The 66,044-nt window shown below is 42.1% G+C and overlaps 1 long non-coding RNA gene across 1 annotated transcript; it reads right to left on the reverse strand.

The window, feature by feature from the left end:
• Window positions 1-23,668: 23,668 nt before the first annotated feature.
• Window positions 23,669-33,590, reverse strand: LOC143693455 (uncharacterized). The gene is made up of 3 exons (XR_013181150.1): window positions 33,510-33,590; window positions 26,842-26,912; window positions 23,669-26,197 (listed from the first exon to the last, which is right to left on the reverse strand). It is a non-coding gene; the product is annotated as an uncharacterized LOC143693455 (long non-coding RNA).
• Between the last annotated feature and the right edge of the window lie 32,454 nt (window positions 33,591-66,044).

Raw genomic sequence — 66,044 nt, forward strand, 5'->3', positions numbered from 1 at the left:
AAGACCTCAAAATATAGCTCTCTCCAGAACTGTAAGCTGTTAGAAAGCAGAATCTATTGCAGAGCTCTGAAGTGTGGCACTCTCTTGCATTTATCCATCTTTCCCTCTCTATCCTCTCTCTCACTGTGGTTTGTTAATAGAACCTGTCTCACTTTTTAACATGAAGTTTCCTTGCCTGAAAGGTAGGATAAGTCTAATCATCATATGATACTGCACTCTTCACACCTATCTAATTGAAAATGAGCATAATTTCCCTGCAAGTTTATCTGACCAAGGAAAGCAAATAGTCACTTTCAGATTCCCCATCCATGTTGATCATGCAGTACAGGGCAATAGCCTGTCCAGAAAGGGCTGCTCTGTCACCACTGGTGGGAGGCTCATGCTCCAAGCTGAGCCTGCTGCTGTGCTTCTGCCACTGTCAAGGTTAGAAGCTCTGCGAATATCACTTAATCAGCTTTCTTGCACCAAAGTTTTGTCAGCCACAGATTTCCCACAGTTCACCAGCTGTCTCATTATTTACTGTGTCTTACAGTAAAAATTTAAGGCTGCTAGACAACTTCCCATTTTTGCATGTGTAACAAACACCTGCAGTTCTATTCCCTTAAAGGCCTGAAAATTAATCTGAAAATTTATTTTGGTTTTGGGGATGCTTTAGGAAAAAATGTAAACCCATTGCTGTTTTTGGTGTAAAAGAGGGTGAAATAATAAATAAACTGAGTGAACCACTTACCTAGAATTGACTGAGTTATTTGGTCAGCCTTCTTTGGAGGGGAAAAGAGAAAGGAGGTGGTTTGAACACATCTAAGCATAAGCAGCCCAGCTGTGTGCAGGCAGATGTTCTTCTCTTGCACCTGCCTTTGAGAGTATGCAAAGCACATGCATTCATCCACACCTGTTTATGTAGACACATCCTGACTTTTGAAGCTTCAAATTTGGTATCAAAATAATCCCTTCTGTGCAAAGCAGGTGTTTGCAAGGCTGCATACAGTTCATTTGTGAAGGAGTCATTCTGAAAGTTTGGCAGTGTGCACCAGCCCCACAGAACAGGCTGCAGAGTTGTGACCAATGATTGACTCTGAGCGCATACAGAAACTTCCTGTGTGTGGCTCACCAGCTTTGTTACCCATCCTACAGCCATCATTGTGCAAGTCATCTTCTCATATTTCAGGAGAAGTCAAAATGATAGTAATGCTGACAGCAATGCATTAATTAACTGCAGTCTGCTGGGGCTGCCTGTGAACTTCTGAAGTGTGAGATTTCGTTAGAATGACTGCTGTGGATGCTCAGGTGATTCACCGAGGAAGTGCAAACAACCTTGTTCAGCTCAGGGTCATGTGCCCTTCCTGCCCCTGTTGACTGTCATTTTGTGCAAGGACTTCATCTGATGGCTTGAGGCCTCAGTGATTTCAGGTTTCTATCAAGAGTGCTATGTATAAAGTTGGAACCAAGTAGTCACATTTACTAACCTGAGAGGTCTTTATAATGACACACCTACACTATGACGAGGCAAATGAACACCTACATTCCTAAGAAATTACATTCTTTAGGCTGAGTTTGTTCAACCACACTGTCCCAAATCTTTTACTGGCAACACTGAATTAATTCCCTGTGGAGTACCTTTTCCATTCACAAGTACTTGAACAGGTTGGCAGAGGCATCACTGTAAACAGACATGCACACCAATGACTGGCTGGCAAAGGGTGACATCTAAAAGTAATTGGAGTCAAGAACTGTGGTCTCTTTACTGATCCTCATTTCCACTGGTTTTCAATATTGGATCAATAGATGTCCTTGCTTTGACATCCTTCATCATCTGTACTGCAAATATCAATAATGAACGTGTACACAACACTGCTCAGAGAGGTTTTCTAATATGGCATTTAGAAGTAGGCTTCTTTTCATCCTTAACATCACTGTAAGTTGTTATTTCATGTAAACACATTTTTTCTGCTCTTCTATATTATCTAGCCCAATTTAGAATATCTTTCCCCCATGCCTTACAAGAATGCCTTGCTTTTCTAGTTGAGCTGATCCTCCCCATCCCTTTGCATTTACAACAGATGAGTAACATGAATCCTAAAGGCTTTGTCTGCAGTCACTTGCAAGTTGCTGAAACACTTGGTGCCTTTAATTATCCTAAAAGTGAATGTTGCAACATGACTGCACCACCTGCATGGTTTGGGATCCAGAGCTGTGCTGGCTACACAAATGGCACTCACAAGGTTTGCTCTGCAGCATCACCTACTATGCATACATACATATGCATTTCTGCAAGACAGGGATTGCTCTATCCAATGCATGCCATGCCTTGCTGGAGCTCTCCTGGCTACGAGCTGATGTGTCTCAGTGGTGCAACGCAGCTTTGATCCCAGAATCACTGTAATTACATTACACTATTGCTCCCTCTGAACTGCTTAGCTAAGCTGAGAAGCCATCTACAAGATGGTTTGGGTTGGGTGAAATCTTGCTCCCACATCATTGCCGTGCATCAGGTGGTAGTGCAGGTTTGATCCCAGACAGCCTTAGACCTGTCAACCTCACTCAGCTGGTCCCACTTCCAAGTTTCTCAGCTGTGGCTGCTTGCCTCTTTCATTTGCACCACAGCACGGGCGCTGCTTGGCTTGTCAACCAGAACTGGATGCCTTTGCCCTGCTCAGCTGTGCCTGGGCTGTGGCTCACAGAACACAGAGGCTGCAGGGAGGATCAGAGCTGGAAATACCCCTCCTGTGCTGGATGGTGCATTTCCCCCACCACCCAGTGGCCTGGCTGCTTTTTGCTGTCACCTGGCCCAGTGATGGACATTTACACTGGAATGTAGAAATCATGAAGGTTGCCAAAGGCAGCAGTCTCTGTGGTGGGGAACTGCATGCTGCATAACGGGAGACTATCCTGTTTCTACTCACATCTGCAATGATAATATTTGTTTACTAGTTTAGGCAAAGAAACTGAGCCAAATAAATTGTACTTCTCTCATCCCTGCTTTGAAAAGCTCACTGTCGTGATTATTATCATCAGGACAGTGCCTGAAAATAAACCTGTCAAACACAAGCAGACATGTGAGGGTGTGCCCAGATAAAGAGGGTGTTGCTTGGCTTCTAAATCCCAGACTGGCAAACAGTAGAAGGAATTTGGGGAATTGCAGATGTTCAGCTGAAACATTTTCTGCCTTAAAAAGAGAGGAAGAGAAATATATACAGAGTGGGAAGGACTACCTTGTGGCTGAGGGTCTCGGGAGCTCTGGCCTCATTTCCTGGCTCTGCTCAGGATTCTCACATAACCTTGGCCAAAGTCAATTCATCTCTCTGTGCCACTGCTCCTCCATCATTACATGGATTTCCCTGCTACAGCACTACTCTCTCTCTCTCTCTATCTGCCTCACCTGCTGAGAGTATAAATTCTACAAGGTACAGACAGCTTCTGATTCCTGATTTCTCATTTCTCTCTTTCTGGATTTGATTGTCTCTGATTTGATTTGTTTCTGTTTATATTGTGTCCAGCAACTTCAAGCAGAGCCTATGGATGATACCATAACAAAAAACAAAAACAAAAATACACAACTGAGTTTTTGAAAGCTTGTGTACTTATAAAAAATAAATAATACTGAAGTGCTTTGCTTCTGATAAGCCAATCATAAATTTTAAGAAAATCTGGCTCATTGTAACAGTGTAATGGGTTGGCTGTAGAGCAAACACTAACTGGCATTTTCCTATAGTGTTACTATATGGATCTTTTACATGTTTTTAAAGTTGTAGGCTCTGTCTGCTGTATTTAAATATTTGAATAAAGTCCTATGCACAGAGACTGAAAGCTTGACTTTGCTAACAGTCAGCAGAGCTGTCTGCAGGTAAAATTCTTGTGTTAGCAATAATCCCAGACATGTGGCTATTATCTCCATGAACTGGATACCAATTCACTTACAGGTGACAGCCCTTTTCTGGCAAGGTCCAAGTTTCCAGGAAGCCACAAGGTATCAGTCAGAAGTTTCATGTATTTTCTGCATTATCAATGTAATTTTCTACATTATTGGTATAATTTAGAATAACTGGCATTCACCTTAGAAAAGAATAAAAGTTTACTCAGAACCTAACGTGAATTGGTAAACAAGGGAGAAAAAAATGAGCAAAACACACTCTCTTCATTTTCATCCAGAGTGTTTGTTTTGTGTTATCAACAGGCTTCCTAGCAATAAAACTTGATTAAGGAAAGAGAAGATATAAATCAGAGAGTATGTGTACATACCGTTGCTGTTGATGTTTTATGTGATATTGTTCTGACATATCAGGAACATTTTCCAGGCAGTAGCAGCTTTACTTAAGGTGAATTTTATAATTATTTCTGCACTCAGGAGAGCTGTCACATCACCCAGAGATGCATGAAGGGCTCTCACTGTAGCCTGTACTCCCCCAGCCAGACCCCTCTGATGTCTGTCCTAGCTCTGGGCTTCCCCTAGGTGCCAGAACCCCTGCTGAGTGTTTGGATCCCACAGGATGGATGGGGCAGACCTGACCCCCCAGCCTCACATTTCAAGCTGTTTCCCAGCTGACAGGCAGCAGGTACTTTCAGGCTTAATTCCACCAGGATTAGAAAGAGCTTCTTGATATTTTTATCTCCAAGGGATTTGCCTGGAACCTTTTTTCTCTTATAGTTTATTTAGCCCTGTTAAAGTCTCTTCCTACTTTCCTCAGGTCCACAAGCAGATAAACAGCTGATTATAAAGCCTTGCATTTATGTTCATGCTCCATTCTTAGCTGGGGAAATAATTTCTCAGTGGAAAAACAACCAAATTCACAACACAGCCAGATAGGGTGGGCTTGAAACACCAGGCAGAAATACCAGCACCTTGATGGAAACTCCAGAGTCTCTGCCATTCAGCTTTTCTCCTGCTGATAAGAGAAGAGGCTTGGATCTGCCGTTAACAGTGGTTTATTACTTCTGTCAGGTGGGAAAGGGAACTTGGGGCTGCTAAAGCTTTCCAGTTCTGGAGAGATAACAATACTATCCACAGACCTCCTGAGCCAATGGTAAAGGCATCTTCACCAAAGCCACTTTGCAGAGCTTGTTAGGAAAAAACCTTGCATGAACAACTTAAAGAATGACATGAGATAAACCAGTCCCTTTTATGTGCTTTTTTAATCTATCCATAGATCCAAGATAATCATTTGGCCAAACCAAGATCTCACATGGCCCAAGTTCAGAGTCTCAAAACAAGAACAGGTGAGAATCTGCCAACCGCCAGTGCTGGAGCCTCCTTGCCAGGTTCGTTATTAAGCACAGACACAGAATAATGAAAGCATGCTACAGTGCCGAGGCAGTTGGCTACCACGGCACTGAGACACGAGAAGCAGCTACTGCAAAGCCAGCCTAAGGAGCCAGTGAGGCTCATTTGCAAGGGAAATGCAAATACAGAGCTGATTGCTTTCCCTTAAATGGGAAAGTGTGTTAAATCTGATAAGTGTGCTCTGAGTGTCTCCTAAGCGTGGGCTTGTCTCAGCATTTAGTTTCTGTTCTACAGCGGGTGAGGGAATGAATGCTGTTCTGAAACCCTGAACAGGTGAGATACAGCAATTATTTCCCTCTACTTCTTCCAATATCTGCATAAATTAACATGTAGATAGCCTTTGTATCTCCAAAGCCCTCCACATATATTAACTAATTAATGCTCACTATACCCATCTATATTAAGGAAAGAATTATCCTCATATGGCTAATATTGAAATTCAAGTGGGAAGATTAAGTGCCTAGGAGTGAATCCATCTAAGCAGTTTAGTTGGTGAGTCAAAGGGACTAAAAATTAATCATATGTTTAAGATCTTTGGTGGACTGGGACCTGGGTCTTACACAATGCTGAGCACCCTGCAGGATCGGGCGCGCCCAAAGCCACAGAGGTACCAGGTATGAGAATTTGACATGAAACTGCTCTCTAGGAGTTCAGATCTCAGGCCAGTGCCTGAACCCACTGCCCACTTTCCAAACAATACTAAAAATGACCTGTTTTCTGATATATATGGTCAGATAAGGCAGAAGTCAGAAGACAGACTTAAAAAAAAAAGATGTTTCCTGAATATAAGTGGTGTATGTTTTCTTCTTCACCACGTTTGCAATAGTGTAATACATGAGTCCGGCACTTTCCAAAATCCCACTTCTCTCCATCATTGCTTGCACTGCCTGTGGTAGAAAACATGAACTACTACCTGCCTGCTACATATAGCTCTTGACAAAAATTATCACATCTCCCCACACTCATAAAAACACAGTCTGTTCTTCCGGAGCCTTGAAATCAGTTTTCCTGGCTTCACAGCTGCAACATTGCCAGACAACAGATCTGACAGTCCTGGAAGACAGGAAGAAATTAATTGTAAAAATGATTTAGAGGAGGCACGCAGAGAGTGGGGTTTGATTACCTTTATTTGCATATTAGTTCTTAGAGGCATAAGAATGATTGTTGGGCAAAATGGGGAGAGCCTTCCCTGAACCTTCAGCAAGTTTCATCAGGCTCAAGTCCAGGAGTAGGCCCAGATCAGACACCCAACAAAATATATCTGAAATGTTTCCCAGGGCTGCTTGAATACATCTCCCTTACAGATTTGCTGCAGTTTACTGGTATTGTACAAGATTGCAAGGTGCACTCATAAGCAGCCCTCAAATGCTCATATTATATGTTGTTTCAATAAGGAAGGGCTTTATTTGGGCACAGTTATTCATCAGGACCTGAATATGTTGAGTGGGGCATTTGGGTATTTTTTTTCTAAAGAAATGGCTCCTTTGTTGACCTGGAAAATAAATGGTGAGCTGCTGAACAGGCTGGTCTATTGTAGAGTTCCCAAAATTAAGCTAAACAGCTGGTGACTCATTGTTGGGATATTAATCAGAGCAAGATAAAAGTGTGTGCAAAAGAAGGGACATGGCTTATTTGATGGGGTTATTGACTGATTTTGGAATAATTTATGAAAGAGACAGGTGTTGATAGGGGTGAGACCACAGCCATAGAAAGAGTAAGGGCTCAGATCAGCCAGCCCCTCCTGGTGTTGATAAGCTAAAAAGAAGAAAATGTCTGCAAAGACAGAGGAGGGATAAAAGAGAACAGCAGGGCAGGGCAGCTTGTGCAAGCCTGGCGCTCACAGAAGGCAGCCTTTGTGAGAGCAGCAATAAATCTGCATGTGGGTGAGGGGTGCAAGGGTCAGAGATAAGGAAACCTGGGAGCGGGCAAGCCTTGTTAAGGAGAAGAGCTTTTTTACCCCCTGTGCCTATTGTGTGCCAGCTATACTGCAGTGACTGCTGGGAAAAGAAGAAGGTTTTAGTAGTAAACAACCAAATCCCAGAGATTTGAATATGGTGGATCAGGCTTCACCTGCCTCTCCTTTTCATGTGCTGCAAAACTGCAAAGCACAATGGCTCAGCATAAAAGGGAGCAAAGGCAGGGCAAGCAGTGGAGTGTGGAAAGAGGAAGACACTGCTGATCACAGGGGAAGGAAACAAGACACAGAGGCAAGGTCTGGCCCCTGTGGAGACAGTGCTGCACTACTCAGACTGAGCCAGGCCACTGACTACTGTGATGAGTGCTGTAGAAAATACCAAAGTGGAGTGAGTAACTTTTCACAGCACTTGAGAAGTTTAGAAGAAATTTATCAGGAAAGTGTAAATATCTTTCTTTCAAAAAAGATACTTAAATATTTTGGGGGACTGTAGAATTTCTCTGCACAACATAGATGCACTCAATGGGCATGGCATGAAAGCAATCTTTGTTATTTAGCACACGTTTCCACAGTACAACTATTGATGTGTTCTCCCCCTCCAAACTATGTAGCACTAATTTTTCACATGGGTAAACTAGCTTGAATATTGGCATAAAATGTAGAGAAATACGCTGAGAGTATAGATTTCTCTCTGTTCCCGTAATACTGCATGCATCTCTGGCCTGGATCTCTGGCTTTTCACACTGGTAGCCCATCTCTAATATTGATTTGGAACATAGATACATAATACACATATTATGGATTTATTTCCATCTTTTTTGAATCTCTGTTGGTTTGAAAAGTAGATAATCTGAAAGGATGAATTTTTCCCACAACACTGCTTTCCGTGCATACAGAGTCAGGAAATACTGTAACAAATATCTTCTAGCATGGCAAGTAACTTCCCTTTCACTGACTGCAACTCCTCCTCCTCAGCATCTGATGTCTGTCTCGGTGAAATGGCTGTGTGCTGTCATAGCAGGGCCCTTTCACAGTGAGACATCCCATCTGTCTTCCTTTCCCACTGCATTACAAATGTCCCTTTGCTTAATACCGGTTGTTGAGCCTGCCTTTCGTCTACTGCTGCATGCTTTTAAGTGAGGATGTTGTAAAAAGGTCAGGCTGCTGGCTTTGGGTTTGCTTCTTTTTTTCTGATGAGTTGGAGGTGGCATTTGGTTTTTACACAGTAGTAGGACGTAGTTTGTGACAGATGGTGTCTGTAAAGCGTGAGAGTGTGGTATCACTCAGAACACCAGCGTGCACTCACCACACCACAAAGCCCTGGAAGGTGGCACATGCTCAGGTCTTCAGCTCAGGACAGCCAGCTGCTTCTCAGTGAAAATACCTCCAGCAACGTAAACTACAGTGGTCATGGTGATGCCTTGGAGTGCCACACCAAACTTCAGCTATATGCTCACAGCCTGAGCTGGATCAAAGTAGGTTCAGTGAACACTTCTACAGATCTGCTTACCTAGCGTAGCAGTTTTTGAGAGCCAGGAGCCCAAAATACACAGGCCTTAAGCTCAAAATTTTGTGAGATGCCCCTTTTTAGCATAAAGGTTCAGTTCTCCAGCTTTAAGAGTCCTGTTGGATTTGGTGTTTGCCAGTGTAAGAGGTCACCAAGCTGTGAAGCACACAGGGAGCTCTAGTGGGCCCCCTCTGCCCACCTTAGCAGACCACCCAGAGAGGAACAGGCCTCTTTCTTTCCACCCTGAGAGGAATGGCCAAAACAAGTGAGGGAACTTGTATCCTTGACATATCAGTTTATGAAAGGGTGACCAGATCTCATACAGTTGTCTGCCGCATGGGCATGTGACGAATCTTACATTTGGTGATTAATGGGCAGAGTCCTGCCATCACAAAGGAAATAAAAGCATATACAAGGACTGGTTGCTTTGTATGCCATGTCATTCCTCCTGTATCATCATGTGCAACACCAGCCATCACAATAACTGAAGTGAACTGTTAATAAGCAGTGACACTCATCCTGTGTTAAGAACTTGTTCTGTGTTCTCTTGTTTTTAGCCTACAGAACATTTTCCACATGCCCATTTCATTATCAACCATGCTGTTTGTAATCCACCTCCTTACTTTAATAGGATTTAGTTGTCAAATAGGATTCCCTTTAATTTATAATCAGCATTAGCTCCCTTAACATCTTGCTGTTCTTTGTTAGCTTCATCAGAATTGATTAAGGGTTGTAGTAAGTTTGGGCTGTTCCTAAGGACCAGTGCATTGTGGGGTCTCCATGTAGGTGACTGGTTACACACAGGTACCATCCATTGCAGCCAGTGGCAGTCTAGGCCTCTCTAGAATTCTACTTCTAAATACAAGTGTCTAATACTGTTGGAATCGTTTGTATGGATAGAAAATGTGGGTCTGGGAGATATCAGACAGGGCTATGCTCCTTTGGAGCAGCAGCTGGAGCTGCTGGGGGTCTCAGGGCTTCTCAGACAGCAAAAAAATCCCTGGTGTATATGCCAGGGCATCAATTCCTTAGTAGCCAGTGGTCATGCCCAGGGTGTGGTCTCAGCCATATGGGTGGCAGAAAATACCACCTTTGGCAGTGACATACTTCTAGGTGGCATGATGTCTTTTTCATCCAGGCCTTTATCTCCTGCTTGTTTGGGAGTGTTTCTCTACCTTCCCACTGCCCTTAGGGGATGCTATCCAAAGCCTTTACTTCTCAGTGAGGTCAAAAGCATAATCACATGATTTTTTTCTTTTGAAAGAACCCCACTTATGCAAATAGTTGTCGGTGAGGGGGTTTTGGCCTCATATAAATCTGTTTTTCTTATTTTTGTATATAAGGCTCACTCTTTATCCAGGTTATCTCACCTCACCAGTCTAGTCATAACTTTAGCCTAATGTCATCAAACCTTCAGTTCCTGTCTATAGCTGCTCTTATGCTGAAGTTTAATAGGGGCTTTTATGAAATTTTTGAGCACAATGGAGATAAAAATAGGCAAAGCACAGGATGTTCATCAGGGTTTCTTTGTAGAAAAGACTGAAGCTGCTACCTCTCTTTGGATCCCCATTGTTTCCTAACCTCACCCCTTGAGGGGGAGATGTATCCTCAGCCAATTGAGGAGAGGCAAAGCCTGCTGCTAGAGGAAGTTTCTTACTGTGATTTCTCTGCGGGAAAAATATGTTTCGTTCACTGTGATCCTTAGCTTTCCGGGAGGGGAGTAAGGATAGGATTATAAAATCCACCTGTCTTCAGCTCTCTTTTGCTAGAGGGATGGCATACAGGAAACCTATCTGCTATCTATATATGACTGCCAAAAATATCTGGGTCATAATAAGCTCCTGATTATATCTTTATCCATTCCTTGAGAGTTAAAATTTATCTCAATTTACCTCATCTCCAAAGTTTTTATCTGGGGTAGTTTAAGAAAATTTATTTAAGGGAATTTAGGCAAAATTCCCTTAAATAAAACTGGAGTTGCACTCATTTTGCTTAATTAGCACTTTTTTTTAACATTGGGGAATAAGAGCAAAATGCTATGAGACTGGTTTAATAGATTGAAAATATTGAGCGTTTTATACTGTGTAATAGGACTTTGAGCAACGTCAACTAGCAGGCTTAACAACTCAAACTCTCCCGGCTTTGAAAACTGAAAATGCTGTTAAATTATTAAGCTTAGTCTCCCCTGGCAAGGACATTCAGTGTCTGAAACCTTACCAAAACCTCAAGGCAGTTGACAGCAGATAGTATAATGAACAGAACAAAGAGAAATTGAGATTTTAAAAAAAAAAAAATTCTTTAGCTCAAACTGAAAAAAGTTAAAAACAGGAACTATGAAACCTGAGATAAAATTAAAACTTAAAAAAATTTCTCTTGTAGATGAAAATTGTATCAATTATCACTTCAGGCTGAAGGAAAACATATCAAATCTATTTCAAGCATTTTAATCCCTCATGAAATGAAGTGCAAAGTACAGACGGCATTCAAAATGCAGGGAAGCAAGTAAAGAATGTAGTGCTTGTTTTATACAAAGGCTAAGTGGTTAAATATAAATTGAGCCAGAGGCAGGAGAGAAAGACAGATGGAGTAGAGGTCAGGGCATTCATTCGGGACTTGTAATACCAGGGAACCCGTCTCTACCCCAATAACCTTTTAGATAGGAAGAGGAGAGGCATTGACAGAAGATCCTTATATTACAGAGCCTGGTACTTTGGCACTCTGGGGAGGTGAGTGTGGACTCAGATCCACTTTGGTTATGACAGGAAAAAGAACTGGATTTCACATATTCTGGGGATTGCTTTAATCTCTGGACTTTGGGCAAAACGCAGGAACATGAGTGGCAATACTTCCCTGTCCTGGTTTCATGCATGTAAACCATACATTTTTTCCATATAATCTGTTCTGCTAGTTCAAAAGCCTAGATAATAACATCTACTAAAATGTTAACTTTACGTATGGAGTTTCCAAAACGGAAAATATTTATGGGTGTTGTACATAGAATTAGTGGAACATTCAGACCATGGTAATGAGGAAACCTTGATGATATCTGTACCAGCTTCCGAGAGTCAGCTAAAAGGAAAAAAAGCAGGTGTAGGTGGGGAAATATTATGTCAGTTGAATCTGGGCCTAGTTTTAACCTACTGGATTTCTGCAAAATCAAGTAAGAATATATTTCACTCACATTGGAGAAAAAATATGGTTTACCCAGCTTCTTGCATGAGTATTAAACAGAGAATCTCCATCATATCACATCATATCTCTGACCCCAACAAGAGATTTCCCCCTCCTGGCACCCTGCATTCCTGCCATGGGGCCTCAGTTGTCTCTGAGTTGTTCCTCCTGGTCCTTTGCATTCATGACTAGGAACAACTTGGAGAAGCAGCTTAAAACACTGCCACTCTACTGCCAAGAAGCAGCCTGCGAATCTCAGTCATGTTTCCTTTTCTATGCTCACAGTCAAGGTCAAGATGTCCTAAGTGTTTACAGGAGATCACTGATGAATGGAGAGCTGCTCAGACATTCTGAATTGCAGATAGCTGCTTTAACTGACTTAATTAGAACATGCTCAATATAAACACTGTATGAAGATGAATTCTGCTCCTGCTAGCAGCTAAGTGGTCTTTATCTAGAGGCTAAATAGGTTGGGAAGAAAATTGGGATATGGACAATCTTCAAATAAATCATAAAAGGAAGGTGAATAAATGAAGAACTGAGTGCAAGATTGAAATACACATGGTGTTTTGGCCATATAAATATATACTGTGCACTCCTATAGAAGTGTCAATTTTCCAGGTCAAGCAGAAAGAGTTATGAGAGAGTTTGACCCAGTTACTGCTGAGACCCTCTGAGGCAATTCAATATTGGATTACTGCTGGTAAAGGGCATGCAGAACAAAATACAATCTTTGCTAATTGCAGTGAGCCTGCAATAGCAATTTTTTTTTTACCATAATGAAGAAAGCCAAGTGTTATTCAGGACTTCTGGATTCTACTCAAGATCTGTCACTAACAGCAGATGCCAGTAATAAATACAGGCACATCTCCAGAAATGCAATAAATATGAAGCTATGCTCTGTTTTTCCCATCAGACCTATTTTAGAATAAGATATATACTGCAAACAAAAGGAAATAGAGTACTTTAGTATTCTTCAAATATAAACCTGGAATTTTTTAATCAGTTTTAAGTGCCCTATTGTTCTTTCTTTTCCTCCTGATCCCTCTAATAACACAATCCTTGATGATGAACCTGCCACTCCCCACCCCCTAAATGAGCAGAGTGATGAGAAGAGTATGGGAGATCTTTGTTCTCTATCAAGCTGTCTTTCATTTATTTCTAGAATTCTGAAAGATGGCTCCTTTGTTAGACCAGCAAAGTACAATTTCATTGCATCCCTAAATTTTTATGGAGACCACTTCTGCATTTTATGTTTTATCACTTCCAGGGAAACTGCCTTATTTCAGCTCTTCCTTCCTTTCAGAAAGGGCCCATGCCCTGTAGCAAACTATTACATGGAAAGATCCTATTTTGAATGCTTCTTTTGAATAATTTTATTCCTGTCTACTCTACCAAGGACAGAAATGTTGGAGAGACACTTGATAGCATTCATCTTGCCTAACCGGAGGCATCTGCCAGGTAGATGTCTCCTCTTGAGCTAGACCAGGGTTCCCTTCCTAGACTAATGGATAGAAACATACATTTCTAGTTCACGAGTCATCTGATCTGGTTTGGATGATTACCTCAGGACAAGATGAATCACAAGGGAGAAGGGCTCATTTCTCTCTGCTGATAAGAAAAAATAGCTCAGATGGTGACATCTCTTTTATAGATGCCTACGTTTAGGTGACAGGAATTGCAGCCTCTGAAAGATCAAGAATTAGTGCCTGGCATTCATTCCATAAAATCTCAAGGACTATCCACTTTTCTGAGACCATTTAGACATTTGACCATTGTTGCTGGAGGTCTGTCAAAGATTTTCTGTTAGGGCAAGGATTTGTTTTCTCTATATTACTCCTAACAGGACAAAAGTTAACCTAGTAAAAGAAAAACTTCCAGGAAAAAAAAGGTTATTAGTGCTGTGGTTCATCTATTGTTTTGTGATTGTAAAGGAAATCTCAGAGCTTAAATGCTATAATGAAAACTTTCAAAAAGATTGCACCAATAAAAACCGCAAAAAAATTAATTTCTGTAGCCTTATTCCCAAAAATCTAGGTATACATCTCAAATCACTAGTGCAGAAGAAAGTATTACAATTTTTCCTTGCTCAGCCTTAAAGATTGTCATTCTGATGTAATTTTTCTCTGGGGTTCTGCAAATTGCTGCTACTTACTTTAAAAATCAAGTTAAGATCTTGTAGCTTTTGTGGAAAATGTGGGATAAAAATATTGATGGGAGGTCCTGTCTCAGCTGCAGAGTGCCTGGGAATTTTGAATGTGACACTGTAATTCCTCTCATCTCACCTTTTAGAATCATTGAATCTTAGAATCATTTAGGTTGGAAAAGAACCTTCATTATCATCAAGTCCAACAGTTAACATGGGCCAAGTTCAGCCCTAAACCATGTCCCTAAATGCCACATCTATATCTCTTTTAAAAATCTCCAGAGATGGTGATGCAGCCACTTTCCCAGGCAGCCTGTTTCAATGTCTGACTGCCCTTTTGGTGAAAAAATTTTTCCTAATACCTAAATCTCCTCTTGGTGTAATTTCAGGTAATTTTCTGGTGTTCTATCATTTGTTACTTGGGAGGGGAGACTGATCCTCACCTGGCTACAGCCTCCTTTCAGGTGGCTATAGAAAGGTCAGCCCTGAACCTCCTTTTCTCCAGGTTAAACACCCTCATCTCCTTCAGCTGCTCCTCATGGGATTTGTGCTCCAGAACCTTAATAATCTCCACTATCTTTCTCTGGACTCACTCGCTTGACTCCAGCACCTCAATCACCTCTAGTGAGGGGCCCAAAACTGAATGCAGGATTTGAGGTGTGGCCTCATCAGTGCTGAGTACAGGGGGACAATCACTGCCCTGGTCCAGCTGCCACATTACATGTCTGATACAGGCCAGGATGCCATTGGCCTTCTTGTTCAGCAGCTGTGGACTAGCACCCCCAGGTCTTTTTCTGCCTGGTAGCATTCCAGTCACTCTTCTCTGAGCCTGTAGCATTGCCTGGGATTGTTGTGACCCAAGTGCAGGACTTGGCCTTGTTAACCCTCATACAACTGGCCCTGGCCCATCAATCTGGCTCCTCCAGCTCCTTCTGCAGAGCCTTCCTGTCTTCCAGCAGATCAACATTCCTACCCAGCTTGGTGTCATCTGTGAACTTACTGAGGGAGCACTCGTTCCCCTCATCCAGGTCATCAATAGGTACTGAGCAGAACTGGCCCCAGTACTGAGCTCCAGGAAATACCACTGGCACCTGACATCAAGCTGAATTTGACTCAATCGACCACCCACTCTCTGGGCCCCGCCATCCAGCCAGTTTTTTACCCAAAGAACAGAGCACCTGTCCAAGACATGAGCTGCCAGTTTCTCCAGGAGAATTCTGTGGGAGACAGTGTCAAAGGTTTTAGCAAACTTCAAGCAGACAATATTCACAGTCTGTCACCTGCTAATGGGTTGCCTTGTCAAAGAAGCAGATCAGGTTGGTGCAGCAGGACCTGCCTTTGACAAACCCATGTTTGTGCTGGCTGGGCCTGATCCCCTGGCTGTTCTGTACCTCTGCATGACAGCACTCAAGATGATCTGCTCCATGACCTTCCCCAGCACTGAGGGGAGGCTGACAGGCCTCTAGTCACCCAGATCCTCCTTCCAGCCCTTCTTCTTGTAGATGGACAGCATATTTGCCAACTCCAAACACCTGGAATCTCCCTGGTTAGGCAGGACTGCTGATAAATGAGGGAGACTGTCTCAGTCAGCATTTCCACCAGCTCCCTAAGTATCCATGTATGGATCTCATCTGGTCCCATAGGTTTGCATGTGTGTAAGTGGTGTATCAGGACCTTTCACCTTGGATTATGGGAGTTCTTCTCTCTGTCACTGTCTTCCAGCTCAGGGGGTTGGTTGCAAACCAACCAGAACAATTGGTTTTGCTATTAAAGACTGAAGTGAAGAAGGCATTGGGCATCTCAGCCTTTTCCTTATTTTTTGTCACTATGTTTCTCTCTCCATTCAGCAGAACATGGAGATTCTCCTTAGCCCTCCTTGTGTTGCTGATGTATTTATAGACATATTTTTTATTGTCCTTTATGGCAGTAGCCAGATTAAATTCTAGTTGGGCTTTGGCCCTTCTGAATTTTCTCCCTGCATAACTTCATGACATCTTTGCAATCCTCCTGAGCTGCCTGCTGCTTCTTCCAAAGGCTGTAAACACTCCTCTCCTTTTTTTCCAGAATTCCAGCCAAACCACTCTGTTCAATCAGGCCAGTTTTCTTGCCTGCCAGCTTGTCTTTTGGCATCTGGGGGCAGGGTCTCTGGTGCCTTAAGATTTTTTTCTTGAAGAATGTCCAGCCTTCCTGGACTCCTTATCCCCTCAGAACTGCCTCCCAAGGGACTCCCTCAACCATCTCCTAAAGAGGCCAAAGTCTGCCACTCCAGAAGTCCAAGGCAGCATTTCTGCTGGCCTCCCTCCTTACTTCTCCAGGAAGGTAAAATTAACTCATTTGTTGTCACCTGCAAACTGACTGAGGGTGCCTTCCTTTGCTTTGCCCAAGATGGCCTCCAGCTGTCACATCACCCCCGAGTCCTTCTCTGTTCATGAACAGCAGGTCCAACAGGGCACCTTCCCCAGCTGGGTCCCTCACATGCTATGTCAGGATGTTAAGAACTTCCACACACTCCAGGAACCTCCTGGACAGTTTCCTCTCTGCTGTGTTGTAATTCCAGGAGATGTCTAGTAAGTTGAAGTCTCCTGCCAGAACAAGGGCCAGAAATCATGAGACAGCTCCCAGCTGCTTATTCAGTATTTTATCTGCCTCTTCATCCTGGTTTAAAACAGACTCCCACTAGGATATATGCCCTGTTGGCCTTTCCCCTGATTCTTAACCACAAACATTCAACTCTGTCATCACCATCATTAGCTCCAGACAATCAAACCATTCCCGAACACACAGGGCTAGTCCACCACATCTTCCTTACCTATCTGTTCTGAACAGTTTATAGCCATCCAGCAATTCAGATGTGTGAGTCATTCACCATGTCTCCATGAGGACAACCATGTCATGGTTTTCCTGCTGTTCAATGGTTTCTAGCTCCTCCTGTTTGTTGCCCATGCTGTGTGCATGGGTGTAAATGCACTTCATTTGGGCTATTGTTCCTGTTACTTTTGTGAGGAGGAAGCCCTAATTCTTACATGACCATTCTCAGGCATTTCTGTTGTTTCTAATACATCAATATCCCTCGTGTCTTAGCTGCCACATGGATCTCCATCCCCTACCTCCACTGAGATGGCAAACCAAAGGACATCTCTAGTGCATCTAGTGCACACTCCCTCAAACATCAGGGTGCCATCCTAGGCTTATCTCTAGAGGGCCTGGTTTTATTCCTTTATAAGAGCTAAGCCTCTGGGAGATAGTCACTTGCCTAGCTGGGACCAGGTACCTGTGGTGTTACTCAAGTATTAACTGCATATTAGTCACCCGTTAACAGAAAGGTTAAACCAGAACTGCATGACCAGCCAGCACTAAGAGATACAGAGGGTGTGAGCCAAACAACACCATTTTCAAAACTCTTCTGCTCTTTGAACACATGCATGCAGAGAAACACTGCTCCTCAGTTGCCATGCATCACTGGGGAAGGACTCTGAGAGCACACACCAAACCTTGTAGCCCTGCAAAGCACATGCCTCAGGGAGAGTCCTAATTCAGCTTACTGTAATGTACCACAGTTTATTGTCACCATTCAGATCACAACATTTAGATTTATGGCTCTCAGTAATGTCTGCAACAGGTGCAAAACTGGGAGCAGGTAACAAAGAGATCTCTAAGAGCATATTGTGAGGAAGTCAGTCCTAGGAAAAACATTATTGCTAAATATGAAGCTTTACTGTATATTCAAGGATACCTAAAACTTATCTCTGATTCTGAAAACATATTGGGATTAAAATAACATAGAGCTAAATTAATACTATTCATTCATACTAAATTAATACTATTAATACTAATAATCATCATAATATGAACAGGCACAAATACCTCTGTTCTAAATTTATTCATCTGCCTTTGAATAGACTCATGGGTCCTTATTAAATCAAATGTATTATGTTTTCTCATCAATTTTGCATCTCATTTTTGCCCATTTGTTCTTTTTAAGAAAAATTCTGGCATTTTGAATCATGTAGTTCACTATATTGTTAAAAATGCTTATACATTGCCTGTGATATATCTACTGATAATGGATGACACGCAGACATTAGATAAGAAACCTATTTTCATTCTTTGTATAAAGAAATCACTGTACAAAGTATTTTTAACAGGCATTGTCTGGTTTTAAACAGATCTTAAGATGAGTCTTCATTAAAAATACTTTAGCAATTAAAGACCCTACTATGTTGAGAAGAACTTAGCTAATATTGAAAAGATGGTAAAATTGAAGTTTCAGTCCCATACATAGCCCTAACTGTTATTCTCAACTCCAATGAGCCTGTTCCTCAAAAATTCCTCAGGATGAGCTCTCCTTGGCTAACCAATTGAACACATCTTCCAAATGACACGTGCCTAGCACAAAATGCCATTTCCTTCAATTTAAATAAAGGGTTCCAGGCTACTTTTTATCAGACAAATATGGCATACTAGCTGAGCGCATGGTTTTCTCCATTTCTCCATGATGCTTGTTGACAGCACAACCCTTTACCTGCCTTGGCTGTTGCATAGATTTCATGAGCCCCTCTTCCAACATACTTGCATTCAACTCATTTCTGTTGAATCCTTTTAAGTATCCTCTTCCCCTTCTCCCCCCATCCATTTCCTATAATATATTAAATATATATACTCTGAGCCTGTGAACTCTGATAATGTGCCTTGGTTAGTCATGCAGGTTAAATGAAGTATGGATAGAAGGTAAGTGGAAGGTAATAGGATGGAAATAATGTCGTTTTGGAGGATCTCAATTTCCAGACATCAAACCTGTGTTTCAGTCTCTAATCCCCTGAAAACAAAAGGTCGTGGATGTACACAAATGTTATATTACTGCTTAAGACAAATATATCAGGAAGACATATTACTGCTAAATACTTTATTCATTTATTTAATAGATAAAACAATTCAACTGTTTCTCTAGTCTGAAAAAGCCATACAATGCATCCCATCTGATCCTGATTTATTGGTATTCATCTTCCCCAATATGTGTGGAGTCCTTTTGGCAGGGGCTGGCATTCTCTCATCTGTTGTATCCTGATGCACATCTGCTCAGAAGTGTCACATGTAGGTCAGGCACAGCCAGAGCCACAGACAAATAGTACAAAGGCAGATGGTTACCAACTGCACTATGGGCAAGATGTTGGCTAAACAAGGTAATCACTTGCTTTGCTCTCAAATATATTCCCCATTTCAATAAAGATGTTTCCACTTGAAAGATGGTGGCAAACTCCTGATAAAGATTTCTCTATGGCATGCTGCAACTTATAATTGCCAACAACCTTTGTTATTTGCCAGAGCTTTAGCAGCATCCTATAGTTTAGTTATAAATTGTTCACATATCACTCTTCAGAGAGGTCATAAAGGGGGCCATTTTTGGAAAAGAAGGACAGGAAGGAATCCTTCCATCCTGATCCCTAGTGTAAATGTTAAACCCATCACTGACACCTAATCCAAAATGAATAACTTATTCTAGCACTAGCGCTGCTGGAGTTCATCTCTCTGTTACTTCCCATGTTTTATTATCTTGACAGTTTTTTCTTCATGGCAACATGATAGTTTACCTCAAAATGCTGAATCATGCTTTTAAATGCAGAAGCAGAGTTCTTTAAATCAGTCAATAACCTGAATATGAAGGTTGTTTTATATCAATTAGGAAGCTGCTTGAGGTTTTGGTATTTTGGGATTGATTTCCAGTGGCTATGTGATATGTTTAACAATATTAATGATGAACTGATAATTATAGCTTGGGCTATTGTGTGATGTCTAAAATGTGATGGGTGTTTACTCTGTAAACCTTGAGAACAATTCTGTATCAACTAGTGATTATTTAGCTTCATGAAAGACTACTACAATTAAATCATCAATTATATGTGAAGATTAATGCTAGTTTCATGGTCATTGTCCTTTTTTCCAGTCATCTGTATTGAGTGTATAAACTGGTGGAAAAGAATTTTCCCTAGCCCTTCTAAAAAGAGCTTCAGTTGTGTTGACATGCAATGAAATGTGCTATTGAAATTATATTTCAGATTAATATTTACAGGCATTTCTGTTCTGTACACATACATTGATTGGGTTCATCTGCACTGTGCAGGCATGCACATTTCTTGTTGGCTAGTGGTGATAGTAATTATAATAGCAATGCTTATACTGCCCTTCTGTGTGAGGCGTGTTGGTATCTCTGGGAGAAAAGTGCCATAGAAGTTGGTACTGTATTGTTACATCATATAGGCTACTCTGCTCTGTGATGTAGTAACATTCTAGAACAACAATGTTGTCAAAACTGTTGCTATATGATGCTATTACAACAATAACTATCCCTCAATAATTTTTTTAAAAATTGGCTTAGATACTTTGAATTTTTTTACACTTTCTTTTGTTTGAATGGGCAGAACCTGAAGTGTACATACAAGTCAGGATTATATGAGAAGAAAACATTAGATTATACCATTATTTATGTGTTCATTTATTTTCCCATTCTGAGTGTGAATGATTGGACTCAATCCTTACATTTTCAGATTTCAAAGCCATGTAATGACAAGAGGCACAGCTCAGCCAAAATTCCTATTTACTTCACTGCCATTTTGCCTCTGTAACATCTGTGGGATCTGTGCCCCATACCAATTCCAGTTCCTTTGATGTAATAAGTATTATCTGCCATTTTTGCACCATTACTGAGTGCCAGGAGATGTGCTATTTAGTTGTCATGATCAGGACTACATCTAACTGTGTTGTTCAAGAAAAGCTACCCTCCTACTTTGCATCGGTACACAGCTACCCCTACATAAAAAATCCCTTAACAAAAATATCTTATTCAGTGGAGTACCCCAAACTGGTAAACACTAGTTGAAGAGATTCCTATCTGCTTTGTGAGTGCTGCTGTTAGCTGCCAGGATTTGTAAATACAGCAAATGGTATTTTTAATATGTTTCAATCACATTGTGAAATCAGTTATTTTGTGAAATGGCTGTTTTATAATATGACTGTGACATCTACGATATTGGAGTCTCTCAAGAGGAGACAAACTGACAGGATACATACCGAGAAAACTGAAAGGTCTGTGTACAGCTCCAGATTTGCTGAAGAACTAAAATGATCAAAAAACTATTCATACTCCCTTTCTTTTGGCAGCTTATTCACAATGATGGCACACCCAATATGTAAAGTTGTTGCAGTTGAGATGGACACAACACTACACTCCGCAGTTCATGCAGCGAATTTTATTGAGTGTAGCTCATCTTCATAGGGTTTTCAAAATACCCATGCAGTTGATCCTGACTGGCTAAATTTGGTTACCACCCAGCTCACTGGCCAATAGCTGCCTGTGTCCATGCTTGTCAGGGATTGCTAGTGTTGTTTGAACTTAAATCTCCCATCTTCTCAATGCCTTCCTCACAGGGATATTTACTTCTTTTCCCTGCTGGCATGGACTGGTCGAGTTGTAATGAGGGCTATCTATGACTGTGAGGCCTCCAGGTCAGCTGTTAGCCACCACATAAAGTCAAATGGCTTCTGCTTAATGAGCTCAGAGACAGACGGGAAAAGCATTGATGTCATTGAAGTCTACAGGATTTTGGCGTTTGATTTCAATGGGTGAGAAATCAGTGAGTGATTTCTAAGGGGCATAGAGGACCACAAGCTACAGGGGACTGCAAACTACACTTGGGATGATTGGATGTTGCATGCGCGGTTATGGAACAGAGCATGGAGAACTCCAGTGACATGCAGGAAACCTTGCAATGTAAGAACAAAGAAGAATGCAGTACATAACTTAGGGAAAGTGCGCAGAAATTATTCAATTTCCACATACCTAATGGGAAGTACTATTTTTTTTCACTGTACTTTTGTACAAATGGCTGTATGTTCTCCGTGCAGCAGAGGCACAAAGAAAATTGCATGCTAGGTGCATGTGTATGCCTCTAAGATCCTGACAAACCAGCTGTCCAGATTGGGCCCCTTGTTGGAAGGTGCCACCAGGTTCACTCAGCTGTTAAGTACTAGGATGTCATCCTGACACAGCACCAAGGTGTGGTCGAAGACACTCCTGTCTCCACACATTTACATGCAGATTTTACTTGGGACTCAGAAGGATATTCTGGGAAGAATAGACCCCATTTACAATTTTCTCCAAGGACATTAAGAGAGGAGCTGGCTTTCTATGCTTGGTCTGTGGTCTGAGGGTGTGTTAACTGGGGACAGCACACTCTGCATCAAACCTGCTGTGGAAAAGTTGGAATGGAGTAACAGTTCACTAAATTGTCAGTGCCTCTCCTTCTAGATGCAAGCAAGTAGATTAACAGCTGTGCTAGTGCAGTGCTTTGAAATCTACAGATTAAATTTAGTGCCTAAAGTCATGTGCAGTGCTAAATACTTTTATTGTCTTCTGAAATTAGAAACACCTTTGAAACAATTTCAAACCCTTCTCCTGCATAGTCAAATAAAGGAAATTAATCTTGGCCACAATTAACTTTCTACCCTCATTTCTCAACCTGCTCCATCTGCTACTTCATCTGACCTGTTCCTACACTTCACTGATCAAATGCAGTTGCAAGCTTATCCATCATCTTACAGCATAATGAAGTGTAAACCTTTTCTGAATCAACCTGTCATGTGAGCCATAATTTGGAGTTCAAAAGATTGCATCCAAGACCATTTTAAGCTTTAATCACAACCATGCTGAATGATGGACTACTTTCCATTAGCAAATGTGACTCCCCTTTGCTGCTCAACATTCTCAATGAGTCCAGAAATTCTATAGTTTTAATAAACATTTGGAACTGATCAAAAATAATAAAAAATGCAATCAACAACTACAAAAAACCACCCCACAACAAAAACAAATCATTTCTCTTAAATGTCCTTGTTCAATAGCTTAATGTCTAGATTCCTATTTGAGGTGACTACAAGAGAAAATATGATAGCAAAATTATCTCAGAGACCTGAAAGCACATGCTGGAAGCAAAGGCACAAAACTAAATATGATTATATATGGTGTACGGCCTGTATCCTTCAGTTTTGCCTCATATCATCTGTTGTTACATAAAGACTAGTTCAAAACAGCCTGCAAAAAAGCAATCATACACCATTTCATGCATAAGACTGAAGTAATCAAGCAGCAATATAGCACTGATACACTAAAGCCAAAACCTGACATCATTGGTTTTCAATACTGTTGTCAGATAATATTAATAGTAACTGAATCCAGCCTCTGGTTCTCAGGAAGGAAAAACAATCTTTCTCCACTAGTCCTCATATCCACAATATGTAATATTAAATTCAGAATGGCCCAGCTGTTAAATGCCTTACAAAGAGGAAGGAGCAGGGAGAACCTTGAGGAACACAGGGAAGCTAGAGAAGAACAAACAAAATCAGTGTTCTACCAACTCACAAAGGTGAAGAGCAACGAGGATCAAAGCAATTCAACAGCCTCGCTCATCACTAAACCAGGTTAATTAAGACTAGATATTTATCACTATTTTAATAAGGGATTAGAGAGGCAGGCTGCACTTTCAAAGAACAGTGTAAACAACATTTAGATAAGTGGAATCATTCAAATTGGTAACACCCAGTGAAATACACACTGGCAAACTTGCAGATCTTGCTGGAGCAATTTGGGTTTCTCTATCAGTTGTCTTCAAGAGGTTATGGGATGCCTTAGAGAAGGGTAAAGTGGCAACATGGCATACATTTTTAGAAGGTGGAGAACAGTCTGAGGAGCTAGAGCTCAAGGAATGTAACCTCAGTGTGTGGAACAAGTTATGGAGCAAACTTATTAAGCAAACACCACTGAAGCACCCAAAGAATAATGTAGTGATTGAAACCCAGCAAACCTGAGTTATTGAGAAGAATCATGTCAAACCAATCTCCAAAGTAATCTTCTTGTCAGATCTGCCTGCCCTGTATGGCTGCCCTGAGGGCACCACTGTAGGTCAGACACTGCAGTTCAGACAACAAATTCACCTGGCCACTCATTGTCCACTTAGCCAAGAGGTTTCCAGCTTCCACCCACTGTAACAGCAGATTAGATATCTGGCTCGTGGGTGGACATGTCCACTGAAGGAAAAACATGCTTAGAGTTGGTTTTGGTTTTGTCAAACATAGATGTGTCAGTAGGGGTTTACCATAGATTTTGTTAAGAGATTGTAAAATAGAACTGAAAAACATTTTTTTCTGCCATTCATAGATGACAGATAAATGAGAAGGGATGCAAGTACTTTGGAGGACAGGGATAACATTTTAAATTATTTTGACAAGTTGCAGAAGGGATCCAAGGTCTGCAGAGTGTTCAGTAAAAAGAAATTCAAAAAGCTTCCGTTAGTCATAAGATGTGAATATAGAAATGCACAATGAAGAACTAACAGTAAGTCACCATTAGAGTGGAAAATAATTCAGCAATTGCTGTGATTCACAAGCTAAAAATGTGTGTGTGATGGTGCTGCAGAAAAGACAACTCCCATTCTTGGATTCACTGGCAGGAATGTCATGTGCAAGACACCAGAAGTATTTAACATTCTCTGATCCATAAGGATAAGTTTCCTGCTAGAGTGTTACTCTATCCAGGGCTGATAACCACACTTTAAAGAAAGACATAAAAAGCTGCAGAGAGAGTGAGGGAGAAAAATAAGTATGACAGGAGAGCTACAAAATAAATTGGAGAATTTTGCTGTGTTTACTGTGGGGAAGACCCAGGGGGTAGGGGAGAGGGGCGGACAGGAGCCCATACAAGCCCTCCAGTTTATCAGGTTATAATGAGAGGGAGGGAGATCAAACTTCCTCTGTCTGCTGAGGGCAGTACACACTATAATTGGCTTCATTTCTATCAGTGAGATGTATTTAAATCCTGGAGCCTTTTATGAGAGATTTTTGGTAACAGATTTGACAAAAAGGGATGGTTAATACAGCATCAAAGCAACAGAATGTGGATCCACAGCTTTTCTGTGGGAAGGTGAAATGGCAAAACTGCCTCAGAAACCATTGCTTAGTCCAACATCCCCCTACTACAGGGAAACAGGAAGAAACCTTGAGGAGTTGAGGAAGTGGATGACAAGTGGTTGAGAAGATCTTGAATGGTCTGGGCAGCGGAGGAGTAGCCCTGGCTTGGTGGCCTTTGTCTGCAGGAGACAGGCATTTCCCACAGCCCACTGATATCCCACCTGGAACTCACTTGAGACTTGAAGGCTTGTGTTTCTGTGGCTGTTGATTGAATACAATATGTAAATGGCCTGTTCATTTTTTCTCTAGCTGCAAAGGTGGAGTGATGGTGGTTTTATTATAGCACAAGTGTTCTTCAGTAAGGTAGTTAATGAGCTGTCAAGACTTCTGTAATAAACTTCTCGGTCAGAGTTGTAAGTGATAACTCACTGAAAATGAAGCTTACTTTTAGTCATTGCTCAGAAATTTCCTTTACCAATTTTGAGAAATAAAAACCTCCTCTTTTTCAAGAGTCCTATCTCTCAGTAAAAACAAACTGTGAGACATTCCTAGAGCAACAGGGCAGGGTTCTTTTAATATAAATGTAATTTCTCATTTTTGCTTATAGTGGAAATACATGTGCTGTAGAGTTGCAAAACAGTGGAGGAAATTGAGAAATTCTGCCTCATCAGTACCATTACTTCTGCCTCATGCCATTTCTCTTTCCTCATGTGTGCTCTTCCTGAGAAGACAACTAACCCTGGCCACCAGTAACTGAGAGCACACAGAGCTCCAGAAGAGGCATTATGGTGTTTTACAGCAGAGCAGAATTGCTTGTCTTGACATTTTCTGATTTAAAAAATGTCAATTTTTATTTGCCAGCCCTGATCTTTCCTTCCAACATACATTACTCAGAGCTGTGCTCAAAGGGGCCGGGAGAAGAGATGAAGGTATTTGTTGTAAATAATTTGTCTGAAAGCACATTTCCTTTTGCAAATGATGTGCACACTGTTTACAATCCATGACTTTTATAACTGTTTAAAGTTTTACAGCTTGGATATACGTCAGCTGATTTTCTTCCTAAGCTTTCTGCTGCCTTTCCAATTTTCATGTCTTATGGCTGGTTAGAGAAATCACGTGCTTGTATTTCTTGTCCACAAGCTGATCCAGGCTTTATGGTCAGGAAAATTCCTTCTCCCAGCTTCTGATTATGCTCAGATGCTTTCTAGTATTCCTGAAATGCGTCTGCAAATGAGAAAAGATCATTTTGAGGGAAGCTGCAAGTGCCTTTTTTGAATATTCACACAGGTTTGAAAAGGGATTTTAGATTCTACGTACCTCTTGCAAAACACTGAAAGTTTCCTGCATTAGTGTTCATGAATCAGCAAATACAAAAGGGCAAAATATTCCAACAAATCTGTGTTACACCCAGCAGTGTGAGACAGTGCCCCTCCACCTGTCTGTCTCCCACTCCCGTGTTGGAACACCGATGGCTGCACTGCTAACCTGGGCATCTTCCCTCACAGTTGATGGGAATCCTTATGGTTACCGCCTGCATTTTACTTAGCAAGACTATAGGAATACTTCTGCTGGCTCTCCCACTTCCTTCCCTCCCGGAGAGTGACTGAGGGTGTTTTGCTTATGACCTCTGGTGGTAAAAAGGAGACTCTGCAACTCCTTTATCTGCAACAAAAACAATTGTGAAAAAATCAGGTAGCCTTGTTTCCTATCAAGAATTAGGCTGTGGCTTAGCTGGGCACGGTTTCTTATCAAGCACTAAATTTTCCTTAAGTACATCCTTGCATGATATTGAGTCAATTGAATGAATGTTGTCACACAAACTGTGTCATTGGCAGAGACACGATGGGGGACACGGGACCTGTGCTTACCTGTTTCTCCAGTGCTTGCTCTCCAGGAGTGTCCTTGCTCCTTGAGGCTTCATTTTATGGTATCTCCTTCTCTAAGGTAGTGTACAAAAACAAATATGCACTTTCTTTAGCACTTGTATGCTTGTAAAAAAATGCTTGTAAAATTAAATTTCTTTCTCACTTCTCAAGCACTTTACACCAGATAGATTGTGAGCCTGTTTGCACCCATACAAATCTAAAGGCAGGGCAGGTTCCAGACAGAGTTTGGTTAACCAATCTGCAGAACCGCAGTCAAGTGTGTACATACAAACTGTGCATTAGCTAACTATATATAAATATTAACTACATATTACTGAGGGGGATGTTGTGGAAAATGGAAATCAAATAACATACAGACATTTGCATAAGAAAGGCAGTGCTGGATACAGGTCAAGATATCTGAAACCTAATCTTGTCTTCAGACAGCTGGCAGCTCAAAGCAGCTACCAAACCATTTTCCTCCTCTATACCAACCCTAGCTGTTGCCCCCATCACCTGCTTATGCTATGGAGGTGGATCCTCACGTGTCTGTTGTCCAGTGGATTAAGCCTCAAGCACTACTTGAGGGAAAAAAGAAGGACAGCTTTTCTCCAGCAGCTCAAGCTGCCACCTCTTTGAGGATCAGTTATCCAAAATTTCACATCAGTGAAGTTGCTCACTGACTGAGAAAGCAACAAAGTAGGTCTCTATCTCCCTTCCAGCCCTTAAATGGCATGGGAAAACTCAGGTTTTTTTGCTAGAATCAAACAAGCCTCTCCTAAATCACAAGCAAAAATTAGCTGCCATTTCCCAGACACCCAGCAGCACAGCAAAATCCTTTCTCTGCAAAGTTTGACATGGAAGGATAAGTACTAATGACACTGAAGGAAAGGGATGAACTGCAGGAGTGAGCATTTCCCCTGCAGAGGCCTGCAAAGAAATTGGGTCACTGCAGTGAGCCTGACAGCAGGGCTTCACCCTGCCAAAGCATGTCTGCCTACTTTTAGCCCTGTGTACGTGTAGATCCTGCTAGTCTGTCCTTAGTTTTAAGCCCATTGACTTCACTGGGACCTTTCCTTCAGTTAAATCTCTTCATTTCTATGAGCTAGGTCAGCAAAAACAGCTATTTGCAAAGGCCATTTGAAGCTCTCCATGTGTATTAATGAGGCTAGATGTTTTTGAAGTAGCCTTTTCAGAAGTTACTTTACAAATCTGTATCTCACATAATCTGTGTTCTGAGAAAGGCAACATCGCTTTTTAGTGAAATGAGGTATCAATGTGTCTGTTCCTGTGGCAGTCACAGGAAGAAACAGACTTTCTTCTTTGAAAAGTCAGGAATATACAATTTATTATAAGCTAAGCAATTAAGTTGCATTTGGGAAGAGTTTCGTAACAGATAGCCGACAAAGTCCTCCCAACAAATGGATATAAAGTCTCCATCATGTCTCAGACATTTCACTGAAGACATTCCAATTCAGAAGTCACTTTGGCAGCATGTTGAAACACCCATGTCCCAGCTTCAGCACCTTTTCACCAGGTGCTGTGAAATGAGAGAAGGGGATCTTCATGCCAGACTCATGCCAGACCACTACATCCCACCTCATGTCTTACTTGGAAGTGCCTGTCTCTGGCCATCCTGTGATCACAAAGAAAGGTGAGGATTGGGATGAGATGTTTACCAGGCTCTTCAGTTATGTGCATGAAGTTTCGGAGCATGGATCCAGACTGATTGTTCTACAGTGGCTGCAGAGGGGGAGACATCCTGGAGGGCTCAGAAATGAGCTCTGTTAAGTGTGGTGTGGTGGGGAGGGGTGGTAGAGGATTTGACAATTTGCCCAAGGGCACATAGACTGTCTGGGTGACAGCCAGGGATGAGTGTTTGGCTCCACTGCCCTTGTCCTTGCTCACTCAGAGAGGTGTGAAACAGGCAGCTGTGATCTGACAGCTCTTTTCAGAAGTGTCAGTGAGAAAGGAGGATGAAAAAAGCCATCAGAAGAGCAGAGATGTCAAACCAAATGCCCATCTTTCCCCTGGTCAGAACTTCCAAAGCCAAGATATTCACTGTAGAGGAAGTTCACTGTGTTTGTGTTAGACCTCTGAAACCTTCTACAGCATCATCACCCCACTAGAGCTTGGTGTCAGGAGATTCACAAGCTTTGTATGTTTAAAGTACCTGTAATGAGATGGAAGGTAGCTCCTACTTCCTCCTGGGTACACACCACAGCATCCTACAAGGTGCAGGAGCAGAATTGGTCACCTCAGCTTCACAGGTACATTGCTCAGCAGCCCAAGGGTGTTATAACACCAAAAGAAGCCCTATAGAATGTCCCCTATGCAACCGCGGCCATATGGTTTTGAAGAGGAGTTTCAAAAGCTCCACCCAAACATGAACAATATAGAGAAATAAAAATGCAGGAAATCTTTTGTGGGAACTCAGCACATCACTGCGGATGTCCAGAGTTGCCGAGAGAACCCTTGGGGGGTCTCGGAAATTCTGGAATGTTGCCAAGAGTGTTTGGTGGCTTGATTTTGATCCATCCACAGAAGTGACAGCAGTTTGAGGACATGAGAATCACTTTAGAGTGAAGGGTGTAAAAGGGACACATTTGTAGGGTGAAATATAAACTTTAAGGTTTTTTGGTACAGGGGGGTTATGGAGACAAGATGGAGGGATCAGGGCATGTCTCGTCCTTCTTCTTTCTTCTTCTTGTCCTCCATCTCCTGTGATGATGTTGGCACTTGGGGATTGGTTTATGGTGAAGGTGCACTTGCTAACATGGGTGAAAAGTATTGGAAAATAAAAGTAAATATCATGTACGTAGATTTTAGTATAAAAAGACATGACCGCCCCATGGGTGGTCAGAGTGCCCTTGGCTGCCTTGCAGGTCAGACCTCTGTTGGGCAGACAGAAAATTTTGTAGATAAGAAACAATAAACAATCTGAAGATCGAAAAGCTGAAGAGTCCAGACTCGTCCTTTGCATCGCGTGCCACCCAAGAACCACCCTACCCGTGTCTGGGCAGAGACAGACAGCCGGACCAGACAATCTTTTAATATTGCTGAATTCAGATTTGACACCTGAAAATACTTTTTAGGCGTGAGAAAGGGAGGAGTGGAAAAATAGCTCATTTTCCATCTTTATGTGCAATATGGGAGACATGGGAAAATTCTCAGACTCAGAGACCATCAGCAGGTGTTAGGTATTCACCAGACAGCAAGAGGAAAGGAGCCAATTTTAGCAAGGAACAGCTGACACCCCTGTGCCAGGCTGCAGGCCATGAGCAGGGAGACAGGCAGCAAGCTAAATTAGAAAACAAACTAAGCAGCCAATAAATGTACACAGGCCACGCCACAGCCCTCACAAGCCTAACACCAGCTCAGCACAGGAAGTACAAAAAGGGCACAAGGGAGACAAGGGATAAAAGACAAGGGCAAGGAAGAGAAGGGGGAGAGAAGCATGCCTCTCCCAGCAGAAAGCAGCTTTCCTCTTCTGTGTATGCTTTCGCTATCTTAATGCACAGAGCTTGCGGCCAGTCGATTAGATCGCTCTCTCCCCCTTGCCATTTGTATGTCACTTCCCTGCTTATCTTGGATCTTCCCCAGGGCAGGGAGTATATCTTCATGTGCACAGCCTAACTACACTGCAATGCAGAGGTTAAGAAAAATACGAAAGCGCTCACAGAAAGAAAACAACATAGAAAGACTTTTTTGGTGAACGGTAGAATAAAGTAAATGATAGTGTCTGAACTTGTTACATTTAACTGCACAAACATATTGAAAGTCTGCTGCCCTCTGTGCCTTTATTATTCCCATGCACCTATCCCCCTAACCTCACTTACCCTGCACAGCTAAGTATGGTGCCCTTTTACTGGAAATAAGCCCTGTCCCTGTCAGTGTTGAGAAGATCACTGTAATGCTTGCTGTAGGGGAAAAAGAGAGGAAAATCAGTGCCTGATGTGCTAGCAGACAGTAAAACTCAAGGGTCATAGGAAGCCACAAATCTGCCAGAGATGATTAATTCAGTAGAGAAGGCAGAAGTCTAAAGTTTTTCTGTTTTCTTTATACTGTCAAATTTCTTTTTACTTGATACAAGGGACAATAACAGATTAGGAGTGATGTCTGGAAGTCTGGAAGGAGAGGTCCCAGGGCACAGGAGACACTGGGATGCTGAGCTGTCGCAGGGCAGCTTGCCAGCAGTCAGGACCTATTTGAGTATGGGTGACACACACCTGCCTGACATGTTAAAACTCTGTCCCATCTGTGACATGACATGTTAGGTGGTGTAAGATGTGGCAGCCTTTGCCTGATCAGACAGGGTCCATTTATGGTGCTGCCTCCTCATCTCCAAATTCATGGCTTTACCTCTGTCTTTGGAACAGCTGAGAGATGAGTTGTGTGAGACCTGATTGTATGAGCGAGAGTGGACAATTACTCTAAATGTAAGAAAAGCTTCAAGAAGCAAATCTTAAGAATCACACAGTCCATGGGATTTCTTAGCAGCAGCAGCAGCAGCAGCAGCAGCATTATTTGTTAAGAAGAAAGAACCTAGACATTTGGACCAAAGTTATTTCTTAGCTCTTTCTCCCTTTCTAAGAATGGATTAGCCTCCATCACACTGCACACAAAACTGATGCCCTCTCATTTTCCAAACCTATCTTTTCTCCATTTCACAGCTTAAAAAATACATGTATCCCCCTTTTACTATCAAGCCCCTATGTAGCTCTGTCCTTGATCTTTTGATCTTCTCTTCCTATCACTTTATCCTGATAATGCCCTTAGCATCCTTTCACTCTCCATTTCCCATTCTCATTCTGCTGCCCTCCCTTTTGCAGCTCTCCATGCATGAAATGACCTCCAGAGAAAGGTTTTTACATTCTCATCCTTTCCTGTCAAAAAGCTCACATCTGTCATGCACCTGACAAGTAGGGCAGTAATATGATACCAATAATATGCTAGATCTTCAAGATAATCATGATGGACACATCTGTGTATCTGTATGGATATGTATATATATGTGTGTGTGTGTGTATCTATACATATATGCATACATATATGCATATATATGTAGATATACATTCCTGTATATGAATGCAGGAGACCTGTCAAGAGCTTGTAACCAAATACACATGGGACATTCTTCTTCTTCCTCATTCTCTTTTCTTTACCTCAGGGTTTACATTGCTTCTTCATTTTCTCAGTGAACTCTTTTAAATAGGGACTCTATTTCCCTCACCAGAGAGTACTTAAAAGGGAACTAATAACAGACAAAAAAAGCAAAGGAGAGTTCCAAGATTTACAATTTCTGCAATATGCCATCCTGCAATTGTTAGGCTCATGAACTTTTTCTATATTCCTTCTCCTTTCCAAAATCCCATGTGTGGTCATGTCCAGGCATGCTGGGGTGGTCCTTTCACATCCTAACCTCTGAATTCCATCTAGGTGCTGTCTAGAGCACTGTCTGTCGACTGACCTAATCTGTTCAGGGAAAACACTGATAAGATGCACAGACATATGGAGGAACAGTGCTCAAACTTATGGTCTGGCCCTGCTTAATTTACTTGTGCAAACATGCTCATATTACATCAATTCCCGAGCAAATGCTTTTTCTTGTCCTTGCTTTTGCTGGACAAGCTCTCACAGCATTCAGCTGTGCAAAGAGACTGAGAGCTTCCCATCCCACTGTGTCCAGCAGAACCTGCAGAAAGTGCTGTGCTGAGAAGACTTGTGGAACACGAAATTCTGCAGGACACTGCTTGTACCTTGTCCAAATGGACTAAGAAGGCATTCTCAAGTGCATGAGGCCAAGGTCCCAAAACCAGCCAATAGAAGCATCCTTTGAAGATTCTGTCTGATACACACCATTTGTCATCCCATGACTTGAATGCATACTACCACAAACAGAGACAGAGGCATGTGGTCAGAATGGTGTTTGTAATTCAATTCAAAAGTAGATGAAGTGATGGTACACATTCTCCTGCCCCTTCTTCCCCACATTCTTTCCTAAGCCTAGGTACTGGTCTGCCACTGCCTTGGGCAAAAGAGCTGCCAGAATTGAGGCACTCAGAGCTGTCTTACAATTTTGCTTTTGAGTGTGTGCAAACATGGTCACAACAGTACTTTATAATAGACAATCAGATTGCAAAGAAATTTTGGCATGCTGAAATATACACTGCCAGAACAAGCTTCCGGACTCTGGGTGTGCATTGGGTAGGAAAATGATTAGCTGAGAAGTGACCTCTGATGAAGTGTATCAAGACCATGGATCTAAACCTCCTTGAATCTTTGCCTGTGAACTGTTGTGCGTGGGCTGGTTCTGGTGCCTCATTTCTCCTGACTGTAACTGACAAATTCACTGATCTTCAAAGCAGGAGAAACTGCTGTGACTGACAAGTTTGACCTCTTCTACTCTGCCCACCACAGAGTTTCACCATAAAAAACATGCCCAGGAGGTAATTCTGTAATTGCTATTAGTGGTTATCCATGCAAGGCAGATCTGGTGTGTCATTTCTTGCACAAAGTTTCATCTGGGATGGGAAGAATTTGGCACTTTGTGGCTCGGTAATTTTGAGGTTAAATACCTTTCCTGAGTGCTAAAAATAAGCACACGTGCATTTATCTTTGATTTCCCAAAGAGTGCCTGTAAGCTTTTCCCCTGGGAAGGAAAGACATACCTGTGATACCAAGTGCCTGACACATCCTTAGCAGGGATCAGCTGGAGCTCACCACAGTGTTGCATTCACACATTTCCCTCTGTTGGAAAAAAACAAGTGGAGAAAGTAGGGTTATTGGATTCCAGGGCAAAAATGAGAGCACATGATTTTGAGACTCTACAAGACTTTCTTACCAAGACAAACCTATAGCAACTTTGGCTTGTGAATTACATTGCAATGTAATCAAGGAGGCTGAAATAGTGGGGATTTTGGAAGACTACCCTGTACAAATTATGTATCTTGATGAAACAAATCTGGCCCATGCCTTGTGGCTCCTCAGAAGGGAAGCCCAGGAGTCTGAGCTCAAAGGTTCCCCTGTGACTGGGGAACAGAAAGTAGGACCAAGTCACACACTGCCTCTGCTCTGCAGTTTGGATGCAACTCTTCCTATAATTTTCAGTTCATTCATTTATTACTTACCATGATTGATTTCTGTGGTTATTTTTTCAGTGATGCATCAATAACTGAATATAATCCAGCTATTTGTCTGCTCTATAGGCTAATACATAGGAAAAGTCTTTACTGTTATGAAAGCTTAATAGACATAGAGCACTGTTTATTAAAGTGGGGAGAAAATTAATGTCAGATTGGATGTGGAATTTGTGGGGGGAAAAAGACTGAACTCTCCATTTGTGAAAACTGAAATCCTAAAATTGGTATTACTCATTTCATCTGAATAACTAAGCAGTAATGACCATGGCATAGGCTACTGCAGGCAATTAATGATCAGCTCTCAGGGTTGATGGCCTGTGAGGAAGTTAAGGGACATTAACCTCTGCTGGCTATTAGTCATTCAGATATTGCCAACTGCTGACTCTATTGCAGATGCCTTCCATTTTTAAAATATAGACCTTAAAATTTACACTAAAACATCCACATTGTAATGACTGTAACTGAAACAGACATCTCCGCAAAAATGGCAAAAAATAAGGTCAGTGCTGTGATTGCCCAAAGACCTCTTGAGGATGTCTTGGCTTCTTTTTGAGTCTGGATGGTCAATTAAAGAAGGTGAGGAGACACTTCCACATTCTTCCAGCTCTCCTGGATTCAGGGGCATCCCCTCTCTGGGAACTGATTATTCACATCCACCAACAATATGTGTTCTAAGAGGAAACAAGGAGGGGGGTAGTGTGTGTTTTCCTTTACTTGTGCATGAGTTTCAGCCCTCTGGGAAGGGAAGAAAGAAATATTAGAAGAATGGAAAATACTTGGGGGGTTTTTATATATGTGTGTATATATATACACACACACACACATACACAAAAATGAAAGAATGGATCTGATACCAAAAAAACAAAAGTGTTTAAATATTTTTTTTTGTAAAGAGGCCTTACAAGGTATATTTATTTTGGCCTTTCTTTGATTGAGAAATAATTAACAGAAAACACCTGATCTTCCTGTCATTCAATATTTTGCAGCCTGCTTTATGATGCAGTTAAATAGTTTTGCCCCCAGTACCATTTCAAACTGCAAGCCCAGATGTTAGACACGACTTTTTAGCATAAACAAGCATAAAAGGCCACAAATCCCCCAGATCTTCAACAATGAGTCTGAAATAGGTAAAGGGTAAACAGTGAGAAGAAGGAATCATAATAATTATTTGTTTTATTTAAATGGCAGAATTTATTAATTTTACTTTTTGCTCTTGTTTGTCCTGTGGTAAGGAGAGATATTGGTCTTGTTTTATAATGATGTTATATTATCCACCAAGTCACATTTATTGTTGGTGTAATTTTGATTCAGACAAAACCAGGTTAATTCACGTGAGATTGCTTTATTGCTGATCCCACTGGAACTCTTAAAGAAAAAAACACTCTAAACAGAATCAGGAGAATTGTTGGGAAATGCAGCTAAACAGCATTTACCACTTCTATGGAAGATGGAATACTTATATGCTGAAGAATTTGTTTATTCTGTTATATATTACTATATCCTCAGGCCCAGAATATAATTGCTTTTTCCTTGTAAAGAAGCGAAAAACTGATGCCATTTGACTTAGCATATTTTCACAAGAGTGATGACAAATTGAAAACACACCTTTTGCTGTAGCCTGTGTTTTAAAGCTGCATCCAGATTTCACTCCATTTACAGCTGGCCTATTCAGCTGTAAATTCATCGTCTACTGACAGGTTCTTCTGTAATAGTGCCTGGCTTCTTTTTCTTTTTTTTTTCCTTTGATTGATGTTTTTCATTGTCATCAGAAAAGAAAAGCAGGAAAAAGAAAAGAAAAGAAGAGAAAAGAAAAGAAAAGAAAAGAAAAGAAAAGAAAAGAAAAGAAAAGAAAAGAAAAGAAAAGAAAAGACAAGAAAAGAAAAGAAAAGAACCCTATTTGTAGAAATCCAATCCAGAACAAGCTCTACTCTTTACCCCTAGATGTTATTAAGTAGTTTGCAAACAGAAAATGAGCAGCTGGTTATAAACTGGCAGGTTGATCTGCCAGTGCCTTGGCAAGACAAGCCTGAGCTTTGCACTTGAAACAACCTGTACTACATTTTCTCTTTGTTGATAGTCTGATCTTTTGATCTCTGTGTCCAGAGAAGCTGCCCAGGTTATAATTTCTTACAAGTGTCATGTCTAATACATGAGATTTGGGTATGCTAGGGACTAAAGGAACTGGCTGTGAAGCTTCAAAAGAAAACAGCTGGAAGGAGGAGGACAGAGAAAGACTGACCTTCCCAGCCCTGTGAAGCTGGCTGTCCTCTGTCCCTCTCTGGTTTAATTAGGACTGGCCAAATATACTTGCCTCAGCTGAAATCTTCTCTCTTGGTCCTTCCTGCTGTGGTGAATGCAATGAAAACACTCAAGCTACTTTGCATCCTCGATAAAAACAAAAAACAAAACAAAACAACAAAACAGCTTAGTTCTAATGGGTAATAATTTTGCAGATGGTTGAGTTTCCCTAGCAATCAGATTTATTGTCTTAGGGGTTTTGTACGACTTGTATTTTCATAGTCTCTAGTTTGATGGCCTAAGTGTTCAGAGCAGCTTCTCCTGATCATGCTACACACATTGGTTACCTTCAGGTCTACAAACCAATTCCTGAGAAGAAATAACCCAATCCTTCATCCTTTATTTTCTTATTTTTCTTTCTATGGTGAGGTTAAAACACTCAAAGCATTAATATCTTTTCCGTATTTATTACTACAAGGAATAAATTAACTTCATGTTAATTTAGAAAAAGTTGCAGTAGATGCCATGCACACAAGAGGGCAGATCTGCTTCTCCTTTCACCATCGGCAGTCCCTTGCTGTACCTGGTTCCTCAGTAACCTCTGCTTTCAGCTGGGTATCTGGGGCTGGATGTCAGGGGAACAGCATGGCTGTACGGCAGGCTTTCAGCCTGAACAGACAATACCATCCGGGGGTGCTCTAAAGCCTTTTATACTGCGAGAGCAATGCCTGCGGGGGTAACAAATACACAGTTACAAATGTTACTTTATAGGATTGTCACTGTGGTCACTAAACCGAACTTTTTGTCTTGCAATTGATTTTCAAGCCTAAAGGGGCAGAGTTCACACCTGGCTCTCCTACTCTGTCCATCACACTCTTTACTGCATTTTCCCCTGTACAATGTTGGAAGCTCAGGTACCGGCTTCCACCCATCTCTGCTGGCTGATTATGATGATTTCATTTAAAAGCCTTTGACAGGAAGGAAATATCCCTGACCTGAAGGCAGGCTGGGGGCTCTGTGGCTCCATCATGTTGCATGACATGGAACAGAACCCCCAGCATGGGTGGCTTGCTGTCCCCTCTGCTCTGCTGCCTGGAAATATCACTTGATGCTGGCAAGATTGATTGTGGTTTAACCCCCCAAATTTAAGCTCCCTGAGAGGAAAGGACAGTGTGTCTGAACCCAGAGTGTTTGCTATTCCCTGCCCAGGCTTGCTCTAGGTAACAAAATGGGGAGCAGCCACCCCAGGAGACCCAGGGTGTAGGTCTTGTTCACAGAGAAGTTTTCAAACCCCACAGAGGACAAGGAACTTCCCTAAATTCCCATAATTAATCCATGGCCAGCACTCTGCTTCCCAGGAGAGCTGGCTGCTGCCTGTTAATTCCATGGGGACAGACTGCACCCCTTTCCTTTGGCTCATAAACCACTGCTGGCTTCTCTGGTCACCACACAGACTGAGGAGTCCAGGCAATTTCTTCAAAACTCTCCTGAGGGATGTAAGCAACTCAGCCAAGGTGAAAGGATTATGTTCTTCTTCCATAAAGTTTTGGTAACTTAATGAAACAAAAAAGCATTGTTTTATACAATGACATGAAGACACACACTGTGTGCATCAAGTGGTCTAAACCCAAAAGGAACTTAGAAATCCTAAAGAGCACCCAAAGACTTATTTTTTAAAAGAGAAAAGATACTTTCTTTTCAAACATTTTTCTTTCAGCATCTAGAGTCTTTTGTGGAGGGCAGAAAAGAATATAGTGTTTACCTTCCAAATGCCCTAGGAGAAAGGTGGAAGCAAGCAAGTGAACTAGCAAACCCAGGCTTTTTTAAAGAGCAAAGGTCAGGAAAGCTCATCTCTAAACAGGCAAACAAGGGGGAAAAAAAGAGAACTGGCCACAGTTTATCTGGAACCTTTCTTCTTGTGCTTTATGATATCTCCTGTCACTGTCACATCCCTTGTATTTTATGTATGGGGCAGAATATTGTTGTCACCAGTGTCACTTGGTAACCATCCAGCTAAAGGCCACCTGTTGGAGAACATCTTGGAGCTAAATGTCAGCTCTGAAAAAAACAGGGATATAGTTAAAGCCACTCGTGTCAGACACAATTAGAGGCTTACTGGGACATTGAAGAGACTCTGGAACTTTCCAAGATGTTGGGTGGCTGATGATAAAATATATTTGCTTTTCCATTTTAACAATCTATGAATTTTCACTTGTGGAAAGGCTGTTGCAGAATATCTCACATTAATCACAATTAGAGAAGTGCTAATCATGTTCAGGAGTTGTTAATCATACATTAAATTAAATGAGTGACACATGCTCTTGCACAGTGTGCTCATCAAATGGCAAGCCCATCTCAGACCCTCTTGCAGGCTCTCTTTGGTATCCATGTTTAGTCTGCAAGTATATAATAACTTATGCATTAATTAGATTATTGTAGTGCATAAAATAAGTACCATACTTATCATCTATTTGTCATCTTGTTCCTTTTAAGAGACCTCTGCACAGTCAAGACATTAATGGAGGGGTACTTTACCAATATATTCCACAGTCACAAAATTGTTCTAAGGACTCTCACCCACCCTTTCAACAGGAAAGAAAAAAGGGGGACTGACTGTGTGAATGTGACCCCTAAAGAAGCCAGCAACAGGAGACCATTCATCATTTATGTTAAACTGGGGTTTGCAGTACCTAGCTAGGTCAGTACAGGGAAGATCCATCAACAGATAAGGAAGTTGCATATCCAGAGGTTTTTTAGACTAGGTTAAAAAATATCTCTTTTGCAACCAAGACAGCTTTGGTCAAAGTGTGACTTGTTAATATTGAAGGTGAGAACATATGTATGTGAGAGCATATATACCTGTGCATATATAGAGAGGTGAACATAGGTAATGTAGAGACAAGTAATACAAATGAGGATATATACAGTGTAGACAAACAAGAGAAAATACAAGTACACTGGCTGGCTGCTGGAAGAGTACTTAGGGCTATTTACCTGTCCTTCTTATCTCTCCTCAGCCTTTGCTTATGTGTGCAGCTAGTGCTGTGCCAGCTGCCTCTCTGATCAGTGGTATAGACTATATTCTACCTGAGTCACAGACTGTTAGAGAAATTTTAATTGTACCAGGAGCAAAATATTGACTGTGATATCAGCCAACTGCTGCAGAGAGATGGCAAACTGTTTAAGATGTTAATTTATTGAGAATTTCTATTAATGCTAGCAAAAAAAGCAAGATGGCCTATTTTGACACTAATTTTGTAGAGGTCTTTAAGCCCCAAGCAAATCCCAAAAGTGTCAGAACATGCTGATTCTGTGCCAGCAGCAGACTTGCTCTGGCTATTAAGCTTGATATTAGTCATTAGCAAATTCAAAATAATGAAAGACCTTGAAAATTAAAAAAGAAAGAAAGGTAGAGAATTAAATTAATACTGATCAACATGGCCTTATGGAAAATCGATCTGTTTATAAAGAAAGTCTGATTTCCTTTTTTGATGAAATTACAAGTTTGTGGCATAAAGGAGCTTGACAGCATAAGAAGTACACTTAGATTCTCCTTAACAATATCCTACCTGACACATGGGCTAGTGCTATGAATATAACACCCTAAATGCCCTAAACTGTCTGTATGACAGACACCAAAAATTGTTTGCCCATGGGTTCTCATAAATGGTCATTTCTAGTCAAGTCCCACAGATATTTTCATTAGAATTTGACTCTGTTCATCACTTCAAATTGAGAAGCATGCATAAGATTATTTCGAAATAATAATAATAATAATAATAATAATAATAATAATAATAATAATAATAATAATAATAATAATAATAATAATATCTCCAGGTGTAGATAATGAAGCAGGACACAATGGTGAGGGAAGGATGGTGATGCTGAGTGACCTTGATCACTCAAGGAAGCTGGGATCCAACATCTACCTCCAGCCTACGGCATCCATGAGCACTTGTGGATGTACCCTCCCTCACCAAGGTGAGGTGTCACAGCCAAAACATGCTTTGATGCTGGTGCCAAGTGGGGATCAGACCTGGAAGAACAACAGCTGGAAAAGAGCCAGACCATCCTCTCAGACTGGGGAACTGTATCTTCAGAAACATCAGCTTCTAACAGCAGTCTGAGAGGTGACAGCATAGAAGGACCAGCACAGTCACCCAGGGCATCTGAGATCCTGAGTATAGAACCAAAGGAGCAGTGAGGTAAATTTAGCTCTGTTGTCAACCCAGATACCAGCACATAATTCTGGTGTGCCCCTTTTTAAAGGGACTTGAAAGGTTACCGAGACTGCGGCAAAGAGCTGCCAGAATGAATTAAAGGTTGGAAAAACTGCTGTGTGCTCTGATACAGGAAGAATCTGTTATTTCTTCATAAACAGACTGTAGGGGGGTTGAGTGCCTGGGTGTAATTTCCTGTGAGGGGCAGGAGGGAATGCTTTAATACCTGGAAGTTAAATCCAAGTGCATTCAAACCACAAACAGGAATAGATGTTTTTGGCTGTGAGATTGTTCATTGCTGGAATAAGTTACAAAAGTAAATGCTGCATTTCCCATCATTAGCTGCCTCTGAGTTGGGGCAAGTATTTTAGTGGGAACACTTTCTTTTTTCTTTCCTTTCTTTTTCCTTTTCTCCTTTCTCCTTTCTCCTGCCCTGCTCTCCTCACATCAGGATGGAGTGGAAGGTCTGGTCCTACAAGGACTGAGCAGCTCATGGCCATGCAGTCGATGTCACTGCAGTGTCTCCTGCTGAGCCTCTGGGACCGATGGCTAATTTTAAAAATGGACTGGATTTCTTCCTTTGTGGTGACTGCTACAGCAGCTGGAACAAGGTTGCTTACAGGAGTGTGTTAGACCTGAGCACGGATGTAAGAGACAGGTGCTGCCTGGAAGAGCACCAGGAATGTGTTTGGATATCCTGGATAGCAGTTTCCAGTGCGTAACAGAGGCACATCCCCATCCAGCCTCCCACTCTTACCTGTTTACTTTAGTGCTGCTGGAAGATAAACACCCTCCTGCTTTTCTTTAGTTGCCACGTAACAGGCACAATCCAGCCTTGTACTAGACCAGGACATCTCCTTGGCTGTTTTTCTCTCCCCTCTATTAAATGTTAAGTTTCAAGTGACTTAGTAGACACTTTCAGGAAAAGGCAGACTTGCTTAAATGCACTAAGTTCTCTGAGTATTTTTACCTATAAGTTGCAAATGTCACTCAACCCGAAGTGATTATTTTGTGTTTGCACAGTAGATTTCATGCACACTAGGGTGCATTTCAGACCTGTTGTGTTTAACTGCTAATAGGATTTGCAGCTATGTTTGTGAATTCCAGCTACCCCATTTATTTTGCTGAGCTTCAAGTTTATACACTGTGAAGGACTAGAATGAAATATTAACACCATACAGCTAAACAGACAAAGTTTGCACATTGTCCTGGACTACATTTTTCTCCATTTTCCATTGGAAAAATGACAAAGGCACGAGGCTAAAAAAAAAACAAACCCTGTAGCAATATATGGGCTTTTGAAAACATTTTCTTTACTTCCAAAATACCCCAGCTCTCATATAATTTATGTGGAGTATGCAATAGATTTAGAGAAGACCTTAAAATGACCCATTAATCCAAATTCAATTGGAAACTGAAATAGCTGCAGCTAATCTGTTGTCACAACAGCAGTACACAACAGTCATAGGAACAGACTGAGAAGATAATGCTGCTAGAATGTACATGTTTTCCCACAGGATCTTCAGCCAGCTACAAACACTTCCACAGTTTTTAAAGAAATATTACGAAGATAAAAATTACACTTGAACTATTTTCTGTACCTACTTTATGTGAACCAAATCATTGCTTTTTTTAGCGTTTAAATAATAATTTCCTCCTGTATTCCTCCCCTGTTATTTTATTCCCTTAAGTGTATTTATATTTTTAGCATATCCCTTCATTCCCACATATCAGCACATCGCCTACACGTTAGGATTTGTAGCACAGAGTTTGTTTAAACCAGGAAAGGTCTGAAACCTAATTGGATCAGTTCTAAGGCAGAAAACAGGGAAAAAGCTCTTATTAACTTGAAGTCTGTAGGCCTTTACAAAAACTAATGAAGAAATATTTCTTTCTGTATTGCAGTAAGGTTTTTTAAATCCCTTGAACATTTGTTTGGCTCCAGAAGTATCTTCAGGTGGGAGACCACTGGAGCTTCTCCTTCTGCAGCTGCCAGCCTGGTACAAAAACTGGGGGAGGAAAGTTGGGAAGCTGTCCCTCAAGCTGCCCAGAACATATACAGAGCCATGTCTTTGTCCTTTCCTGGAGGACCTGCACAGCCTGCATGCCATATTTTTGGGTACACATGCAGTGGTGGCAAGGAGCATGATCTGTAGTGGCCAAGAGAGGCTCATCTCTGTGCAGATGACACATGACCAGCTGAGCAATGAGCGGTGCCTGGACCAAGACAGTCTGACTGACAGACATGAAATGATGGCAACACACAAATTATCTTTGCATGTTGGATATGCCTGCTGGGAAAAGTGAATGTCTCTCAGTACATGGATAATGCTGTGCCTGCACGACTGCCAGATAGCCTGTTGCTGATACTTTTCCAAAGGAATTTGTCCTTAGACCTGGGCCACCTTCATCTCACTGCTCCAGGTGGGGAATATGCCTGAATACCCTACAAACCTTCATGAGCTTTCTGCTCTCATGCTGAAGGCCTCATATGGCCTCCTCTTTCCAACTGGTGTGACCATCCTACTGAGGCAGGGGTTTCTCTGGTGCCTGAGGAAGCCCACCATGAAAAGTGTAAGGCAGCACAGGAACCATCACCGTGATGGGCATGCAAAGTTTGCAGCCATTACCAGGACTTTTGATTGTCGTTTTCAGTGTGAGCAGATTCACTTCCCACCACATTATTTACTTGGATACAAAAGGCTATGGTCTGATAGCCTGGTCTGATCACATGGATTCTTCTGTATTTGTTTGCTGTGTTTTTTTCTTGTTATTCATGATTTATTTGGAACCAACCCCATTCAAAGTCATAACAAAGACAGCATGCTCAGTATCTCAAATTATGGGCCATTCTCCAGGGCAATAACCCAAGACTACAAAAATTCATACAATGCCTTCAAAAAAGAGAAGGCAAAAACAGCAACCTCATTATCTGGCAAGCAAGATCTATGATTTTGTTGAGACTTGCTTAAAAGAAACATTATCAGATTTTGTTTTGTGTTCTCACTAAGGAATCTGTGCACAAGCATAAATTATTCAAGCATTCAGGATTTAGGATATGACAGAGTAAAAATGTCTGTCACTGTACTCTCCATTTTCCCTTGTTCCTCCAAACAATCCTCCTGTGCCGGGGTGCCTAATGAGCCATGAAATGTTGTCCTATTCATGAAGTCACTTTCTATCCCATGAAGAGATGGCTGATGTCAGAAATATGAACTGCAGAAGGGCAGGGAAGGAAAACTGAGGAAGCTCTCTCAGTTGAGATGAGAGACATCTGGATGCTCACAGCTCTTGAAAGCAATGAACTTCAAAAAAGAGGCCAAGGGACAGTGGCCACACTGAAAAAATAAAGATGGTTTTCCTGGAGATGTGCTTGCTGACTTGGAATTGGCCTCTCTGCAGGGCCAGGGGGTGATGCTCACTGTTGACTGTCCAGCAGGAGCTTGGGTATGGCCTTCTGATTGTTGAAATGAGCTGTAGGCTGAGGGGGAGATAAGGGAGATGTGCCTTTTGGAATGTTAAAAATATCTAATCCCAATCAGGTTTCTTCCAACAGTCTTTTTTTTTTTTTTCTTCTTCTCATCATCTCTAGTCAGGAATACATAAAATTGCAAGTCACAGGGGTATTTCCTGCTAAATTGTCATTCTTGCTGCTACTCCTACAGTGCAACATTTCTAAACTTAACTAACTGCAGCATCTTATTTTAAAAAAATTGTTTAGACATATTATACTGGGTTTTTTTTAAGATAAATGTAATAATAATTTATAGTCATTTGTGGATACTGGAAGGATACTATGGGGGAGGATTGCTGTTCTTGTACTCACATCTATACATCTCTTTTCAGACACCTTAGGAGGCAGATTCTGTCATTGTAGTTTCCACCCCCCAAAAGAAAGCTGTTTTCTAAATAATGGGATGGACAGATCCTGATTATAAGTAGTTGTGGAACATTCTTCTCTAAAGCAGCTGTAGTTTTACATCAGTAGCATGTAAGCCTTATTCCCTGGGTACATTTTATCCCAGGTGGATATCCTGATGTTGTGGTGTGTGTGGAGGTTTTATTTCACAATGAGCAGCCATGGTATGGCAGGAACTTTTATGACCTCCACTCAGTTTATAATCTTCAATCAGCTAACATTCCTTAAATGAAATTACTGTCTAAAATTCAGTCCTACAGACCACCTGACAATCTTAAATGTATTATTGACCTATTGCTTTAGTTCTGGAATTCATGTTGACCTTTGAGTGTATTCCCTCTACTTTGTTAATTAAGGTATTAAAATGAGTATCAGTAATAGATAAGCAGAATGCCCTAATAATACTTTTTACTCCTCATCAGAAGACTTGGACATTCTCATATAATTAGGTGAGGTGGTGCAGATGACTGACTGCTATGTTAACTTTGAGGAAGAAGCAAGAAGGAAAAGATAAATCAGTAAAACTAGAACAACAAAAAAAGAACTCAGTTACCACGCTTTGTAACCTGAAATAAAACCTGTTAAAAGCAGGAGAAGATTAATCATATGATCCAGTAGTATAGTGAAAACATCTCTGTACAGAATTTTTTTCCTCACATACCATTTAATTTACTTCTGTAGATGAAGGAAAAACTTCTGTCTCCTCCTTTATGAATTTAAAGAGAAAAGGCCAACAGCCATTTCCTCCTTCTGTCCCATGACACAGCAAAGCTCTGCAGAATGATCAAAGTTTAACCATATGTTGGAGTCCATGTGACCTTCTATTTTTTTAATTTTAAAAGGCTATCAAAACCAGAGGTGACCTTTATGCTATTATCTAAAAGGGCAATGAATAAGGGTCAAGCCATCCTTTTTTCTGAAGTCAAACGGGCTGGGGATGGCACTGGTGGAAGAGAACTGCCCTTCTCTCTGGCCATACAAGAGACTTGGGGTCTGTTGATGACTGAAGAGTTCTTGACCAACACTGCCCATGCTTCTGCCTAGCCCATCTATACCTGCACTGGGAACTGCTGAGCCTTCCTTACTCAAGGACCACAAACAACCATATCAGATGAAGTATTACTCTTTTTCTTATCTTTCTTTCTCTCAACAATTGAATGACATTCCTGTCCCTGTCTGGATTTCTCTTAACCTTTGCCAGAGACAGGGAAATCTCCCATTTCATTTTTTCTTCTGCTTGAAGACTTCCCTCCTTTTTCTCCTCGCCTCTCTCCTGCACACTGTCAGAGAGATGACAGCCTTTCCTCTGGTGTGGCTGGGACTCTCTGGGATACCCAGCAGGGAGACACCACAGACAATATATCAGGTCAGCCACAGCACAGGTATGAATGTGGCAGTGGTGTGATCTGGCCTACCCACCCTCCTCTTTTTCCTCTGGACATTAGCATGCTGTCTTTTCCTGCAGCATCTGAGTGACAACACTAACAAGGCTGTGGACATAAACCAGGGAATTACTGAGCAAATGAAGGCTGAGAAAATCCAAGGATGAAATGGAAAAGTGGGCAAGAAAAATACAGAGCTGAGAAGCCAGCAGAAAAAGTGGAATTAAATCCCATATCTTTACTTAGGTTTGTGCAAATATTCTACTTTTATATCATGCAAGTGACTCAGGACTCCCTCAGAACTGAATTTGAGGATGATGAGGCAAAATCTGGCAGACAGCCTTCCCATGCTGTTCATGGTCTTGCTCAGCACTATTTCTCTCCTCCCACACAGGAGTTTCTTTAACACATGAGAGATTATTCTGGGGAAAGTTTTGAAATGCCATCATAAAGGCAAAAATAGGAACTTAGCTTTCAAGTGCTTTTCCTATTTAAACTGATAGACAGGAGCCTGATAGGAAAGGTTTTTAGGCTTCTGGATGCCACAAATCTCTGGAAGAGGGAAAGCATCCTGTTGGGCACATTGTTGCAGATGTCCTTCTGTCCAGTCACACTGTGTGTCTGTCACCCAACAGCCATTGAAGACTCTGATAATTTCCACATACATCGTAAGAAGGGTGGTGCTCTTAAATACAGCTCTTCTTTTTTTTATTTTTTCCTCCACAGGAATCATGCAAATAAGCAATTAACTAGAGAAACAAAACTCTAGAGGGATGTGGGGTTGAGGTTATCTGCTCATTAGACATCAGAGAATTGATACCAAAGGAGAAGTTTTGGGTTGAGTTTAGGTATTGTTTGATAATGCTGAATCTAACACAAATTCATAAACAACTAATTTTCAACTTTTTATTTGCATAGAACAGTAAGACCCTGCTCTTGTATTTAATTGCTATAACGTCTCTGCTTCTAATTGTATCTGGTGTACATGTTTCACTTAAACTGGCAATTTTTCAAGTTTATCATCTTATAGACAGAAATCTCAACACATCCCTATTTTAGTTTGTCTGTATTTTAAATTCTCATTGTGGTCTGAAAGGTATTAAGAATTTTTTCCAACAAATTTAAGGATTTGCTATTTGTCAGCTAGATATCTGCTATCTCAGCTTCAAGAAAGAAATGTTTTGGTTTCTCTGAAGTTCTGGTCTCTGTCAGGGTTCTCAGGCACTATGGCAATACAGAAACATAATTATGCATCGAGTGCCAAATTACACAGGTGCAAAAATAGTTTGTACCAGATGAGAGAAAACAAATGCTTCCTCCTCACTTTGCATGCAAAATCTGATTGTATGAAAAAAAAAAAACAAACCAGAAACATCTATATTATTTTTTTTTTAATTTTTAAAAATCTCTCCACCAAGAACCAAGGTATTTTAGAAATGTCTCTGCAGTGACTGTTGAGATCTGTTTATTAGCTCTCTTATATCCACATCCTTTCTACACACAGCAGGCTTGCTGGGCAAATGATGCCTGTGACCTTGCAACTCTGCTGCTACAGAGTTGTGTTCCCTGGGGAAGCAGTGGAACACGGTAGGAATCAAGCTGATGTAGGGGGAACCACTGAACCACAGCTTTCATAAGGTCCTAGGGTCAAGGTTTCAATTAATTAAATTTATTTTCTCAAAAAATTACATATTTGTTTTGGAAAGCAAACACTTATTTGGGAAAATAAATGTTACATTGGTTTACACCAAAAACAGTTTTGAAGGAAGATTCTGGGCAATTGCTGTGGTTTAGGAATGGTACTCTCCAGTTTAGTGTTCCCACTGAGACTCTCCAAACCATGCTGCTACTTGCTTGGTACCCTCCTTCTTGTCCCTCTCCCCCATCCCCTTAGATGGGCTGGAGAGGAAAATTGGAAGCACAAAAAATAAATATCATGGGTTAAGATAAGAGCAATTTACTGGAAACAGCAATGAGATAAGAAAACAAACAGTAAGAGCAGCAATACTGATGACAGAGGTAGAAGAAAACAGACATTATTGCTCACCACAGTAGACAATACCCAACTGACCCCTCCTCCATGCCACCCCCACTGCCCCTCTGGCTCAGAGCCAGTGCTACCCCACTGCTCCTTCTGCCATGCTGGTTTCACCAGAAGGGAGCCCTTCTCCTTGGAAGACAAAGTTTCTTCTTCCCACACCTGGCAATGGTGAGGTGGCATAGAACAACCTCCAGCTACTGGCCATGGCCCATCCCAGCTACTGCAAAAATTGAACCTGTCCTGATGGAGCCAGGAGACTAATTTAAACAAAATGTAGAGTATTGGTGTCTATAAAAGTAGTTTGTGATGAAACAAGAGTCTACACAGCCACAAGATCTAAAATGGAGACAATTACTGCATGCTGCTCCCAGGTCTTAGTTGTGGTAGAGGATTACTCTGATACTTTAAGTAGAAATACCTTGAAAGAGAAAAAGGCCACAACATGTTGCACCCGATGGCCATTTATAATTTTGTTCAATGATTTGATCTTTTACATCAAGCCTCACATTCTGAAAACAGAAGGCTGAGTAAGAATCCCAGGTTTAATTTTTTAAAAAGACATCTTCATGTGATAGATAGAGCAAACCTGTAAGGTTAACATCTAATCTTTCCCATCCCACACATATGCAACCTCTCCTTAACACCACAAGCCCGAGTACCAGGAAGCCATTAACACAAGCCAGAGGCACTGCTTTTAATCTCATGTTTGTTGAAATCTGCCTCATTGTTTGTCTTTTTCTTAACACTTGGCACTGGCAATGATTAACACTGCCAACATTTTCCTTGCCAGAAAAGAAGGGGCTTTTTTTCTGTTTTTTTCCAGTGATGCCTGGAGATACCTCCCACTCTGAGGCTGCCTTTCCTCCCTTGCCTATGGAGAGAGCAGCTAAGGAGGAGGACAGAAATCTCATGCCCCTTTTAAGAGAGGTGTTCTCTAGAGGGAGGGGGGAAGGAAGGAAGGAAGGAAGGAAGGAAGGAAGGAAGGAAGGAAGGAAGGAAGGAAGGAAGGAAGGAAGGAAGGAAGGAAGGAAGGAAGGAAGGAAGGAAGGAAGGAAGGAAGGAAGGAAGGAAGGAAGGAAGGAAGGAAGGAAGGAAGGAAGGAAGGAAGGAAGGAAGGAAGGAAGGAAGGAAGGAAGGAAGGAAGGAAGGAAGGAAGGAAGGAAGGAAGGAAGGAAGGAAGGAAGGAAGGAAGGAAGGAAGGAAGGAAGGAAGGAAGGAAGGAAGGAAGGAAGAAAAAGTGGAAGGAAGGAAAAGTGGAAGTTTATAAATTTCTTGTGGGTCTAGGACAGTGGAGAAAGAGTCTCTTCTCTTTTTCACTGCTGAAACATTACTCAGAGGCTGCTGATAGCATCTCTCTGCCCCTCTTCAGACACAGCACTGTACCACCAAGGATTACCCCAACAAATACTGCTTGGCAAAAAGCTGTGGTCAGTTGCTTGGCTGACCTACAGTCTAACCTAGGTTGGTTCAGAAAGTGAGAGCTACCAGGACAAGTCCAGTTGTGTTTTCCCAACAGTCTGTGGGGTAAGACACCTGACTTACAGTGATGCAGGGACCTGGGTTAAGCTTAGCTTTGCATGGGGAACATCTCTACCTGCTTCTTCTCAATTTTTGCTCTTGGGAGTTGGGGCGACTAGGAGAGGCATTTTTAGCTAGTCATTTGCACCTGGATGTTTGCCAGCTTCTGTTCATCTTGTGAACACCACAGAAGCACCAGATCAGATTTGATAATCTGGCCTATTAATTTTTGGTTATTTTACCAGGGATAGAAGAGTACCCTCTTCACTTGTTAGCAGCTAATAGGTCACAAGTTGGCTGGTTTACCAAACATGAAAACAATTTGCTGATAGCAGGGACCTAGACCCTAAAAGGAGACAATACACATTTGGCTGGCAGCTACCTCACCACCCAACAAAGGAGAGATATAGGGTATCTGTAGCTCCTTTTAAGCTGTCCCAGGAGTGAACTTGTTTCTGATTTTTAGGCTGTCTGTCTGCTAAGACTTTCTTGTGTATTGCTAACAACTGCTCTGTGAGCCAATACTTTTTAAGAGCTGCTATTATTCACCCACACTGCCCTGCCTGAAAAACAGACATAAGATTTTGGTAGCTCACTCCTTACCTCACTGCATCAGTGGGACCCTGCCACCAAAGACAAAGAGTGAAGGATGAAAGCCAAGTCATTCTGTTGTCAACTGTCAGGCTTCAACAGTCTTAAATATGCTGGAAAGGCTTAGATTTATTTAATTTCAAATGATTGCAGTGCCAGATGCAAAAATTCCTATGCATCCCTAATGATGTATATTCTAATTGCATATTCTTCCTTCCCTTGTATTCAGCAGCTACAAAACTTGGAAAGAAATGCCAGTAGTAGATGAAGAGGGTGTGAAAGCTATGAAGAGGTATGGAGGAGGGGAGAGAAGGCTTAGGATGGACCAAAGGTCATTTCAACCCCTTCCTTGCTCACTGTCAACCCTCTCCACTCTCCAACCTCACGTTTCTGCAGCCATTCCCTTGGATTCCCCTGCCACCTTTCAAGAATCTTCCTCTACTAGGACGATGCTTAAGGTGAGAAGGTAACTTGTAAGGCACTGAAATGTGGCCCTCAGCTGTGACTCACACTGGGAGCAGCCCTTGGACCTCACATTCTACAGAGCACTTCGGCAGAGGAACAGGGGTGGGGCTTGGTTGCCTGAAGTTCATGGAGTTATAACAGGCACACTTTTTGTCCTTATTAAGACAATGGGCTGAGTGTGGCTATTGGTGGTATTGTATTTGTGTGAAGAAACATCAGCCATGATGTAAGAACCTGAAGGTTAGGGAGTTCACTGCACTGCCCACACCTTGGCTCATGCCCTGTGTGGTGCCCTGGGCTCCTTCATGCAGCCACAGCAGCACAGGCCACCTCCAGCCCCTGCGCCCTCCCTCCTGCCCCATGCAGGTGTCTCAGAGACCCCAGGGTGTATTCAGTAGCTTGAAACACCTCCCTGTGAGCAACTGACTGGAGCTCTCAAGGGCTAAGAATAATATAATTTCTTCTTCTAGGAGTGAATAGGCTGCTTCAAAGGACAAACAACCTAAGAGAGGTCAGATTAATTACTCTCTAAAGGTTCATGTTCTAATTCTTTGGTCACGCTCACAGACTTTAGACTTACAACTTTCTTGTATCTTGTATCTTGTATCTGTATAAACCCCAATTATGCTGCAACAGTTGCAGGTTTCTTTTAGAACTTTCTTTTAGGATCAAGTCACAGAGCAAAGCTATTTACAAACCTCCATTTATCCTCTTTTTCCATACACACATTACCTTTCTATTTTTGTGCTTATCTCTCACGTTACCTTTTCAACAACTGCCAAAATGACAGCTACTGCTGTGCCACGGCTCCTTCCTGGCACCCCATGTTTAGCCCCCAGGTGCATTTTCCAGGAGCTGAAGAGGGAGCAGGCGTTGGTGTGCAGGCAAGCATATGCTTTATGGCAATGCTGAGATGCTGGGAAGCAGTAGCTGCAGTGTTGATCATATCAAGGCAGCGTTACCAGGAGACACCTCACCGCACGGCAAGCGCGCGCCGTTGGAGGCTTTTTGCCCTCTGGAAGGTAGTGGGTGTAACATTTTTCTGCTCTCTCTCACTCAGACATGAAGGATGAGCAGCTTAACAAGGTCACATTTGTTAGAGGCACGCATATTTCCATCTGCTCAGGCGAATAGCAAAGTCCCTGGCACAAAGCAAGGAGACAGTCTAAAAAGGAATTGTTTCAGAGGGGAGTGCCTAGGCACAGCTAGGAAAACAGTGGTGGGTAGATACCATGCGCTGAGACAGGCACATACAGATTAGATCAAAGGCTCGCGTACTCATCAAGCAAAACAATAAGTGTTACTCCTTTTTTCAAAATCCTTCTAGCTGTATTGCTTTCCTGGGCACCACTAGCAAAGTGGCAGAGAAGATGCATAAGCCTTGGCAGTAATGAACCCCCAAAGCTGAAAGTTCACTCCTTCACTTCTAAGGCAGAACCTGCCTGCAAAACGGTTCATGGCTACTGCTGAGACTTTGCTATACTTGAACAAGCACTGCTTCATCTGGTGAGCCTTAGCCAGGAGATCCACAAAGATATAAAGCTAGTTTAGGTGGCAGCTTAAATTTCTTTCATGGTGGATGAATATAGGAAAAAGTCTGTGAGGTGAGAGGCTGACAAAAAACTCTGAACATAATTTTTGCTAAATCCCTTTGAGATGAAATCTATAGCTTCACTTCTTTCACACCCAGGACTCAAGGACATTCAGAGCACAGATGTTTCAAAATCTAGTATCTTATAAAATATGGTATCTTGACTCTACCAAAATAATAGAAATGAAGATGTCCTTTAGGTTCAATTTTATAAATATTTTCTTTCTATTTGCTAAACATATTAAACAACTGACTGTATGTGCTGAAATAAGGCATGGGGGTTGCAAAGGAATAAAGAGAGCAGTGCCTAAAGAATAAAACTATTCTTTGCATTTTTGTCTTCAGACTTGTAGGAACATTTAGTAATTAGTAGGGAAAGGACATGAGAGTAGAGAATAAGAAGACACAGAAGAATTTTTCCTTTGAGGCATCGCTAGGGTGATTTTTATGATGACATATATCACCAATTAAAGCTTATCTTTGTATCCTCTTTTAGGTTCACTCAGGTTTAAGGCAATGGCATTATCCTCTGTTGACTTCTGAAAAATGTAGACCTTATTTGAATACATACCATAATTTTTAACCTGCAACTATTTCTTTTCCTATAGAAAGCTTTCTGCAAATTTTGCAATTTTGGAATTTTCCAAGAATTTCTGTATCAAAAATACAGACTAAGCTTACACCACCTGAGACTGCTGTCTAAATAGCAGACAACAGGAGATATTCCTGCTTTTTGATCCAAGGTCCATCTCTTCCCTATCTGACTTTGATATTGATGTCTCAGTGAAGAAAACCACATAGCACAAAAAGAGATGCTTGATTTTTAGACTTCGGTATAATGGCCTGTGTTACCAGAAGGGAGCCAAAGCCCACTGACATAGGAGCAGAAAGCCAGGCCCTTGGCTAAGTTCTGACTAGGAATACACCTCCATAGCTGGATGCAAGCAGATGGATCATGTGGTGATGGTTCACCTGCAAAAACACCCCAGCCACCCTCTAGCTCCTGGGATGGATGAACAGAGGCACACTAACTGAGGGCTGAGCGAGATCTAGGCAGCTAAGCAAGTCCATGTGGTGCTAGCACTGCCACCCACATATCCTGGCTGAGCCTCTGCTTCCATGGGCACACCTGTGTTTGGGGACTGCATGGATCAGAGGATGTGAGGATCAGAGTAGTAGGCAGCTGGGCTGGAAGGTTCTCATAGGGGTGTGCAAGTATCCAGCCTGTTCCCAACAGGTTGCCACAGCCTAGAGACTACTAGGAGCCATTATATGTGCTGCAGAAGGGATGAGAAGCAGTAACTGTGGGGGAAGCCCCATATCAGCCAAAATATTCATTTGGCTTCAGAGCCAAGAAGATAGGCCAGCACCAACTTGAATAATGCATTGTATCATCTTATCAAGGGTTTTCCTGGAAATCATTCTCAAGCTCCCAGACAGATTTAGTTGCTGTCATTGGTGCAGACTGACAGTAGGCAGGTTGCTAAAAATTGAACATTACATAAAGTTTCAGCCATTCCAAAAGCAGCATGACATTTCTAAATTTAAGAGTAAATACTACGTGAAACATATAGCCAAAGAATTTAAGAGCTACTTCACTTGCCTTTGGCAGGTGCTAGGGTATGGATATACAGTGAAGGCAAACCGTCAATGCCTGGAAATGGTTCCTAAAGACAATGTTTATCTTTTACTTAGTTTAATTAATAGCTAATGACAGACACATGGTGATGGATAACCACTACCTGCCTTAATCTAAGTCAGGCTTCACAGTGCTCCTCCTGGTGTGTTTGGCTCACTTGAAGAGGGCTATCAACAGCAATTCATCACCTCTGAAGTGGGGTTGATAGCCAGCAGAGTGCTCTCAGAAGCTCAGCTCCTGGGGAGGGATGACAAAAGTTGGCTCTGCAGGAGCAGCCCCGAGCTCTGCAGCAGCAGTCAGGAGGCATTTCAGGGGCCAAAGTCCCTGCTCCCCTGGTGAGGGGGCTGCTGTAAGATACAGGGCTATAGCACAGTAGAGCCTGTCTCCAGGATGAACATGGTGAAAAGGGACCATTTTACCCTCCTGCTCTTCTGAGTGGGACTGCAGGCACTTTGGGAGAACCTTCACTGTTCTGGACTCATCTTTTGTTTCACATTTAGCAACCAGAGGTCTTGACTTTTTGACTCTTTGTAGGGCTTCTAAGGACTCAGCCACAAGAATAAGTGATAGTCAGCTGATCAGAGACCATGATGGCAAGCAGAATAATAGTCTGGGTCCAAAACAGTGCACTTCCCTAAACTGAACTTGTCAGGATGTAAAAGGGGATAGCAATCCACTGATGCCAGACGTCCTGAAAGGCACAAAGCTGCTTCACAGCTTAAATGCAGCCCTCTCCACTGTTGATGCATGAAAGCATGAGATATTGAAGGAACAAATGAGGAGTACTGGAATTCATTAATTAGCTAACAGAGAAATTTTTTAAGTGATAACCAATGTTCATTTATAGAGGTAGAGGCATCTCTCAATAATCAGATCATAACACTCTGCAGTAACTCTGCATTTGCATTTGTTTAAAAAACGTCTCCTGTTATATGCCTCTGTTAAAATGGTGAGGGAAAGAGGAAAGACGGTATTTTTTTCTTTGGTATTCTTTATTGTCACAGTCCTCATGGTGAGCATTTTTGCATCTGAATTGTTGTCTCTGTATAAGTTTATTATTAATATTGTTACTGTTTATTTTTCTTATCTCATTGCTGTTTCCAGTAAATTGTTCTTACTTCAGGCTGTTGTCTTCAACTTTTGTGCCTCCAATTCTCAATTCTATCCCACCACAGTGGGAAGCAGGAAGGGAAGTGGGACCAAGAGAGAGCAGTTGTTTGAGAGAGTCTTGGTGGAAGTACTGATTTGGGGAATATGATTCCTAAACCATGGCACTGCACAAGCACTCTCCCAAACTGTGCTCAAAATAGTACTACTCCCCATGCACAAACTGGTCCCAATACTTTATGTCCCTTAATCATGAGACTGAACTCTTGTTGTTACTTGAGTCTTTCAGGCAGATTTCGTGCCCTCTTGTAAAGAGAAAAAACACAAAGTAAAGATCATTTTAGGCCCCAAATGTAGCAGAAGGCTTCTGTTGAGCTGTCCTGTTTATTTGAGTGATTTCTCCACCTTCCAACACCAAATAATGCTGCTCTGTAGTGGAAGTTGTGGGCTCTCTGTGGTGTTAGACAAGATCTTTTTGTGGAAAAACCCACAGATATGCACCATGCTCTCTGGCCACCTCTGTTAACTCCTGTACCAGTTTTTCTCACAATCTCTTGGAAGTAGATGGTTGGAAACACAGAGACTTAGCCTGAAACCTTCTGACCATGACAGCTTCCAGTAGTGGAGTAACTTTCTGTGATACCACAGATTCTCTTTCTGTGGTTACTCCAGCTAGAAGATCCTCTGCTAACCTTCCCACTTTCCCTTGTAGTTTCCAATGCCACATTCCCACTTTACTTGCACTGCTACATTTTTGGGGGGGGAAGCACATGCTGAACCATGCAGGGGAACAAGCTGGATTATATTATGGTTTTTTAAAGAGTATTTTCAGGCAGCTCAGTTGTCTCAGTGCAGAGCCAGGCAGAGCTGTACTCTGTAGGAGGAGGATAAAATGTAAGGAAATAAAGGAAGTATAGCAAGTAATTTTACCCCTTAAGGAGTTGCAGCTGAGCCAATTATTAGAGATTAGGAGCAGGCCTGATTTTAACAGGCCACAGCTGTAGCCAATGAGATGAGTGTTATAAAAGACTGGATTGGTTGGCTGAGGGGGAACTGGAGTCAGTTGGCTACTGTGAGGACAAGGAAGAGTCAGTGCCTAGAGGAGCCACCTACGAGAAACATCAAGGAGGTATGAAACTCTAGCAATATGGAACCCTTGCAATGTAATGACAACAGAACTCACTCAGCTGAGCCAGCTCTGTCCTGTGGTAGCAGAGGTAGGCATCTGGGGGCCTGTGAAGGAGGAGAGTTTTGGAGAGATGGAGTGAGTTTTGCTGACAGTGGTGTAGCCATGGGGAGAGTTATCCATGGAAACATGCACCACACACTGAAAAGACCAGCTTGATTTGCCACCTATGAATGCTGCTTTGTGAAGGGAAATGAATCTGTCAGTGAGCCAAGGAATGGCTTTTGGACACTGGAAAAAGGCAAATTAATTGCTTCAGGAAAAATTTCTCGAACTTTTCTGTTCTTTTTGAAATCAAGATATATCAAATAGGAGGTCTGGCACTTGGCAATATGGTTTAGGGGTGATTATAGTGATGTTTGTTTGATGGTTGGACTGGCTGATCTTGGAGATCCCTTCCAGCCTTGATGATTCTGTCATTCTGTGATTCTGTCTAAGCTTGAACAAGTAAGGTATGCAAGCTTTCAGGCTGCACTCTCTAGTAGTTCTTTCATTTCATGTAAGGGGAAGGTGTGAGGTTTACCTGAGCTTGCATACCTGTGCTGGCTTAACCCAGACATCTTTTCACACATTGGCAAGGGAGATTGTGATGTAGAGTACAGCTTCATCTAGAGCACACCCCTCTAGAAATTAGCATTGGCAGTCCATCTAACCTTCAGGCTTGTCTCCACACATGAGGCTGAGTTGACAAATGACAAAATCACACCTTAGCTGCATTTTTTTAGTGAGAATTTAACCCATCCCTTTTTCTTTATCTGATAGTCATGGGAAGTGACTGATCCCTCAGGAATGTGGTGGTCACTGGGAGTGCTCAGGTCTGCATTCTGCACGCAGAAACCAGGGAAACTGAGGCAGCTGGAGTATGACAGATTTCTGTAGCCTAGGTTAGAGCTACCACCTTAAGAGGCAGTGTCTGTGGGCCCAAAATAAGACAGCTGTAGCCTGGCAGGTTAGACATGGGACACAGGTAACCTCCTGCTAGTTCTTGCATTTGTCTGTGTGGGTGAAGTTGCTCTATCATAATCTGCAAATGTCATATGTGACCTGCTATACATCTCAGGTCTTCTACACTCTGTATGTGTCTGTAGCTATTAACTTCAGTTCTATAGTGCTGAAGAGCTGTAACAGGCATTTCTGTGACACATATGAGTGTCTGAAAGCCTGGGCCCCAAAGTTGTTTATTTTTAGGATGGACATGTTTGGCTCCTGTTTCTGAAGCAGGCACGCCTCCATCACAGTTGTGGCCATTGCAACCCATGCTCAACTCACACAGTTTAGGTTTTCTGCTCTCCTGTACCATCCCTGAATAGAAGACTTAAGGTGATGGAACAAGAATCATCTTCTCCAGTAGAGGAGAGCTGCAAACAGAGGGCTGTTTATCATACAGGAGAAGGAATTGTGAGGGCAGACTGGGCCATCAGCAGCCCCAGCAGGGATGGCCCAGCCACAATGCTTGTCCCCTGCTGGCCATGCCTTACCAGGGTTACAGGCTAGAGAGGGATGCAGGTGGCTCCTGCTGCAAGAGCCACACCTGTCACTTTGCTGTGTGGCTATAAAATGGCCTCAAGAGCTCTGGGGAGTTGGCCATTGCAGGGCTGATAGCTGGTGAAGAATGAAGACTTTTTTCCAGGATATGAAGTCTTGCACAGTATTAACCAACCATTAAGATAATATAAAATCATATTTTGAAATCATTTAAGCAGATAGATAGAAGTAGTTTAATTTACTTCAGAATAAAATATACTGAAGGGTGGCAAGAATCCCCAGTAAAACACTAAAACCTCCAGCAGAGGCCTGAGGGTTGTTAAATCATTCCCACACGTGAGGGGGTGCTAGAGCTCCTTTTGGGAGCATAACTTCACTGTGGAGAGCCACCTGCCTCTGGCCTGAAAGGAAAAGAGCTGTGACCAAATGTGAGCAACTCAGTGGCTCCCTCCCAGATTCATCTTTCAGATCACCCTAAACTTTTACCTGAGAGTCCTCAGGCTGGGTGTCAATAGCTCAAGGACAGCAAATGTCTGAGTTCTGCTGGGCAGTGGCTTCCAAATTATGGAACTGATTTCCCTGGAACCAATTCCTAAAGTCTTAGCACATGCTTAAGACCCTGGGCCAGAAAATGATTTAAATGTGTGTCCCACATTATGTGTGTTCATAAATGAATGTCCATTGGCTGGAACATGCCATAAGCATGCACAGCTCTTAGTGCTGAGAACAGGTTTTTGTCTCTTCCTTAGACTGTTGGATCACAGGCTCAAAATCCAAGGTAGGGAGCTGATCCCAGAGGGGCAGTGGGATAGGCAAGGATCCAGGTACTAAAAATAAAGTGGCCTCCTTGACCTGCAGATAGAAAACATTTCCTCCCATTCACTTGATACTGCTTTGGTGCTGGGTGAGCCTTATGTGGGGAAAGAGGCCACCACTGTCTGCAGGGACAGCAGTGAGAAGGATGCAGAAGGAGGGCATCCTTGCAGAAAGCCATGGCTGCAAGTCTGGTAAGTGTGTGGCATTGTTTTCCCATGAAATCCCTATTAACTCAGTTTTAAAGGATGAGCCCAGGCAAGTGTGTGTTGTAGAGACGCTCCTCAAGACAGCTCAGGTAAGCTGTATGCTTTATAAATTCTGCTTTTAGTGTCTTTTTTTTAAGATTCTCCTAACTTAGCAAATAAATCACATTATTTAATATAAGTGAGATTGAGATTTGTTCAAACTAGATAATGCTTGGAAAATCAGGTTTTGATTATTATTTTTCCTCTGTACTTCAAATTAAAGGTGGGCTATTAATGGCAACACAGAAGTTCCTGCATAATGCAGTTTAAGCTGGGTGCTTTAAACCATTGAAACACAGAGGATCACATTCACCTTTATACAAAGGCACCAAAGTGATAGGAAATAATATTTAAATCCTTTTTCAGACCTAAACATTTTCATTAAAATTATTATAGTATGTGTCTAAGCCAAACTAATCTTGCAAAAAATGGTTTAGTGTATTCAGTACAGAGTATTTACATGGTAACAGATAAAGTGAATTCATCATCTTGCTAGCTATTAAAAACACTTAATAATTCCAGTTGGAGCACTCAGCTGTAAGAGCTGTTTTCCATTTCAGTGAACTTTATGCTGTGGAGAGGAAAGAAATGATTTCTCCACATGGCTGAGCATCAGGTTTCTTTGAGCATGGAAGCAGGCTTGTAAAGGGTAGGTGTTTATGCTTGCTTGTTTCCATCGGGAGTGTTCTCTGACATGCAAATGACCTGCCAGCCGCTAGCAGGCTTTAAGCAGATCTCCTTTAAAACCTCCTGCTGCAATCCCATGTCAGCTCAGAGCAGCATGTGCATGGATTAGCTTTGCTTTAGCAGCAGAGCTGTAGTTTCTTTAGTGCTGTGCTGCCACAGCTGGGTGAAAAGCACTGAGTGGCAAAAGGGGAAAACTATAAGTTATTTGTGGATCATAGGTTCTCTTGTCCTTTTCCCTTTCTGAATCCAGCACCACCAAGGGATGATTTTCACTTGAAAGTTGACTTGGAGCAACACTTTCTGAAGTAGTCTTTATAGTTGATATATGGGAGGTTTTGTCTTGTTTTCTTTAGCAGTGCTCACTGTCTGAAATAGTGAGGATGTTTAAAAAGTGAGGATGTCCCTGAACTTTCAGGTAAACTGAATGGTGCTTTGGGCTCCATGGGCCTAAGATGATTCACTCAGCCAAAACAATAGACACATTTTTGAAAAAAAAAATGATTTCAACCCAGCAGGAGAGGTAGTTGCGGGTAAGAATGAGCAGCCAAGACCAGGACAAGGCAGTATTTATCTAAGCCATCTGATAATAGTTAGCTAAAAGATGCCTGGCAGATGTCATGTTAAAACTGACCAGAGTATAATGTGGAGTGATGAGAGAAAAGCCAAAAGGAAGAGCAGGAGGGAGAAGAATTCTATCCATCTGGAGTTTCAGCCAGGATGGCCGAGACACTCATTTTTGGGCAGCTATACATGTTCCTGCTATATGGAGTCTCTGAGGTATTACATGATGTACCTGGGGAGCACAGGGAGCCATTCCCAAGTGCCCTACACTCCAGTCACACCTGCACAGCAAACAGCACTCCTGTCATGTCACCATTCATCTCTGCAGAAATGACTGAGTGGATGTGTTGAGGGGCAGCTAATGTTGCAGTGCATTTCTGAAAGGAAATCTACCCATGACAGCATTGCATAGTTGAACACCAGCTTCCATAAATAATTAGGAAGGCAAATCTTTGCCTTTTATCTTTGTCACAGTGGCTGGAATGCAGCTCACTACCTTCAGTGATTACAATTCATGCAGCACTAAAACCACAAGGTATGCTTTTTACATGCCTGATGCACACCCCTCCACCCACCAGCATTGCTCATAAAAATCCTTTTTTTTTTTTTTTTTTTTTCCAAAGATGCCAGGACCCACTGGCAAAACCTGGACACTCATCAAGTATTTGCTTGAAATAGCAATCTATTGTTAAAAACAGGAGCTCCTCACAAAAGACACATCTGACATTTCCAAGGAGTGCCAGGTGAACTAAAATATTTGGAAAGTGTCTGTTTGTGAGCATGATGGAAGAAGGGGTTCAGAATGATATTTTGTAGGCAGGAAGAAGTTTCAGCAAGGACCTTACCCCACTAAAAAGGGAGATGCTGATTGAAGCCCACCTAAACCAGGTGCTATATATTTTTTTACCATTGATAGCAGTTTTTATAATAATAGCAATAATCATAACAATAATAACAGCAATAATTAATCAACATGGCATGCACTGCCCACAGCAGGGCAGTGAAGATGTAAGGTGATTGAGGATGAGCCCTAGACCACTCTCATTGTCTTGTGTGTGTGAAACTTTCAAAATAACTGGTACCAAGAAGAGGAATTTTGACAATGGCTGCCAGCTTCCATGGGAAAAAAAAAATAAATCTTATCTTTGCATGTCTCCACCTATGGTGCCACCAGTGGTTGTTCTCTCTGGGTGCCTACAACACAGCTGCCCAGATGTTCTTCACCCCTTTGGCCTTTACCACTACACAGGGGTTGAGAGGAAAATCTTGCAAGAGTTTTATCCCAAATCAGCCTGGCACACCATGGAAATGCACATAGCAGGGTGCTCATACTGTCTAACCTAACCTGCCCAGGGCACCTGTGCCCCTACTTGAGCTGCCTCTGGCCCACCTTCTGGAGGCCTCCACTGACTGCAGAAGGACTCATGCAGTTTTATTCATGGGTTGAGCTAAAGATCTGAGTCAGGCATGAGCAGAAAAGGCTGACACAGTTCGGAAAGGCTGTGAATAAGAACAAGATAACATTTGGTCAGGACATGTGTCAGAAATTGTACGTCTGCAGCTGATCTTGCCTGGGGCAGAAGATCCAGCTTTGTTTTTCTGTGAATCTGTGGTGTTCAGTGAGTCCCATGGTCAGGAGGAGGAAAGCTGGAGGAAATAACTCAGAAACTGAATTTCTCAGGGAGTTGTAACAGCTTAGGAAAAAAAAGATAGCTTTGGGAAAATGTGAAGAGCAGCAGAAATTTAAATTTTGAAGCTTGCCAGAGGCATCACTTCTGGAAAAGCCAAGCTGATACAGCAAGTAGTGGCTTGATGTGGGGTTATTCTTACATCTCTGTGATGTTCATTTTCACTAGAAGATGGTGCTAAGTGAGGAGGGGAGTGTGCATTTTTTTGCTACGAAATTCAATGCCTTTATGATATGACCCTCATGAGAGGCTTTGGCAAACCTTGTCCTTGTGCCTGGCACAAACTGTACTGAACAGAGCTTATGAAGTCACAGGTAAGTTTTTTGCATTCACTTCAGCTATTTGCAAGCAGAGTTGGTCTAACACACAGCAATTTGGATGAATTAGAGGATTTAAAATGCTTCCTATCACCTTATCATCTAGTGCTGTCTCTCTGCCTGTGGAACTATTTTTATGGCCAGATCCTTACCTGTCCTCTTTAAAAACCTTGGTGCAAGGGGTCAGATCAGTGGGCACTCAGGTCTGCAGAAGTTTATCTGCTTGTGGCATCAGTCAGTGTCTCATCTCTTAGGCTGCCACTGAAATTGTGCTATCTAAGGTTGTTTACTGATTGGAGAATGTAAGGTAAAGGTTGGCTGTTTAAAAGATGGATGGCCTGGGCCATATGGGCAGTTTGGTGACTATTCAGAGATTGTGCACAATTCTGCAGCCTGACCAGAAGCAGAGGGTTACAATTCAGAGACCTACAGTGTTACCTGTTAAAGTGTCTCATATGGGGACAAAAGCACTGAAACAGGGCTTTGTGTGAAATTATGCAGTCAAGGACCAGGAGAAGTCCTGTGATGTGCAGCTGCACTCCCAATAGCAACTTCACTGCTAGAAGGGAGCCAGTCCTGTCCTCCTTTCTGAGAAGAGGTTCATATGCTGTATCAGAGACATTTGCTCATGCACTGGAGAAACAGGGAAAGGGAAAGAACTATTTACTGAGCTCTGATGTTTGGCACCTGTAGAATGTGTGTATTTTCACCTGGAGTATGAGGCAGGATACTCACACTTTTTACCACCTTGCATCTGGGGCTTGATTCAGAGACCGTGGAAACATTTCACTGAGTCCAGGGGACTTTGGATCATGTCCAAAAGCTGCCCAACAGCCTGGAAGAGCAAAAAGATAAACTGACTCTTTCTGCTGGAGCGATCCAGGAAAACAGTTCTACAGAGATAATTAGGATACTGTGGCATTTAGGGAATTTTGGGGTTTTGTTGTTCTTGTTTGGTTGGATTTCGATTCCCCATAGCAACTCATAGTCTAACGCCTGGATTATTTTTGCTGTTACATTTCTCTTCCTGTTTTGATTTGTAAGGAGGACAGCCCTCAGGGCCTTTGGCTGCAGGGCCCATCAGGCAGCTGAAATGGAGCAGCAGGAGCTCCTGCAGAGAAACGCGGTCCATGACCCAGCTGCCAGCCAGGGCTCCTAGGGGCCAGGGCAAGCAGGAAGCACTGGGGCAGGATGAGATTGCAGAGCTGTCCCAGATGCCCCCAGGACCACGCTGGGCAGATGCTGCCATGAGGGGCAGAGGATAACCAGCCCTGGTGCAGCAGCATGAGGCAATGGGGTGACCCAGACTCACAGGGGAGTTACAAATCCATGGCAGCCCTTGTGACTGTCCCAGGAGCTAGTGAGCAAATCCCAGGAAAGGCGGAGTTTTGATTTGGGCTAATGAGAGCTGTGATATTTTTTTGTCTGGGCCTGGTCCAAAGATAGTCTTTTATAATCTGGGTTGTGTTCAGGCTGAACTGAGCTTTGCTTTTCCATTTTTGAGAAAGCCCAAAGAGCAGCCTCCCACTGTGAAAGCCCTATAAGCCAAGCTGCTGATGTGAAACAAGTCTCACATTTGTTTCCTTTCACATCTTTTAGTTTAGAAGCGCACAGATGCACTTAACACACACTCTAAAAATAAAATCCTCAGAAGAGTAGGAAAATCAAGATTTTTACTTTTTAATGATTGCCTCTAGCAGCCTGCTTTATGATCTTGCCTTAGAACTGACAACACACAACTGATCAACCTTAAAAACAAAAAAGAGTTTTCACACCTTGCTACTTTTAAGATAAAATACCTTTTAATGGCTTTTCTACTAATTAGCTGCCATGACTTCCCAATCTCTTGGTGGAGGCTCTTTTTAAAGTATGTCAATATAATCAACAAAGATTGCGGTCTTTTATTCAAAGTGTGTTGATAAGGGATAAGCAAACATAGTGGTGCTGCTTTCTCCCAGCTAACAGCCACCTCCAGCTGTGCCACTTCAAATATCAGATCTGCTATGTCACCTGCCTGGGCACTGAGGGTGAGGAGAGCACCTGGCAGGGATGAAGTGGCCTGGAGGATGGAGCAGAATGTTATTGCTATAGCCCCATCACAGAATTCTCTGCTGCTAAAGCATAGTGGAAAGCTCAGTGAAAATCACACAGCTCAATACAGGGGATTGATAAACCTTTCTCAGAGGTGGAGAGTGTAGTGCAACTGCTACCACCTCCCTTACAGCTCTCCTGTTTCTCATGGGATAGCTCTTCAGCTTGAGTGAGGTGAAAATAAACATAATGCCAGGAAAGAAAAAAGCCATCTGAGTATAAATTAAAGGGTCCAAAGCCTCCCTAGCTGTAGTTAGTCTCTAAACACCTCTGTGATCTGGATGTTGCCAATAGTAACCCCAGGTTTTATGCTTTCCCCCTGAGAAATGGCTTTGCTCATGCAGTATCAAGCACTGCCTGGGCTAATATCTTTAGTGGTTATTGAGGGAATACACACAACCTCAGTAAGGAGTAACAAATCATCTGAAACACACCCTTGGATGCCCATTTTAAAATAAACATTTACAGCCTCAGTTCTTCAGCAGTTCACAAGAGGACCAGCCTAATGCCATAGCCTCAGGATATGTCAGCTTGAATAACATTTAGTGTCAGCCCTTCTTACCCTGCAAGCTGTTTGATTATTCCTAGCTAACACAATTACCTGCACTCATATTTTCCATGCAGTCTCAATACAACACTCAGACATTTCAAACTGATAGTTTAATTAAATTATGGCAATTAGGGTTATTTCAGTTCCAGGAGTATGTGAGGCAAAGATGCTGAGGATAAACACAGCACTTGTGCTTCCAGGGGAGTGGAGAGATTCTGTTCTGTGGGAATATGAAGCTTTCAGAGGACTGAATTTCATCAGCATTTGAATCCTCTAGAAATCATGCTTCTTCTACGTATTTCAAGTTGGATATTTGAAGATGGAATCCATCAAGATTACTTGTGGAAACCTGGTCTTACACATGCAAGCAGAATTGGAATTCCAGCTATTCCTCTGTGCTTAAGAAGCATTTTTTGTTTAGGTATCCTCTGTGGAGCCAGCAGTGCCAAGGCAGCGTGCAGCATGGCTCCTTTTGTGCTGCTCCATGTAACCAGGAATGTACATTTTGTGTGTATGTGTGTGTTTGCCCACCAGGAACATATGCTCAGCCTCACTACAGGCTGGAACCATGCACACAGAGCTGCAGCAGCCTCGCCTGCATCCTGAAGGTCATGAAGTTCAGCCAACTCTAGCACCCTGACCTCGATGGAGATCCTTGCTGAGGCACTTTTCCAGCTTTCCAGAGATAAAGACTGTGTCCCAGGAAGACTTCTTTTACAAGCCTCATTACCAACTTTCACAATGTCTCATGCAACTTGTGAAGAAGCATCTGGCTACCTCTGGCTCTGTATGTTTCACAGGAGAACAGTCCACCCCTTCACTGAATTGTGGCTTATATGGGAATGGAATGACGGTGGCTGCCAGTTACACTTAAATCACCCCTACAGCCAGACAGGCTTGAAGATAAAGTAAGGAATGAATTTATTCAGGAATCCAAAGATCAGCATTACAATCTCCTTATTTAGAGGCAGCTGTGCATAAAGAAAAGAAAACTTAGAGCTGCAGACAGATTATTCTGTTATCTGTTTTATGCTGTTGAAATGCTCTCAGCATGCTTACATACCTTTCAGCTTGAAACTTGTCTTTAAGCAAGACCTGGTCCACAGCATGTGTTTCATTGAAGGGATGTTTATTAAGGGGTATGCATGTCCTTGCACACCTCTTTTCTCCCCTGGGCTATTTCACTCCCACACATGCCATTGCTGGAGCTGGGAAGCATTTGTGCCTGCTGGATAGGTGGGTTATTCTGCCCAGACAAAATATCTTGGTGCTTACTTTCATGCATGCTGATTGTGAAGGAGAGCTTCTCCTGAAAGGCTGAGCAAGATTCAGGCCTCCTTGTATTAATTTTTATGTAATAAAAACACCAGCTAGTACATATGAATCATCTAAAAATCATAGTAGATGTAGACGTGGTTAAATTAGATCTTGGCTGTATTGAGACGGGAATTAATGGCAATCTAATTATTTTGGGGTGAAAATGACATGAACATGCTTGGCATGAACTATGCCCATGCAATACCCCAAGATGGCATCGTCTTCCTTCAAAGGTGTTGATGTACTGGATGAGAGACTTCTGGAAAACATTAAAGCAAAAAGTAATTTATATTCCATATATTCCATGTTCTGTTAACACAATTTTAGTTTTCATCTGGTCACCGAAATCCTGGATTCACATTAGCCAATGCATCAAGCAGTCTTTGTGTTTAATTTTCATATGGGAC

The sequence above is a fragment of the Agelaius phoeniceus genome, chromosome 2, assembly GCF_051311805.1.
Source record: "Agelaius phoeniceus isolate bAgePho1 chromosome 2, bAgePho1.hap1, whole genome shotgun sequence".
NCBI lineage: Eukaryota > Metazoa > Chordata > Aves > Passeriformes > Icteridae > Agelaius > Agelaius phoeniceus.